Genomic DNA, 72,089 nt, shown 5'->3' with positions numbered 1-72,089 from the left:
GCCAAAGCAAGGTTGTGACCTTCTCAGCACAGCAGGAGCAGAAACTGGAGGAGCGTCTCAAGTTCTCCCAGTTCCTAGATGAGGTCACAAACAGGGTGCTGGTTCCAGGGAGTCCATGGGAGTCCTTCAACCCAATCCGACAGAGAACACTAGATGCAGCTGCAGCCTCCTGGTACAGCCCAATTTCTTCCTCTCTACAGCCCATTCAGGAACTACAAGAACCGAAGGTGGACTGTTTCCAATTGGAGCACCAGTGGAGCAAGTACAGCATTCCCAGCTGTAAGGTGCTGGACCCTGGAGAAGGCCTGAGGAAAGTGGGCCAGGTGGAAAGCTGTTTCCACTCGGAGCTGGCGTCCGTAGGGAGAACCTATCTGGAGACAGACATCGACATTGTTAGGAGACAGGATGAACTAGAGTTTAATGGCACCCTGGAGAGAGGGAGGGAGAGCCCTTGGGACAGAGAACGAGGGAGGGAAAGGGAGAGAAGAACTATGCATGGCAGTCCTGAAACTCCTCGAGTGAGCTTCGAGGGACTGAGAAGCCCAAGTCCATGTACTGTCTTGTCCTGTCCCCAAGGCTTTTCCAAATACCCCAACAGGTCCACTTCGCTGCCTAGACCAGTCAGTAAAACGGTGAGTACCAGTTCCCTTTAAAATACCACACATACATAATACAGGTCCTCCAGATTACAATGTCTTCATTACGACAATGAATTAACCATTTCAATTAAACGGTACTGCTTTATACATCCGATGCGAAGTCCTTATCAATGAGCTGCCTAGTGAGCAAAGCAAAACACAGATTCGTTATCAAAACAAAAAACACTGGGGAGCAGAAAGGAGAAGATTCCAGAGATCCATAATGACTTGACTTCGTCATGTTCAAGGCATTGAAATATAATTTGATCATAAGCAGCCTCGTTTAAAAAAAATACTGTAATTGTACTTGACACACTCGGGTGCCATTTTCAAGACTTTTAATTTGACCCATTGCTATTAAATGTGTCTGACAGATTGTCTAGTTATGATGCACAAAACTACACACGCAGGACAGGGCCAGAGCTTTTTTTTGCATTGGCGTGATATTGTTTTACAACAGATACAGTATGTTTCACACTGCAGTTAAAGCCATAAATTCAAAGGCACACACATTTAACACGCCTATGAATGGGATTCCTCTCCCATTTCAAACATAATTTTACACTTAACCCAAGCATTTTTTTACAAAACTTCATGGATTTGTGGAATATCAATGGAATACACTGCAGTTATAGTATGTCTATTCTAGACATCTGTTACCCATATAAATTGTTCTAAATCGTAAGCAGCCAGACCCATAGACATACTGGTGGCAATCCTTCCCTTTGGCATATGTTGTAAAATATACATAGGCTTAATTCACAACCCTCTCACTCACTGTCCAGACGGAGAAGAAACCTGGCTTTCCACCTGCCTGTGAAGGTAGCCATCATAAATCATTAACAATGCTCCTTGTTTCGTCTGAGCTGGGCTCCACCATTACAGCTTCTGCAATGTCTCTTTAACGCTCCTAAGGGCCATATTGTATTATAGGCCACTGTATGTTGTTGCTGGTGTGGACTGGACTAGACACAAAGTCTACAATCAGAGGAGGGTCGCTTTCCTCATTAGAATTCAATGTGAATTCAATTCAACGTGTGCCAGCTCCCTAGCAACTCGGAGCAACTGTCTGTCAGTGTGTGGGTGTGTGTTGGGGGGGAGGGGGTCTCTGCCAGGAGAGATGGTCTCTGCCAGGAGAGGTGGTCTCTGCCAATTAATTGGTGAAGATGGAAGCAGGAGAGATGGGAGTAGCACGGTGTGTGTGTGTGTGTGTGTGTGTGTGTGTGTGTGTGTGTGTGTGTAGAATCAAGTAGTAGCCAAAAAAGTGTTAAACAAATCAAAATACATTTCATATTTGAGATTCTTCAAAGTAGCCACCCTTTGCCTTGATGACAGCTTTGCACACTCTTGGTATTCTCTCAACCAGTTTAACCTGGAATGCTTTTCCAGCAGTCTTGAAGGAGTTACCACATATGCTGAGCTCATCGCAACCCATCTCAAATGGCCAGGTCATCTGATGCAGCACTCCATCACTCTCCTTCTTGGTCAAATAGCCTTCACAAAGCCTGTGCAAGGGCCTTCTCTCATTCACTAGTGAGTCGTGACTCATCCTGCTAGATCACAAACACACTGTTGCTATGACAAACACACACACACACACACACACACACACACACTGTTGCTATGACACACACGCACCGTTTTTGCTTTTTGCTTTGTCAGATACCATATGCTGAAGGGTTTATAAGTTGTTATGATGCTTAATAACACAATTGCGATGTCTGTGAATGGGTATATTATTTTTATATAATCTGAAGTGTTAATTTGAATTATCATCGTAGTCATAAATATAATGATAATAGTATCATCATAATAACAGTGAGAACCCTCTGTTTTGTTATAATATTGTTCAGTATACTGCGCATTAGAACACGATCCAGAGGATCCCTTGCTTAATTGGTTCTGCACCACAAAACCCTTTTGTGTATAACCCATATGGGGGAGACGCAAGCATACAGGGAAAGTCCTTCTCCACATTCATCTCCACATTCATCTCCAGGGATCAACAAAGTGAAAAAACACAAAGATGGTGGTGAGAATTACGTTCATGTGTAAAATTCAACAGATTCCATTATATGTTACTCGTGTTACTCCTCCTTCTCTCTCTCTCTCTCTCTCTCTCTCTCTCTATCTCACCCTCTCTCTCTCCCTCTCTCTCTCTCTCTCTCTCTCTCTCTCTCGCTCTACCTTTCTCTCTCTATCTCTCTCTCTCTCTCTCTCTCTCTCTCTCTCCCTCTCTCTCCCTCTCTCTCTCTCGCTCTACCTCTCTCTCTCTCTCTCTCTCTCTCTCTTTCTCTGACTCTACCTCTCTCTCTCTCTCTCTCTCGCTCTACCTCTCTATCTCTCTCTCTCTACCTCTCTCTCTCTCTCTCTCTCTCTGGCTCTCTCCCTCTCTCTCTCTCTCTCTCTCTCTCTCTCTCTCTCTCTCTCTCTCTCTCTCTCTCTACCTCTTTCTCTCTCTCTCTCTCTCTCTATCTCTCTCACTCGCTCTACCTCTCTCTTTCTCTCTCTCTCTCTTTCTCTCTCTACCTCTCGCTCTACCTCTACTTCTCTCTCTCTCTCTCTCTCTACCTCTCTCTCTCTCTGTCTCTCTCTCTCTCGCTCTCTTGCTCTACCTCTCTCTCTCTCTCTCTCTACCTCTAGCTCTACCTCTACCTCTCTACCCCTCTCTCTCTCTCTCTCTACCTCTCTCTCTCTCTTCCTCTCTCTCTCTCTCTCTTTCCCTACCCATGGCCCTGGGGCACCTGTGTAGGGAAAGATTTTTCCTCTCCTCTCTCTCTGCTGATGTGGAGTGTGTTAGTGAGTATGTATTTGTGTACGAGCGTCTTTGAAAGACACTTATACCACGAAAGCCTCGTTCAAGATACTAGACTGAGTGTCTCAGCTCAGTAACACCCGGGATGAAAAATGGCTTTATCCATCTAATCTTTTAATTTCTTCCCCCTTTCCTGCATATCTTCCCCCACTAGGTGTCTGATGGGAAGATGTATGACATGAGGTAGGCCACTTTCATTTTACCACTTTTCTGCCATGCTGAAACACCACAACCCCCTCTCTCTCTCTCTCTCTTTCTCACCCTCTCTCTCTCTCTCTTTCTTCACCCTCTTCCTCTCTCTCTCTATCTCACTCTCTCTCTCTCTCTCTCTCTTTCTTCACCCTCTTCCTCTCTCTCTCTCTCACTCTCTCTCTCTCTCTCTTTCTTCACCCTCTTCCTCTCTCTCTCTATCTCTTCACCCTCTTCCTCTCTCTCTCTATCTCTCTCTCTCTCTCTCTCTCTCTCTCTCTTCACCCTCTTCCTCTCTATCTCACTCTCTCTCTCTCTCTTTCTTCACCCTCTTCCTCTCTCTCTCTATCTCTCTCTCTTTCTTCACCCGCTTCCTCTCTCTCTCTCTCTCTCTCTTTCTTCACCCTCTTCCTCTCTCTCTTTCTTCACCCTCTTCCTCTCTCTCTCTATCTCTCTCTCTTTCTTCACCCGCTTCCTCTCTCTCTCTCTCTCTCTATCTCACTCTCTCTCTCTCTCTTTCTTCACCCTCTTCCTCTCTCTCTCTATCTCTCTCTCTTTCTTCACCCGCTTCCTCTCTCTCTCTCTCTACCTCTCTCTCTCTCTCTCTCTATCTCACTCTCTCTCTCTCTCTTTCTTCACCCTCTTCCTCTCTCTCTCTCTCTATCTCACTCTCTCTCTCTCTCTCTCTTTCTTCACCCTCTTCCTCTCTCTCTCTCTATCTCACTCTCTCTATCTCTCTCTCTCTCTCTCTTCACCCTCTTCCTCTCTCTCTCTCTCTCTCTCTCTCTCTATCTCACTCTCTCTCTCTCTCTTTCTTCACCCTCTTCCTCTCTCTCTCTATCTCTCTCTCTTTCTTCACCCGCTTCATCTCTCTCTCTCTTTCTTCACCCTCTTCCTCTCTCTCTCTATCTCTCTCTCTTTCTTCACCCGCTTCCTCTCTCTCTCTCTCTCTCTCTCTCTATCTGTCTCTCTTCACCCTCTTCCTCTCTCTCTCTATCTCACTCTCTCTCTCTCTCTTTCTTCACCCTCTTCCTCTCTCTCTCTATCTCTCTCTCTTTCTTCACCCGCTTCCTCTCTCTCTCTCTACCTCTCTCTCTCTCTCTCTCTCTCTTTCTTCACCCTCTTCCTCTCTCTCTCTCTCTATCTCACTCTCTCTCTCTCTCTCTCTCTCTTTCTTCACCCTCTTCCTCTCTCTCTCTCTCTATCTCACTCTCTCTCTCTCTCTCTCTCTCTCTCTTCACCCTCTTCCTCTCTCTCTCTCTATCTCACTCTCTCTCTCTCTCTCTTTCTTCACCCTCTTCCTCTCTCTCTCTCTCTCTCTCTCTCTCTCTCTCTCTCTCTCTCTCTTTTCTTCACCCTCTTCCTCTCTCTCTCTCTATCTCTCTCTCTCTCTCTCTCTCTCCCACTCATCTCGCTTCCCTCCTGCTTCATTCAGCTCTGATGTCTGTGTCCAGTCAGTATTGGTGGAGGGCTTATTTCATAGTGCATACCGCTACTGCTGCTACTGCTCAGAGCTCCGGATGCACAGACACATGAATACTGTGATCTTACCCGTTGAAAATGAGACGTAAAGCATATAAACGGTAAGCAGAGGAGATTGAGGGAAGCATACGTTCATGAGTGGGTGTGCGTGTGAGAGAAAAAGCTGCCATACCATTTACACGTAATGATTGGGAATTCTTTGCTGTGGGTCTTATTGCATGCTTTGTGGTGCTTTGCCTTGTTGCTAATCTGACACTCTGTGAAAGAACCATTGGCTGAGTGATGAGATGATGAGGGGAAATTGCCGGGCATTCAATGAGCTCCAAATGATATGTTTGTAGAATGTATGCAGTACAGGAAGTGGACTGGCATGTGTATTTATCTGTGCTGTGTGTTACTGAGAGATCTCCCAGTTAGTTGGATAATGGATATGGTTATTAGAGGTGTGTTAACAATTATTTTTCTCTTTGCCCGTTGAGTTCATTTGTATGGTGAATGAGATTACGCTGGGAATGATATAATAGGCTAAGCATTTTATCTGTCATTCAGTGACACATCTGTAGCTTTACAAAGATGGTACCAAGAGAGACCATGATGGAGGAATGTGTGACATGAAACAAAGTTGTTATTATCTTCACCTGAATCCTTCCTCTTTTCATGTGTCCAAACTCATGACGACAATATTTTTGACGGAACATGGGAGATTGGTTAATATTTTATTTTGCAAAACGCTGAGTGAATGAGAACGCTATTTCCAGCTCTCCATTGAATTTATAATGTTGTCTTCAGCACATTGTGACCATAACGTCTTAGGAGTTAATTGTCTTCACCTCAGAAATTAACCTTGAGGTGGGAAATTGATTGACTGAGATGATGCCCATTTGCCATCAGTAAATTAAATGGGCAATCTTCAGTTACTACATCGATTTCTGAATGATATATACCCATTGATTCTTGAAGAATATAATTTATAATGCTTCATGATCTTAATTCAAAATGTCGTAACACATCAGAAACCAAAATATAAGCTTGTTTTACTCCAATGTTTGTAAACAACGTAAATGTAAACAAACACCGTATGGCCTCCAGACATGGTTAAAACTATCATTTTGATATCATGGATGCATCCATAGCTCTGTCTATGAATTGAAGGGTGGTAACAGCGGCTCCATTTCTCCAGCACCATCTGTTTACCAAAACAGTGGCGGGGTGTTCGCTTTTGTTGTTGTTTCTACCGCAGATTGCCCCTTTACAACAAATAGCACCTTTGCCTTGACTGCGTCCAGAGGGATATTTGGAATCTCCGAAGTGTTTCACCAACAGCCCGAGGTGATGCATCTAATTTATCCACTCAAACAGAGAAACAGCGTTGACCTCCCTGTGATGTTCCTAGTGCCATGACAAAGGTAGTTGACACCAAGGTGAAGGCTCAAAACGTAAGACGGAACTGTGTTAAAAGTTTTGTTCAATGTAAACGGTACTGTACCGAACGACCAGTTGAATAGTGGTGTGATTATGATGGTCCAGAAAGCGATTGTGTCCATCACGAGATTTGCGATTTCAAATGGTCACACCCACATTGATCAAGCAACACCTCGCCAGACGCCACGCCCACCAAGCGGGAACAAACGTACCTCAAAGGCTGTTTAATAAGAACGGTGCACACCATTTTGGGGAAATGTGTTGTTCAGTACAAACTGCACGTAACATAGCAAACGCTGTACTGAACGCACCACAGAACCACTGTGTTACTGCAGTGCTCCACTACCTGAATAGTGAAGGAGGAGATGAACAGTACACCACATCTATTAGCTCACCCTATCATATGATGTTAGTATCCTGAGTATGATGCGTCCGTCGTCAATACACACCGTACACATTTTCTAACAACAACAATAACAACACTGGCGTTGTATGAACTGCCTCCCGAGTGGGTGAGGGCTCGTGTCTTACCACATTCTCTTCATTAGATGTACACATCAGCCACAGGACAGTAACCTGTAGTTCTATTCTCCTGAGACTAAGGCCTCACACCAACAGTTGCTCCGAGACCGAGTTAAGCCAGGCTTCTTTTATTTAGACTTTGAGATATATGCTTGTGTATTGTTGTGGGTACAGTACACCGTTAGTCTTTCCACTTGAACAGTGTGAGGAGTAGCATAAAGCTAGGGGGTTGGTGTTTACCTAGCCTGGAGCAGTGTACTGAATGTACTGAATGGTACAACCTCTCTCTCTCTCTCTCTCTCTCTCTCTCTAACAATATGTCTCTCTAACACTCTCAATTCAATTCAAGGGGCTTTATTGGCACGGGAAACGTATGTTAACATTGCCAAAGCAAGGGAGGTAGATAATATACAAACGTGAAATAAACAATGAAAATGAACAGTAAACATTACACTCACAGAAGTTCCAAAAGAGTAAAGACATTTCAAATGGCATATTATGTATATGTACAGTGTTGTAACGATGTACAACTGGTTAAAGTCGCTCTCACTCTCTGTCTAACTCTCCCTCTCTATCTCTGGCTAACACTCTCTATGTCTAACATTCTACTCTCTCTCTCTCTCTAACTCTGTCTAACACTCTCTATGTCTAACACTCTACTCTCTCTCTCTCTCTCTGTCTAACACTCTCTATGTCTAACACTCTACTCTCTCTCTCTCTGCCTAACACTCTTTCTCTCTGTCTAACTCTCCCTCTCTAACACTTGCTCTGTCTAATTCTCTCTTGCTCTGTCTAATTCTCTCTCGCTCTGTCTAACTCTCCCTCTCTAACACTCGCTCTGTCTAATTCTCTCTCGCTCTGTCTAACTCTCCCTCTCTAACACTCGCTCTGTCTAATTCTCTCTCGCTCTGTCTAATTCTCTCTCGCTCTGTCTAACCCTCCCTCTCTATCTCTGTCTAACCCTCCCTCTCTATCTCTGTCTAACCCTCCCTCTCTATCTCTGTCTAACACTCTCCCTCTCTATCTCTGTCTAACACTCTACTCTCTCTCTCGCTCTCTCTCTGTCTAACACTCTTTCTCTCTGTCTAACTCTCTCTCTCTCTCTCTCTCTCTCTCTCTCTCTCGCTCTCTCTCAATTCAATTCAATTCAATTCAAGGGGCTTCATTGGCATGGGAAACATGTGTTATCTTTGCCAAAGCAAGTGAGGTAGATAATATACAGAAGTGAAATAAACAATAAAAATTAACAGTAAGCGTTACACATACAGAAGTTTCAAAACAATAAAGACATTGCAAATGTCATATTACATATATATACAGTGTTGTAACAATGTACACATGGTTAAGGGTACACAAGGGAAAATAAATAAGCATAAATATGGGTTGTATTTACAATGGTGTTTGTTCTTCACTGGTTGCCCTTTTCTTGTGGCAACAGGTCACAAATCTTGCTGCTGTGATGGCACACTGTGGAATTCCCAGTAGATATGGGAGTTTATCTAAATTGGATTTGTTTTTGAATTCTTTGTGGATCTGTGTAATCTGAGGGAAATATGTCTCTCTAATATGGTCATACATTGGGCAGGAGGTTAGGAAGTGCAGCTCAGTTTCCACCTCATTTTTGGGCAGTGTGCACATAGCCTGTCTTCTCTTGAGAGCCATGTCTGCCTACGGCGGCCTTTCTCAATAGCAAGGCTATGCTCACTGAGTCTGTACATAGTCAAAGCTTTCCTTAAGTTTGGGTCAGTCACAGTGGTCAGGTATTCTGCCACTGTGTCGTCTCTCTGTTTAGGGCCAAATAGCATTCTAGTTTGCTCTGTTTTTTTGTTAATTCTTTCCAATGTGTCAAGTAATTATCTTTCTGTTTTCTCATGAATTGGTTGGGTCTAATTGTGCTACTGTCCTGGGGCTCTGTGAGGTGTGTTTGTGTTTGTGAACAGAGCCCCAGGAGCAGCTTGCTTAGGGGACTCTTCTCCAGGTTCATCTCTCTGTAGGTGATGGCTTTGTTATGGAAGTTTTGGGAATCGCTTCCTTTTAGGTGGTTGTAGAATTTAACGGCTCTTTTCTGGATTTTGATAATTAGCGGGAATCGGCCTAATTCTGCTCTGCATGCATTATTTAGTGTTCTACGTTGTACACAAGGATATTTTTGCAGAATTCTGCATGCAGAGTCTCAATTTGGTGTTTGTCCCATTTTGTGAAGTCTTGGTTGGTCAGCAGACCCCAGATCTCACAACCATAAAGGGCAATGGGCTCTATGACTGATTCAAGTATTTTTAGCTAGATCCTAATTGGTATATTGAATTTTATGTTCCTTTTGATGGCATAGAATGCCCTTCTTGCCTTGTCTCTCAGATTGTTCACAGCTTTGTGGAAGTTACCTGTGGCGCTGATGTTTAGGCCAAGGTATGTATCGTTTTTTTGTGTGCTCTAGGGAAACAGTGTCTAGATGGAATTTGTATTTGTGGCCCTGGCAACTGGACCTTTTTTGGAACACCATTATTTTGGTCTTACTGAGATTTACTGTCAGGGCCCAGGTCTGACAGAATCTGTGCAGAAGATCTAGGTGCTGCTGTAGGCCCTCCTTGGTTGGTGACAGAAGCACCAGATCATCAGCAAACTGTAGATATTTGACTTCGGATTCTAGTAGGGTGAGGCCGGGTGCTGCAGACTTTTCTAGTGCCCGCGACAATTCGTTGATATATATGTTGAAGAGGGTGGGGCTTAAGCTGCATCCCTGTCTCACTCCACGGCCCTGTGTGAAGAAATGTGTGTGTTTTTTGCCAATTTTTACCGCACACTTGTTGTTTGTGTACATGGATTTTATAATGTCGTATGTTTTTCCCCCAACACCACTTTCCATCAATTTGTATAGCAGACCCTCATGCCAAATTGAAGGCTTTTTTGAAATCAACAAAGAATGAGAAGGCTTTGCCTTTGTTTTGGTTTGTTTGGTTGTCAATTAGGGTGTGTAGGGTGAATGCATGATCTGTTGTACGGTAATTTGGTAAAAAGCCAATTTGACATTTGCTCAGTACGTTGTTTTCATTGAGGAAATGTACGAGTCTGCTGTTAATGATAATGCAGAGGATTTTCTCAAGGTTACTGTTGACGCATATCCCACGGTAGTTATTCGGGTCAAATTTGTCTCTACTTTTGTGGATTGGGGTGATCAGTCCTTGGTTCCAAGTATTGGGGAAGATGCCAGAGCTAAAGATGATGTTAAAGAGTTTTAGTATAGCCAATTGGAATTTGTTGTCTGTATATTTTATCATTTCATTAAGGATACCATCAACACCACAGGCCTTTTTGGGTTGGAGGGTTTTTATTTTGTCCTGTAACTCATTCAAGGTAATTGGAGAATCCAGTGGGTTCTGGTAGTCTTTAATAGTTGATTCTAAGATTTGTATTTGATAATGTATATGTTTTTGCTCTTTATCCTTTGTTTTAGAGCCAAAAAGATTGGAGAAGTGGTTTACCCATACATCTCCATTTTGGATAGATAATTCTTTGTGTTGTTGTTTGTTTTCCCAGAATTGGTTAGTCTATGGATTCTTCAATTACATTGAGCTGATTTCTGACATGCTGTTCCTTCTTTTTCCGTAGTGTATTTCTGTATTGTTTTAGTGATTCACCATAGTGAAGGCGTAGACTCAGGTTTTCCGGGTCTCTATGTTTTTGGTTGGACAGATTTCTCAATTTCTTTCTTAGATTTTTGCATTCTTCATCAAACCATTTGTCATTGTTGTTCATTTTCTTCGGTTTTCTATTGGAGATTTTGATTTGATAGGGAAGCTGAGAGGTCAAATATATTGTTAAGATTTTCTACTGACAAGTTTACACCTTCACTATTACAGTAGAACGTTTTACCCAGGAAATTGTCTAAAAGGGATTGAATTTGCTGTTGCCTAATTGTTTTTTGGTAGGTTTCCAAACTGCATTCCTTCCATCTATAGCATTTCCTAATGTTACTCAGTTCCTTTGGCTTTGATGCCTCATGAATGAGTATTGCTCTGTAACTCTCTCTCTCTCTCTCTCTCTCTCTCTCTCTCTCTCTCTCTCTCTAACACTCTCTCACTCTTATTATTTCCAAGTGGATGAGATCTGATGTTTATAAAAGCAATTTGTGTGGTCTGGCATCTGGAGGAGATTGATGAGAAATAATTGGACTCGGAACTCCAGGGTTATGGTTTGGTTACACATCCCATCGAATCTGGTGAGAGTTACTAAACAAATCAATTTCTGTTTATTGAGGATTTGTCTGACAGGTACAATACATCTAGTCTGGCTTTCTCACTCAAACATCCACACGCACAGCCACACACAGCCACGCACAGCCACGCACAGCCACGCACAGCCACGCACAGCCACACATAGCCCCAGAGTTCCCCCCTTCCATTACAACTGTTTGATCCAAACAAAGAGAGGTCTCTACCCCCCAGGAAAAAAAATACATTTGAGTGAACCAATTTTCGGAGTGAATATTGCATTTACAAAGGCCTCCTGTCCAGACCAGTGTGTCACAGCTGTAAGCACTGTGAGTCACACATTCCAAAATGTCATTTTAACTAAGGGCTCACAGTATTTGCCATTGACAGGAATCCCATAAAGTAAGTTTTAGTTTATTAACCTTAACACGTATTGACATACGTGAATTAATGGGTTGCCAGATTTGAATAAATTCTGAGCCCCCGTTAGGAATAAGCCAGTCAGTAGTCTTTGGAATTACAAATACAGTTGAAGTCGGTCAGTTAGGATCACCTCTTTATTTTAAGAATGTGAAATGTCTGAATAATAGTAGAGAGAATGATTTATTTCAGCTTTTATTTATTTCATCACATTCCCAGTGGGTCAGTTTACATTTCAGTTTACAATTAGTATTTGGTTGCATTGTCTTTAAATTGTTTAACTTGGTTAAACATTTTTGGTAGCCTTCCACAAGCTTCCCACAATAAGTTGGGTGAATTTTGGCCCATTCCTCCTGACAGAGCTGGTGTAACTGAGTCAGGTTAGTAGGCCTCCTTGCTCACACATGCTTTTTCAGTTCTGCCCACACATTTTTTATAGGATTGAGGTCAGGACTTTGTGATGGCCACTCCAATGACTCCAACCTAAGTGTTTGTAAACTTCCGACTTCAACTGTAAATGCCCAGTCCCTCCTCCTCCATCTCATCTCCATCCCATACTACCTGTGCTCCTGTTAACTTCCTACATGTCAGTCCTAGGACAAATCTAGCCAATTGGAAATGTGTCCAACTGTCACAGAGCCATTTGACCAGCATGTCAGAGAGCAGATAGGAAGCAGGGGAACCAGAACACCCTAGCAAAGCCTGACATCTCTGGATGGCTGGTTCTCTCTCTCTCTCTCTCTCTCTCTCAAGGGAATGCTGACTCCTCCAAAGACAGAGGTACAGAGGCTTCCCTCCACCCCCTTTCCCAGCCCAGCACAGGGCTTTTGTAGGGGAAATATATACAGCTGTGGATTCACGACCTCTGGATTGGACTGATGAAGTAAAAAGGGTTTTTAATGTAAAAGCCTTTGCTGAGGAGCCAAATGTGAATGTCACGCTCCTCTGCTGTGCTGCACTGTGCAGAGGAGATACAGGATACCCCCACTGCTGGTTGTAAACTAAAACATGCATATCCGTCATTCTTTAGGTTTTCAGTAACTTCCTTGTCTTATTGGTGCTCAGTATATGTAATTGCTAGCAACAATGCATGCTGAATTTGGGTGGTCTGTTCACAGTTCCTTGTGAAAGTCTACCCACCCTTTTGCACAGTCTTTACATGTTGCTGCCTTTAAATTACATCTACAAATGACCTTTTTGAGTATGTCCTCACATCCCAAAGTTATTACTTGTGTAATTTTGACAAATAAAAATGGATAAATGTTGCCCTGTGCAAAGTTGGTAGAATCTAATTCACAATGATTTACAGCTGTAATGGCTGCCAAAGGTGCTTCCCCATCAAGTATTAACTCTGGGATGTGAAGACACACGCAATCACACGCAATTTTTTATTTTTATTAATTTGGAAGATTTCTATATTTTTCTTTCACTTTCAAAATGTAGAGTAGGTTGTGTAGATAGGAAGGGTAAAAATCTAATGTATTATACTTTTAGATACATTAAGAGTGCAAGGGGTGTGTAGACTTTCCCTAGTGACTGGTGTTGTCTTGGCAACCTCAGGATCAGTAAGGATTTTACACAGTATCAAATCAGATTTCTCTCAGGTTAGGCAGCATGCAGAGACGAGTTCAATTATTTTCACCTTTCTCCAAACCAGGGTTTGCAATGAATCACAATATTATACAGACAATATGGTGATGGATACCTGGGTTCAATCTTGGTTAACTTAGATGTTGCCTTTTGAAGCAACAGAGAGATACAGAGAGAGAGAGAGAGAGAGAGAGAGAGAGAGAGAGAGAGAGAGAGAGATAATTCGACTCAGCCAAATCATTAGAAAACAAATATGTTTTCAAATATGAAAAACAAATATATATATACAGTACCAGTCAAAAAGTTGGACAAACCTACTCATTCTAGTGTTTTTCTTTATTTGTACTATTTTCTACATTGTGGAAAATAGTGAAGATATCAAAACTATGAAATAACACATATGGAATCATGTAGTAACCCAAAAGTTATTAAACAAATCTAAATATATTTTATATTTGAGACTCTTCAAAGTAGCCACCCTTTGCCTTCCAGCTTCACCTGGAATGTTTTTCCAACAGTCTTGAAGAAGTTCCCACATATGCTGAGCACTTGTTGGCAGCTTTTCCTTCACTCTGCGGTCCAACTCATCCCATTTCAATTGGGTTGAAGTCTTGAAATTGTGGAGGCCAGGTCATCCATCACTCTCCTCCTTGGTTAAATAGCCCTTACACAGCCTGAGGTGTGTTGGGTCATTGTCCTGTTGAAAAACAAATGATAGTCCCACTAAGCACAAACCAGATGGGATGACGTACCGCTGCTGGTTAAGTGTCCCTTGAGTTCTAAGTAAATCACTGATAGTGTCACCAGAAAAACACCCCCACACCATCACACCTCCTCCTCCATGCTTGACGGTAGGAATCACACATGCGGAGATCATCCGTTCATCCACTCTGCATCTCACATAGACACGAAGGTAGGAACCAAAAATAAAGAATTTGAACTCATCAGACAAAAGGACAGATTTCCACCGGTCTATGTCCATTGCTCATGTTTCTTGGCCCAAACAAGTCTCTTCTTCTTATTGGTGTCCTTCAGGAGTCGTTTCTTTGCAGCAATTCGACCATGAAGGCCTGATTCACGCAGTCTCCTCTGAACAGTTGATGTTGAGATGTGTCTGTTACTTGAACTCTGTGAAGCATTTATTTGGGCTGCCATTTCTGAGGCTGGTAACTCTACTGAACTTGTCCTCTGCAGCAGAGCTAACTCTGGGTCTTCCTTTCCTGTGGCGGTCCTCATAAGAGCCAATTTCATCATAAAGCTTGATGGTTTTTTGCGACTGCACTTGAAGAAACTTTCAAAGTTCTTGAAATGTTCTGGATTGACTGAACTTTATGTCTTAAAGTAATGATGGACTGTGATTTCTTTTTGCTTATTTGAGCTGTTCTTGCCATAATATGGACTTGGTCTTTTACATGATTCCATATGTGTTATTTCATAGTTTTGATGTCTTCACTATTATTCCACAATGTAGAAAATAGTAAAAATAAAGAAAAACCATGGAATGAGTAGGTTTCACTGTTTTCCCTCTTTTTAATTTCCAGAGCCATCCTGACAGATAAGAGCAGTCAGGAACGTCAGGACTCAGGAGGGAGAGAAAGTTTAGCCATCCTGACAGATAAGAGCCGCAGGAACGTCAGGACTAAGGAGGGAGAGAAAGTTTAGCCATCCTGACAGATAAGAGCAGTCAGGAACGTCAGGACTCAGGAGGGAGAGAAAGTTTAGCCCTCCTGACTGATAAGAGCCGCAGGAACGTCAGGACTCGGGAGGGAGAGAAAGCGCATGCTGCTTTGGATCCTTTCCCAGCAGAACATCTCTTCTCTCCTTTAGCCCTACAGTAGATGGTTCAACTTCCCCCCTTCTTACTCTCTCTAGCCTAGACTTCCTCTCTGCTGAATATCTGTTTTTCTACAGATCTTGAAGGAAGTTGGTTATACTTCATCAGTAGAGAACAAATGGAGCAGGAGAGAGGAAGAAGGCAGATTAGGTCTGTAAAGCACTCCATGTCATATTGTTCACGAGAAATGTGAGGCAGGGCTGAAGTTACTGTCCTAGCTAAACCTACTTGGTTCTGGAGGCTGTTGATAGTTTCAAAACTTTTTCTTCCTGTATCGGAAACACTGTTAATTGAAATAAATGTCAAGGATTGTCGTCTCACTCTAGCATCATAATAATACAGAGTGTTTATATAATCCTGTTTCACTGTATGAAGTGGCTAACCAGTACTAACCAGTACGGGTATGAGGTCCCACTTTCCCTGGGGTCACAGCCAGGGGATCAGCCATTATTGATGGCTACCCTGGAGCAATTAGGGTTAATTGCCTTGCTCAAGGGCACAACTGCAGATTTCTTTCCTTGTGGCTCAGGGATTCTATCCAGCAACCTTTCGGTAACTGGCCCAACATATTTAAATATCTATTTATTTATTTTACCTTTATTTAACTAGGCAAGTCAGTTAAGAACAAATTCTTATTTACAATGACGGCCTAGGAACAGTGGGTTAACTGCCTGTTCAGGGGCAGAACGACAGATTTTGTACCTTGTCAGCTCGGTAACCTTCCGGTTACTAGTCCAACGCTCTAACCACTAGGCTACCCTGCCGCCCTCTGTTTGTGTTGTACAGCCAATTCTTATGGTCACATAGCAATAACAATAACCATTGGAGTTGACTATACTGCACAGAGAAATCTGGAATCAGACTGTGTCAATGGGTGTTGTTGCTGGGCAACAGGATAATAAGGATGGAGGATATGAACAGTTGGTGTTGAACTTTCCAGATGGTCATTGACTGGAAAGACTGGCCGTCCTCATAAGTTTCCCCATAATTCACAACCTTCATTTGTCTGGTTAATGACTCCTGTGATATTGTTTATTGCCGGAAATTCTAATCTTATCTTTTTATGTGGTATTTCAAACATCGTTATAATGTCTTTAACAACTTTTTAATTGTGATGAAATTTGGCGATTTTGTAAAAACTTTGTTCTAACTAATTAGTGAAGCTATTTGGGCATCTTTTCAAATTGTGCTTCAATATGTCTAAGATCCTGTGCCAGATATTGTAAAGGGACAGATGCTATGCAGAAACCAGCGTAGAGGACATCACTGAATACACAGCATGACAAAGTGATTTTAAATTGGACTGTGTGAACCAACAGTATAGAGCTGCAAGTAGAAAACCACACAACTCTTAGACAGGAGCCAAGTACTTCCTGTAATTTCCACCCATTTAAAGCGCCTACCTCCAAGACTCAACACTCAATCTGTGCCTAGCCATATGGAGATGGTTCCTCTAGGCAAGATGTTCAATCTTGCCATGGCATGAATGTCAGGGCCGCAGGGAAAACTGGTCTTGATGCTGTTAGAACGTTGACTCTTCATTGGAGAACTCTCCAGAGGGAGCATGTGGCTCAGTGAGATTGATTAGATTGGTTTTCCTTTAAGGTTTTCCAATCTAACCAATCTCATAGAGCCACATGCTTCCTCTGGAGAGGTGTCAGAGACTGATCCAGTTCTCGATGTGCTTGTCACAACTCTACACACTGACACCTCTACACACTGACATCTCTACATAATGACACCTTTACACAATGACACCTCTACAAACTGACACCTCTACAAACTGACACCTCTACAAACTGACACCTCTACACACTGACACCTCTACACAATGACACCTCTACATACTGACACCTCTACACACTGACACCTCTACACAATGACACCTCTTACTACACAGGGCGGTAGTCATTTAGGCAGGTTACCTTTGATTTCTTGAGCACAGGGACTATGGTGGTCTGCTTGAAACATGTAGCTATTACAGACTTGGTCCGGGAGAGGTTGAAAATGTCAGTGAAGACACTTGCCAGTTGGTCCAGGCATTCTCTGAGTACTGCCTTGATCAGCCTGTTGCATGATGACGAGGAACATTATGGCCCGGTCCTAGATGACTTTGTAGAGTGGTGTGAGGAATTACACTTGGTCCTCAATACCAACAAGACCAAAGAGATGTGCATAGACTTCAGGAAGTGTACAACACCTACCTCTGCAACATCTATAAGAGGTCAGAATATAGAGATTGTAGAGGAATACAAATACCTGGGTGTCCTCTTGGACAATAAGCTTCAGTGGAGTAAATGTACAGACCTGATCTACAGAAACTGTACTTTCTCAAAAAGCTGGGATCTTTTAATGTAGACTATACTATACTGACTGTGATTATTTTGAACTTTTTGTATTGTTTGTTGGTTTGGCAATGCCACTGTCAGCCAGAGAAATATGCTGAGAAGGATTGCCACAGCAAGCAAGGTACTTGGAGTCAAACAGACAGGCCTGGATGAGATCTTTAAGGTCAGGGCCCTCTGCAAGGCTCACAAAATCATTTTAGACCCAAGCCACCCCCTGTACCCGAACTTCAAACTACTCCCCTCTGGGCGCAGGTATAGGGCACCCCTCAGCAGGAAAAACAGAACTAGACAATCACTTGAGCCAGGTGTGATTTCCCTCCGAAATAGCTTGGGCTAATGTTCCTATTGACCCAGTAAGGCCAGCAGGCTAGTCTCTTTTAATTGATATGTAACTGTTATGAAAGTTGTATTGTCAATTTTGTTTTGTATTTAAACGCCACTTTAAATGTGTACATGACACTGCAACAAAATTTCCCCATGGCGACAATAAAGTCAGTAAGTAAGTAAGTACACGTCCTGGTAATACAGTTTTAAAGGTCTTGCTTACATCGGCTACGGAGAGCGTAATCACACAGTCGTCCGGAACAGGTGGTGCTCTCATACATGCTTCAGTGTTGCTTGCCTCGAAGCGAGCATAAAAGGCATTTAGCCCTTCTGGTAGGCTCGCGTAACTAGGCAGCTTACGGCTGGCTTTCCCTTTGTGTAGTCGGTGTAGTTGGATTCAATCTTAGTCATGTATTGTTGCTTTGCCTGTTTGATGGTTCGTCTGAGGGCCTAAGTGTCCTAAGTGTCCCGCTCCTTGAAAGCTGAAGCTCTAGCCTTTAGCTCGGTGAGGATGTTGCCTATAATCCATGGCTTCTGGTTGGGATAAGTACGTACGGTCACTGTGGGGACAACGTCGTCGATGCACTTATTGCAGAAGCCTGTGACTGAGGTGGTATACTCCTCACTGCCATTGGATGAATCTCGGAACACAGCCATGTGTTCTGGGATTACTCAGGGTCAGCCATAGTAGTACTCAGGGTCAGCCATAGTAGTACTCATGGTCAGCCATAGTAGTACTCAGGGTCAGCCATAGTAGTACTCAGGGTCAGCCATAGTAGTACTCTGGGTCAGCCATAGTAGTACTCAGGGTCAGCCATAGTAGTACTCAGGGTCAGCCATAGTAGTACTCAGGGTAAGCCATAGTAGTACTTAGGGTCAGCCATAGTAGTACTCAGGGTCAGCCATTGTAGCACTTAAGCCCACCCATCCCCCACCCCCCAGACAAACACATACACAACAAACACACAAACACACACACTTACCCTTGGCCTCGTTGTGACAGGCATGCAGTTTCAAAGGCAGGGATGAGGCATGAGGGAGTATTAGTGAGTTTAGTGAGTTTAGTGATGAGTCACCACAGCAGTGGAGAACTATTTATTATGAACAATTTCCTCCCAATGAGCTTCAAGTGTTACAATAACACAATGTGAGGGATTCCCTCCTCGTTATGGTATACCTCTATGGTTTATCTCTATAATGCAGATGCTCATCAAGCATCATCATCCTCCACCTGATCCACAAGTAACTAAATTCAAACATGGCCGATACACTTGTGTTTCTTAAACAATATACCAGACCTGGGTTCAAGTAGTATTTGAAATATTTCTAATACCTTGATGAACGTTTGGTTAAACCTGCCTGGAGTGACAGATCGGGATGGTTGTGCACTTTTGGAACTATGCCTTTGGGTTCCATTGCATTTGACAAATTGATTTTTAAATACTATTTGAACCCAGGTACACAACTGGCAAATCAAGGACTATGATCAGATGAAACAGATGATGTGGGCTGCTTGTCGTGGCTACTCACAACATCTTTAATGTTCTTCTTCTCGTGGATAGAGCTTGCTGGGAGGATGTGGTTTCCTCAGGGAACATTCGAAAAATAGAGAACATATGAAAAAATGCAGATACTGTATGTATATTGCATGATTTATTTTCATTTAAAAATAATCGAGGACAACAGAAAAAAGTTTAGAAACGTATTTCCATTGTGGTCCTCAATAGAACGTCGAGTTGTATTTTTCCCCAGTCATTGCACAGATCCCTAGTCTCATATTGTTGATTTGTATCTATTTATTTATTTAACTAGGCAAGTCAGTTAAAGAACAAATTCTTTTTTTCAATAGGAACAGGAACAGTGGGTTAACTGCCTGTTCAGAGGCAGAACGACAGTTTTGTACCTTGTCAGCTCAGGGATTTGAACTTACAACCTTCCGGTTACTAGTCCAACACTCTAACCACTAGGCTACCCTGCCGATTAGTAACTACTCTGCTGACAAGATCCACGGTGTTGGTTATTGCCTTCGGTGAAGTACACGGGGGAAAACACAAGAGAAACGTACATTTCTGGAGTGTTGCATCACAATCCATTTCTGTGCTTTGCCCACAGAAAATATTGAAAAAAGTTGGACGAAACCTTTTTTAAATTCATGCAATTCGTACAGCCAACATGTCATAATGTTGTTTACATATACACAGTTTTTGCATTACACCAAGTGCATGTACTTATTTTTGGTTTGTTCTCATACTTACACTAGTGTCATTACAATGTAAGTACTGTAGATATTATTACCTAGTACAAGGGTTGGCAACAGGCAACCTGCAGGCCAAGTTCAGCCCGCAAGTGCAAAAAATGTGCTTCATTTTAGGAAATCTGTTCCTAAGTCGTCCCACAGACTAACAAAAAATATGGATATGTGATCATGTCTCAATGTAATCAAGGTATGAAATTATTGTTATTTTCAAATACAATCTCTTTTTTTAAATAATTATGTTCCACCCCCCCACCCCCCCTCGCTCCGACAGAAATTGTCCCGCGCTGAACCCAGTTGACCTCTGACCTAGTACCTACAACTGTTATACTCCATCATGTAAAGTGGGACAGCTACTCAGCCAGTACGTTTTGTGGTCATAAATGAAGTCAATCTGGTTCCTTGAATAAGATTTTAACAGATTTGTTTTCGATGAAAGGCCCACACAGTCTCTAGGCTATAAAGAGTGATTACATTACATTACATTACATTGTGGGCATTAACATTTCAGACGTCCGTTTGATCATTTATGAATATATCTGGGAGGTAGCTCGATCTCACCTCCCATGACTCATAGACACCAAATAACCTCCTGACGCTGGCACCAGGCACCACACTTAAGATGGATGGCGCATTGCAGACCTGTTCATCTGAATTAAACAGCGTTTATATTTCATTAACACAAAGAACCACGAGAGCTGCTCTCTCTGAGAATAGAATGAGAACGTTATGATTTTACAAATGTCACAATAGCGGACACACAGGGAGGGAGTCACAATAGGGGACACACAGGGAGGGAGTCACAATAGGGGACACACAGGGAGGGAGTCACAATAGCGGACACACAGGGAGGGAGTCACAATAGGGGACACACAGGGAGGAAGTCACAATAGCGGACACACAGGGAGGGAGTCACAATAGGGGACACACAGGGAGGAAGTCACAATAGCAGACACACAGGGAGGGAGTCACAATAGGGGACACACAGGGAGGGAGTCACAATAGCGGACACACAGGGAGGGAGTCACAATAGGGGACACACAGGGAGGGAGTCACAATAGCGGACACACAGGGAGGGAGTCACAGAAGGGGACACACAGGGAGGGAGTCACAATAGCGGACACACAGGGAGGGAGTCACAATAGGGGACACACAGGGAGGGAGTCACAATAGCGGACACACAGGGAGGAAGTCACAATAGGGGACACACAGGAAGGGAGTCACAATAGCGGACACACAGGGAGGAAGTCACAATAGGGGACACACAGGAAGGGAGGCACAATAGCGGACACACAGGAAGGGAGTCACAATAGGGGACACACAGGGAGGGAGTCACAATAGCACTGGGGAGTAAAGGGGAATGAGGGGGGGCGGGTAGCTACAAGCACAACTCCTTACTCCAGCAACTACATAGTTCCGACCTCTCACACTGCAGCTGACAGATAAGCCACAGCTAGCGACCGTATTCAGCGTCGATCCCGGCTCCTCTTTGTCTTCTACCCGGCAGTGTCAAAGCGAGATTAAAATACAATAAGTAGTGGCGTCTTTGGAGCGAATGAGGCAGGCGACAAACATTCATTTTGCCTCGGTGTTCTGCCGGGCCCCGATAAAGTTTTACTGCAGCCCTGTTAGTATTTACACTGAGGCTTTGGCTCTTTAAGCACAGTGATAACACTTTCCCAGGGATATGTAGAACTTCTTTGTCATGATATTATCAGGTTAATAGGTGCCTGTAGTTGGCAGGAGTATCGTTTATCGGGTGAATTGCTAGACATTTACATTATCTAGGCCTATTTTGTTTGTGCTGTTATTTCAATAGGATGCTATCTGAGTGATGGGGCGTACTAAGTGGAGTCACAAATTTACACTTGACGTTCGTTTCGAAATTCCCTCTTGTATTTCAACTTCGTTTATGCATTCAACCTCTTGAAATCTTGAAAAGAGACCATTAGTGGAGATATTTAGTTTACTAACTGTCAAAAGCATACAATGGCGGAAGGTTCCTTTTGACTAATCACTCACCGTAGTCCAGATCCTGGAGTTGGGATGAGCATTAAGACTGGTGTCATTGTGAATTATCTACAGCCTGAAGTTTCTCTTTCATTTTCGAAATTTGAATTAACTGAATTAGAGTGAATTAGAGTTGGTACTGATCCATCACATTCTACTTTCAAATGTTTGAAGGACAGAAACCAGTGTTGAAAAAATCTGTGTTGAAAAAATAAATAATCTGTGAACTAAATCTGTTTAAAAAAAATCTGTGTTATCTTAATAGAAAATTACTCAAGTTCAAGTGAAAATACTAAATCAGTAAAAGTCTAAAAGTATTTGGTTTTAAATATACTTAAGTATCAAAAGTAAATGGAATTGCTCAAATATACTTAAGTATCAAATTAAATCAAATTCATTTATATAGCCCTTCGTACATCAGCTGATATCTCAAAGTGCTGTACAGAAACCAGAAATCAGTTCTTATATTAAGCAAACCAGAAGGCACTTTTTAAAAAATGTACAGATAGCCAGGGGCACACTCCAATGCGTAATTGACAAACAAAGCGTCGCCAGATCAGAGGCAGTGGGGACAACCAGGGATGTCTCTGTTTAGTGAGGCCGCCAGATCAGAGGCAGTGGGGACAACCAGGGATGTTCTCTGTTTAGTGAGGTCGTCAGATCAGAGGCAGTGGGGACAACCAGGGATGTTCTCTGTTTAGTGAGGCCGCCAGATCAGAGGCAGTGGGGACAACCAGGGATGTTCTCTGTTTAGTGAGGCCGCCAGATCAGAGGCAGTGGGGACAACCAGGGATGTTCTCTGTTTAGTGAGGCCGCCAGATCAGAGGCAGTGGGGACAACCAGGGATGTTCTCTGTTTAGTGAGGTCGTCAGATCAGAGGCAGTGGGGACAACCAGGGATGTTCTCTGTTTAGTGAGGCCGCCAGATCAGAGGCAGTGGGGACAACCAGGGATGTTCTCTGTTTAGTGAGGCCGCCAGATCAGAGGCAGTGGGGACAACCAGGGATGTTCTCTGTTTAGTGAGGCCGCCAGATCAGAGGCAGTGGGGACAACCAGGGATGTTCTCTGTTTAGTGAGTCCGCCAGATCAGAGGCAGTGGGGACAACCAGGGATGTTCTCTGTTTAGTGAGGCCGCCAGATCAGAGGCAGTGGGGACAACCAGGGATGTTCTCTGTTTAGTGAGGCCGCCAGATCAGAGGCAGTGGGGACAACCAGGGATGTTCTCTGTTTAGTGAGGCCGCCAGATCAGAGGCAGTGGGGACAACCAGGGATGTTCTCTGTTTAGTGAGGCCGCCAGATCAGAGGCAGTGGGGACAACCAGGGATGTTCTCTGTTTAGTGAGGCCGCCAGATCAGAGGCAGTGGGGACAACCAGGGATGTTCTCTGTTTAGTGAGGCCGCCAGATCAGAGGCAGTGGGGACAACCAGGGATGTTCTCTGTTTAGTGAGGCCGCCAGATCAGAGGCAGTGGGGACAACCAGGGATGTTCTCTGTTTAGTGAGGCCGCCAGATCAGAGGCAGTGGGGACAACCAGGGATGTTCTCTGTTTAGTGAGGCCGCCAGTTCAGAGGCAGTGGGGACAACCAGGGATGTTCTCTGTTTAGTGAGGCCGCCAGATCAGAGGCAGTGGGGACAACCAGGGATGTTCTCTGTTTAGTAAGGCCGCCAGATCAGAGGCAGTGGGGACAACCAGGGATGTTCTCTGTTTAGTGAGGCCGCCAGATCAGAGGCAGTGGGGACAACCAGGGATGTTCTCTGTTTAGTGAGGCCGCCAGATCAGAGGCAGTGGGGACAACCAGGGATGTTCTCTGTTTAGTGAGGCCGCCAGATCAGAGGCAGTGGGGACAACCAGGGATGTTCTCTGTTTAGTGAGGCCGCCAGATCAGAGGCAGTGGGGACAACCAGGGATGTTCTCTGTTTAGTGAGGCCGCCAGATCAGAGGCAGTGGGGACAACCAGGGATGTCTCTGTTTAGTGAGGCCGCCAGATCAGAGGCAGTGGAGACAACCAGGGATGTTCCCTTGATAAGTGCGGGAATTGTCTTTCTAAGCATTCAAAACGTAACGAGTACCTTAGGGTGTAAGGGAAAATTAATGAAATTAAAAATCCATTATTTTCTTTAGGAAAAAAAAGTAGTACTTCAAAGTATTTTTTACTTAAGTACTTTATACCACTGGAAATGAGTGACAGAGGAATCAGTGGAAATAAGATGTCTGATCACCTCCCACCCTTCAAGCTCCTCTTTGTCCTGTGTTAGTCTCATCTCGTAAACCATGCAGTCAATACTGCCAACATTAGCCTAGCAGCAAAGCAGCAGGCCATCTCTACTTTCATTTACCTACATCTCACAGTTAGTCAACCAGACCCATCCCTACTACTCTGCATTTCCAGGGTGACAGTGACAAGGTTATAAACGCTAGCTAGCTCCTCCACTGATATAACAGTCAGCCCAGGTGGAGCGTGATGAATAGACACACAATACCAGTAGGTTCTGTCAGCTCTGTAATGCTGATTTATAGGGGAATAACCTGCCAGGTCATTTCATCGATGCTTCATAGGATTTAGCTGTTTGTGGATGTGTCTGTTGATGATTATGAATTGGACAAAGGGAGCGATATGAAAGGGGAACTCATCAAGTGGCACATTGGAGCCTTTGGAGGAAGTACTAATCTTACCTTTGACCTTCGTCGATATCATCTGTGAAGAATGTGAGCTTGTTCAAAAAGAGCAAATGAATGCATGAGTTCACAGCACCTAAAAGCTAGTCGTAGTAATGTATAACAAATACAATTTAATCTGTGACTGCAGCGCTGTTTCTGTGATCTGTTGGCAGGGTCAACACAGATAGACAACTGCTATCTGACTCCACAGGCAAGACTTATGGCCTGAGTGGTTGAGGTTAGACGTCACACTCTGCATCAGCATTATTGGGAATCGACTAGAAAACACATGAAAGTGAATGCAGAGCGAAGAATATGAAAAAGATATATATTGGGAAAACAGCACTCAAAGCCGGGAGAAATGGTTGCAAGCATCAGAAAAGAAGGTAAGATGGAAGTTTCCACTTTTAAAAGCCACCCTTTTCATTTCATTCAATCATATCCACTTCATGCCAAGAATCCACTTCATTCATTTTATTTCTTAACACCATAAACAATTTAAAATGCTGTGGTAGAAAAAGTACCCAATTGTCATACTTGAGTAAAAGTAAAGATACCTTATCATAAACGTGAAAGTCACCCAGTAAAATACTACTTGAGTAAAAGTAAAGATACCTTAACATAAATGTGAAAGTCACCCAGTAAAATACTACTTGAGTAAAAGTAAAGATACCTTAACATAAACGTGAAAGTCACCCAGTAAAATACTACTTGAGTAAAAGTAAAGATACCTTAACATAAACGTGAAAGTCACCCAGTAAAATACTACTTGAGTAAAAGTAAAGCTACCTTAACATAAACGTGAAAGTCACCCAGTAAAATACTACTTGAGTAAAAGTAAAGATACCTTATCATAAACGTGAAAGTCACCCAGTAAAATACTACTTGAGTAAAAGTAAAGATACCTTAACATAAATGTGAAAGTCACCCAGTAAAATACTACTTGAGTAAAAGTAAAGATACCTTAACATAAACGTGAAAGTCACTCAGTAAAATACTACTTGAGTAAAAGTAAAGATACCTTATCATAAACGTGAAAGTCACCCAGTAAAATACTACTTGAGTAAAAGTAAAGATACCTTAACATAAATGTGAAAGTCACCCAGTAAAATACTACTTGAGTAAAAGTAAAGATACCTTAACATAAACGTGAAAGTCACCCAGTAAAATACTACTTGAGTAAAAGTAAAGATACCTTAACATAAATGTGAAAGTCACCCAGTAAAATACTACTTGAGTAAAAGTAAAGATACCTTAACATAAATGTGAAAGTCACCCAGTAAAATACTACTTGAGTAAAAGTAAAGATACCTTAACATAAATGTGAAAGTCACCCAGTAAAATACTACTTGAGTAAAAGTAAAGATACCTTAACATAAATGTGAAAGTCACCCAGTAAAATACTACTTGAGTAAAAGTAAAGATACCTTAACATAAACGTGAAAGTCACCCAGTAAAATACTACTTGAGTAAAAGTCTAAAAGTATTTGATTTTAAAATATACTTAAGTATCAAAAGTAAATGTAATTTTAAAAAATGTACTTAAGTATCAAAAGTAAAAGTATAAATCATTTAAAAATCCTTAAATAGTGACGATTTTCTTGCTTTTTAAATTTACGGATAGTCAGGGGCACACTCCAACACTCAGAAATAGTTTTTCAAATGAAGCATTCGTGTTTAGTGAGTCTGGCAAATCAAAGGCAGTAGAGATGAGCAGGGATGTTCTCTTCATGAGTTGGACCATTTTCCTGTCCTGCTGAGCATTCAAAATGTAACGAGTACTTTTGGATGTCAGGGAAAATGCATGGAATAGAAAGTACATTCTTTTCTTCAGGGACAGAGTGAAGTAAAGCTAAAGGTGGTCAAAAATATAAATAGTCAAGTAAAGTAAATATACCAATAAAAAAACCTACTTAAGTAGTACTTTAAAGTATGTTTACTTAAGTACTTTAGACCACTGTTCAAATTTAATCTCAATTAAAACCCATTGTCATGGTACCAATTTCATTACATCAGTCTCTTATTCATTTAACACCTTATTTCTGTGTCAACTATTCAGATAACGAAGACAGGCAACCTTGAAAAGCTGATGTGTTTTATGCCACAGAAATCAATGCAATGTGCATACTATGCCTGCCAATCACTTACTGCTTTCAGTGACAGTCTTGTGAAGACTTTGTAGGAAATGCAAGGGCTAGCCTAGCCTGTCAGAGTCTGGGTTTAACCCACAACTTAAGTCCCTAAGACACCTATCATAACGTCCAGACTGGCAGGCATAATGTGTTTACAGTAGACGTATTAAAGCTGCAATATGTGACCCAACTAAATTCACATAGAAATGTGGGTTATAGATCTGTCATTCTCATTGAAAGCAAGTCTAAGAAGTGGTAGATATGTTGCTATTTCTATTCTCTTCCCGTTCTTAAGTTTAGTTTTTGTACACCAGCTTCAAACAGTTGAAAGTACAATCTTTTTGGTTCTGGGACATATATTTCACAGCGGTTTAGATGGTACAGCGATTCTCTACACTCTACTTGCTTGTTTTGTCATATAAACTCAAATTAGGCAAACTATTTAAATTTTTGAAACCAGGAAATGGCGGAGCGATTCCTGCATAGCGCATCTTTAACTAACGTATTTCCTACAACCTCACTGCAGTTTTGAATACCATGCATCAATAATTTGTAAGCAGACAGAGTCAAGCCTTTGTCCTACATCGTTCTAATGCACTGTAATGTCTTTCAAGCTGGTTAGCCGTGTCAATCTATTTCTGCAATAGCCAACCAGGCTGTGAGAGAGTCACATGATCCCTTAAAAGGGGCCGTCCTCTGAGTTTGGCGCTGGACTGCTGTGACATGAGACCAGTGTGGCACTGGCAGTGTGATAGTGAACGTCTCCAGGAGTATTGTCTCTGAGCCAGAATCTAAATCCCCAGAGAAAACTGTCCCCCTGCTCTTCATTCCCAGCCTCTCTCTTTTTCTTTGTCTGTGTCTTTGTCTCTCACACACACACACACACACACACACACACACACACACACACACACACACACACACACACACACACACACACACACACACACACACACACACACACACATATTCTCTCTCTCATTTACCATAGAAGGTCAGAGAAACTCATTACGTCACAGAAACTTATTGACTCATGCACTCTCCAGATAAAAATTCTCAGTATTCTCCTATAGATACATACTGTACACAATCTATATAAAACCAAACTTATTCACCAACCAAGCCCCATAACCCCATTCACATCCTTCCTCCTACACACACACAAATCCCTCATGGTGCTGCATCTCGATAGAATCAGAATCTCTTCCTGGTTTGCCAGTGATTTCATGCTGGAGAGGTGTGTAACGGGAGTGACCCATTACAGAATTGTGAGCTGGTTCCTGTTCCCTGGCTGTCAATGGAAAATCATTAGCGCTCTAGCTTCCATCCATCAATACATACCCACAGGCCTTCCTTGGCTGGGGATTTTCACACCAGCTGAATTAGATTTCACCTCCATTTCATGCCTGTCTCTTTTGCTCTTATCTAAGTCCGATTGTGTTTTTATTTTGACCCTTTATTTAACTAAGTCAGTTCTGAACAAATGCATGTCATGCAACCATACTGTAAACAATTAATACCTTTTGAGAATGTCAAATGTATATTTTGAATCCCACTTCAGAAGACAGTCAATATGTAGATGACATATTGTATAATTATCAATACATGTGCAGAAACATTTTGTTTAGGTCATGAATATCTAACGTATGTTATGTCTAGTCATGAACTTGAATTTGTACATAAATAATATTTAGCATTGCTCACATACAGTTACATTTGTGAAAAAATATATTTTATCACTTTTCTGTTTTATCAATTACATTTAATTCAACATTGAAAAAATGCGGTAGTTTAAATTTGTTCGACCTTAGCGAGCCTGACCACAAGTCTGAGACCACTATGATGTCCGAGACCACTATGATGTCAGAGACCACTATGATGTCAGAGACCACTATGATGTCAGAGACCACTATGATGTCAGAGACCACTATGATGTCAGAGACCACTATGATGTCAGAGACTAGTATGATGTCAGAGACCACTATGATGTCAGAGACCACTATGATGTCAGAGACCACTATGATGTCAGAGACTAGTATGATGTCAGAGATCACTATGATGACACACCAAATGCATTTGATGGATATTTTTTGTTTTCTTCTACTGCCTCTTAAGGGGAAAGTAATCCAAAAGCAACTGAAAGTAATCAGATTACATGACTGATTTTGGGTAATCCAAAAGTTATGTTACTGATTACAAGTTCGGACAGGTAACTAGTAACTAACAGATTACATTTAGAATATAACCTCCCCAACCCTGCTCACAGCCTGAATTAAGACCTAATGATACCATGAGCTGTTTTGACCTCGTTGTCTGTCTGCCTGTCACTCTACTTCCTGCCTAGTTCTCTACATGATCACAAGGATGATCTTCGCAAGCGTCTGTCTTACACCACCCACAAACTAGAGATGGTGGAGTCTGAGTTTGACTCCACCCGTCAGTACCTGGAGACGGAACTCCGTCGAGCCCAGGAAGAGTTGGAGAAATTCACTGACAAACTACGCAGGTATGTCAGTCCTGTTACACCATCTCAGTCCTGTTACAACATGTCAGTCCTGTTACAACATGTCAGTCCTGTTACACCATCTCAGTCCTGTTACAACATGTCAGTCCTGTTACAACATGTCAGTCCTGTTACAGCATGTCAGTCCTGTTACACCATCTCAGTCCTGTTACACTATCTCAGTCCTGTTACAACATGTCAGTCCTGTTACAACATGTCAGTCCTGTTACAACATGTCAGTCCTGTTACACCATCTCAGTCCTGTTACACCATCTCAGTCCTGTTACAACATGTCAGTCCTGTTACAACATGTCAGTCCTGTTACACCATCTCAGTCCTGTTACAACATGTCAGTCCTGTTACAACATGTCAGTCCTGTTACAACATCTCAGTCCTGTTACACCATCTCAGTCCTGTTACAACATGTCAGTCCTGTTACACCATGTCAGTCCCATTACACCATCTCAGTCCTGTTACACCATCTCAGTCCTGTTACAACATGTCAGTCCTGTTACACCATCTTTAGTATCTTACCACAGCTGTTGTGTCTAACAAATCATGACTATGTCATCGTTCATCTTAACTCAATGAGTCAATGTATTTACACATCTACTAATTCAACTGAATCTGCATTGGGAATAATCTAATGCAAGGTTCTCCAACTGTTGTCTGTGATTCCTCCCTGCAGTAACATACCTTGATTCAACTAATCAATGTCTTCAGTCCAGACCATAATTAGCTAAATCATCTGTGTTACTGTAGAGCTGGATCAAAAGCCAGTAACTCTGAAAGGTAAAGCAATTTACAACCGAATTACTTATGTAGCCAGTGGCTTTTAATTTCCCTAAATTACTGGCCTCATTTGAGCCACATACAGAGAAAAAATATGTTTTGATTTGGAAGTTACCATGTTTACTTAAAGTAATAAACATAACAAATTACTTAGGGGAGACGGGGACAATTCTAACACATTTTGGAGTTGTTTAAAATAAAATATGTATTTACTCTAACAGTGTAGAGATTTCAAAATGTCACACAAACAATTTACATTTCTCTGCAAAGTTTTAGAGACCTGTGTAAAATGTGGATTCTTCACAATTATATCTTGAAGACCCAAAGTCAGAAAATGTCCTGATGTTACAATTAACCCCAATAGCACGGTTAGCTGTAACAGTATATGGGACAGTTGTACCAATGTCTTTAATTGTCAAAATGACGGGTAGTATAACAATACCACTGATATTTGGATGAAATTACACAAAAAAAAAATGTTTTAATTACTTTGATCTTTTAGGGATGTCATAGTTTAATATTATATTCTGTATTAGTTGTCAAAATGTTCTTAGTTGCACTGCCAAAGTTGCCATAAAGCAGTGGAAATGTGCTATAAATATATGAATGTATCTCTATATTATATAATTCTAGATAATTGTAATTATAATTCTAGTTGCGTTACCACGGCGTTAAAACCAACCCCAAGCATAGGAGCCTTTACTTATTAATTAAAGTCAATACTAATCAAAAGATCATATCTTATTGATAAAAATTATATATGTTTAGATACATGGAGAATGTTCCACTAATCAAAAATCCAAAAAGAGAAATAACCTTATTTAAAAAAAATATATATATATAAAATCCAAAACAATGATTAATTTGAAAAAAATCTTCATAGACATGTGGAGACACTAATCAAGCATTGGCACATTGAATAAAACCTTTTGTTTCTAATTTGAGTTATTTAACCTGTTACAATTAACCTGTGTTACAATTGTCCAATGCAATAGCAATATCAATTGAACATGTGACAGTGAACAGTTGAAGCATACAGAACATGTTCTGAGAGAAATCATTGTTGACGTAACCTCCAGGCCCACTTCAGTTCTAGAGCGAGGTCATTTCTTCTATAACAGACGTTTTTTTTTAACAATGGATCTCAACAGCTGCTTCGTCAATGGGGTCAAAAATGCTACAATGTATCCAAACCACCATGAGACCAGGGCCAGTGACAATGGATCTCCACAGCTGCTTCGTCAATGGGGTCAAAAATGCTACAATGTATCCAAACCCCCCATGAGACCAGGGCCAGTGACAATGGATCTCCACAGCTGCTTTGTCAATGTGGTCAAAAATGCTACAATGTATCCAAACCCCCCATGAGACCAGGGCCAGTGATAATGGATCTCCACAGCTGCTTCGTCAATGGGGTCAAAAATGCTACAATGTACCCAAACCCCCATGAGACCAGGGCCAGTGATAATGGCATGCAGCACTGTGTGGTTTAAAAAAAAATAGATAGTAGCCTAATGCTGGTAATGATTGAACTAATGGAAAGTGGAGATGGAAGAGCAGCTTATTCCATTAAAACCCACTAATGTTTTGGAAGCCGACCAGAAACAGTGTTTTGTGCAAGGAAACACACCTCGCGCTGAAACGTTGCCAAAATTCCTCCGCTCATGCGTCAGTCCTATGGGTTTGATTATGCATTCTTCATTGGCTTTTCTCTCCCCCCCCCCCCCCCCCCCCCAAAAAAAAGCACGAAAGGAATTCAAAATTCTGCTTTGATCACATGAAATTGTTTTTTCCATGCTTCCATTGTGAGGCTAGGATTCTCGTCCAAAAATAATTACTGTACAGTATAAATAGTGCAGTACAGACAACCAGAGATATCCATTGAATAATTTTCAAATCCAAATCCATTGCTTTGGATTTTCATATTCATCATCTTCATCATCTTCATCATCTTCATCATCTTCATCATCTTCATCATCAAAAGTCATGAATACTTGGTTTTGAAAGCATGTTCATTCTCTGACTTACATAGCCAATGTTTCACCAATATGTACTCTTTCCTGTCATGCAGGATCCAGAGCAGTTATGCAGCTCAACAGAGGATCAATCAAGACCTGGAGGACAAGGTGCACAGGACGGTAAGACACCTGTTTCAGACATACTGTACACCACAATGCTTCAGCCGTACACCACACTGCTTCAGCCGTACATCACACTGCTACAGCCATACAATACACTGCTACAGCCATACACCACACTGCTTCAGCAATACACCACACTGCTTCAGCCATACACCACACTGCTTCAGCCATACACCACACTGCTTCAGCCATACTGTACACCACACTGCTTCAGCCGTACATCACACTGTTTCAGCCATACACCACACTGTTTCAGCCATATACCACACTGCTACAGCCATACGCCACACTGCTACAGCCATACATCACACTGCTTCAGCCATACACTACACTGCTACAGCCATACATCACACTGCTACAGCCATACACCACACTGCTTAAGCCATACACCACACTGCTCAGCCGTACACCACACTGCTTCAGCAGTACATCACACTGTTTCAGCCATACACCACACTGCTTCAGCCGTACACCACACTGCTTCAGCCGTACAACACACTGCTTCAGCCGTACACCACACTGCTTCAGCCATACATCACACTGCTTCAGCCGTACACCACACTGATTCAGCCATACATCACACTGCTTCAGCCATACATCACACTGCTTCAGCCGTACACCACACTGCTTCAGCCATACACCACACTGCTTCAGCCGTACACCACACTGCTTCAGCCATACACCACACTGCTACAGCCATACATCACACTGCTTCAGACATACACCACACTGCTTCAGCCGTACACCACACTGCTTCAGCCATACACCACACTGCTTCAGCCATACACCACACTGCTTCAGCCATACACCACACTGCTACAGCTATACACCACACTGCTACAGCCATACATCACACTGTTTCAGCCATACACCACACTGTTTCAGCCATATACCACACTGCTACAGCCATACGCCACACTGCTAAAGCCATACATCACACTGCTTCAGCCATACACTACACTGCTACAGCCTTACATCACACTGCTACAGCCATACACCACACTGCTTCAGCCATACACCACACTGCTTCAGCCGTACATCACACTGCTTCAGCCATACACCACACTGCTTCAGCCGTACATCACACTGCTTCAGCCGTATACCACACTGCTTCAGCCGTACACCACACTGCTTCAGCCATACGTCACACTTCTTCAGCCGTACACCACACTGATTCAGCCATACATCACACTGCTTCAGCCATACATCACACTGCTTCAGCCGTACACCACACTGCTTCAGCCATACACCACACTGCTTCAGCCGTACACCACACTGCTTCAGCCATACACCACACTGCTACAGCCATACATCACACTGCTTCAGACATACACCACACTGCTTCAGCCATACACCACACTGCTACAGCCATACAATACACTGCTACAGCCATACACCACACTGCTTCAGCCATACACCACACTGCTTCAGCCATACACCACACTGCTACAGCCATACTGTACACCACACTGCTTCAGCCGTACATCACACTGTTTCAGCCATACACCACACTGTTTCAGCCATATACCACACTGCTACAGCCATACACCACACTGCTACAGCCATACATCACACTGCTTCAGCCATACACTACACTGCTACAGCCATACATCACACTGCTACAGCCATACACCACACTGCTTCAGCCATACACCACACTGCTCAGCCGTACACCACACTGCTTCAGCCGTACATCACACTGTTTCAGCCATACACCACACTGCTTCAGCCGTACACCACACTGCTTCAGCCGTACAACACACTGCTTCAGCCGTACACCACACTGCTTCAGCCATACATCACACTGCTTCAGCCGTACACCACACTGATTCAGCCATACATCACACTGCTTCAGCCATACATCACACTGCTTCAGCCGTACACCACACTGCTTCAGCCATACACCACAATGCTTAAGCCATACACCACACTGCTACAGCCATACATCACACTGCTTCAGACACACACCACACTGCTTCAGCCGTACACCACACTGCTTCAGCCATACACCACACTGCTTCAGCCATACACCACACTGCTTCAGCCATACACCACACTGCTTCAGCCATACACTACACTGCTACAGCCATACATCACACTGCTACAGCCATACACCACACTGCTTCAGCCATACACCACACTGCTACAGCTATACACCACACTGCTTCAGCCATACACCACACTGCTTCAGCCATACACCACACTGCTACAGCCATACACTACACTGCTACAGCCATACATCACACTGCTACAGCCATACACCACACTGCTTCAGCCATACACCACACTGCTTCAGCCGTACATCACACTGCTTCAGCCATACACCACACTGCTTCAGCCGTACATCACACTGCTTCAGCCGTACACCACACTGCTTCAGCCGTAAACCACACTGCTTCAGCCATACGTCACACTGCTTCAGCCGTACACCACACTGATTCAGCCATACATCACACTGCTTCAGCCATACATCACACTGCTTCAGCCGTACACCACACTGCTTCAGCCATACACCACACTGCTTCAGCCGTACACCACACTGCTTCAGCCATACACCACACTGCTACAGCCATACATCACACTGCTTCAGACCTACACCACACTGCTTCAGCCGTACACCACACTGCTTCAGCCATACACCACACTGCTTCAGCCGTACACCACACTGCTTCAGCCATACACCACACTGCTACAGCTATACACCACACTGCTTCAGCCATACACCACACTGCTTCAGCCATACACCACACTGCTACAGCTATACACCACACTGCTTCAGCCATACACCACACTGCTTCAGACATACATTCATTTGAAGCCCACTCCTATACCACACAGTCAGTGGAAGCTAGTGGGAAGAGCTATAGGAGGACAGGCACATTGTAATGGCTGGAATTAAATAAATGGAACAGAGTCAAACATGTGGTTTCCATATATTTGATGTGTTTGATACCGTTCCATTAATTCCATTCCAGCCATTACAATGAGCCCGTCCTCCTATAGCTCCTCCCACCAGCCTCCTCTGCACACCGTGTTGGCACCTTGGGGACTTTTCGATTGGTTCCGCCAGTCAATCTCAATCAGGCAGAACTAAAGTAACATCAACCTTCCCATTTGACATCATTGAGCTGATATGCATTGTGTAATGACCTAAAATCAACTCTATTGTTGTTGGCAGTTTGTTGCAAGTTGCCAGCAGCATGGTGTCAGCCTCTGACACTCTATACTGGTGTCAACGAAGCAGCTCAGATACACCATCTCATCTTAGTTCTCCTGGAAACGGACATCCAAGACCAGCCTACATCCGACAGTGTGGGTTTCCAATGGCTCTCCTACAGCCCTTTCCTAACTTATAGGCTATTGAACTAAAGTGCATTCCATTTAGCCAGACTTGTGAAGGACTAGCCTTGTTTATACCAGAAAGACAATTTGAATTGGCAACATTCCGACCTTAATTGGCATTCCGACCTTAATTGGCATTCCGACCTTAAAGTTACCGTGTGTTACATCACCTTATGCGCCCATAAAGTCCTGTCGCTTAAGCATCCACATCTTTACCCCATCTCTTCACAGCTGGGATGGAGGGGCATTAATGAGATGCTGGTATTGACATTACTGGGATAGATTTGTTGTGTCCTAATGATCCCTGTAAGTACCTCAGCTCTCACTCACTTTGTTCTCATAAATAATGTAGGAGGTGTACAGAGGCTTGCTCTGCTCTCCCCGTCAGCCGTTCCAGTCGTTCCCTGGGGTCTTGCAGCTCGCCACGTCAATAAAGCATCTAAGGAATAAGCGATCTTTAAAGCAGCTGGCCAGGAATATCTTTATAAGGCAGCTGGACAGGCAGCTCTCTATAAGACAGCTTTCCATAAGACAGTCAGTCAAGTAGCTCTCTATAAGGCAGTCCGCAGGCATCTCTCTATATGACAGCTCTCTATAAGGCAGCTCTCCATAAGACAGTTCTCTATGAGACAGCTCTTTATAATACAGGCGGTCAGGCAGCTCTCTATATGCGTCACACTCTAGTGACTTGAGAAATCATGTTTACCTCCCCTCCCACCATTCCAATTAGATTTAAATTCCGCTTGGTAAATAAACAAGTCGATGGCTTGATAGTTATTGGTTCACAGGTCTCCACGGCACTCCTTATGTGACATTTGCAATGGAGTTCTTTGAATATTTTATAGCGTTTAAACACGAAAAGGCTATCAAATATTAATGTTGATGATAAGGCTGACCTGTTGCTCAGGGTCAAGCATGAGTGCATTAAAAAAAGGAGAGCTCCATCTCTGTCTCACTGAGCAACACACAGAGCATAGAGAACATCACACACACACCCTAATCTCTCGTGGACAGACTACATAACATAAATGGTATCTTTAACGTCAGTCAAAAGATTGCTGGATGTGACAACTAACGAGCGACAGTAGTTCTAGTGCTTTGATGTTCCGTCACTGGTTATTTGGATGTATAAGGTTTGGTGGAGGTGGTGCGTGCAGCGTTTCAAGCAGAACGTTTTTGGAAAGGGGGTGGGGCTTTGGCTGAGTTTCTGTTTTAGGCTAGTGGAGACTTAGCTAATCTCATTAGTGTATTTTCTCATGCATCTTCTCCAGAACCTAATCGAGCATCTGATGTAATTACCCAAGATTTTCGGGGTGGTTTCCGAGATTACACACACTCAACCACCCGTCACACACAAACGCACGCACGCACGCATGCTCGCACGCATGCACGCACACACACACGCACACGCACACACACACACACACACACACACACACACACACACACACACACACACACACACACACACACACACACACACACATGAATCATCTATAAGCATATGTCACACTCTAAATGGTGTCTAACGAGTGACATAACAATTACCACAGTAGGGTGAATTGTCAAATGTGACATAACGCACTATGTATGTTTATACCCCATTTATAGAGTGTGACTTACGCTCATTAGATGATTTGTGAAGCATTCATGTAGTGCTTATGAAGCCTTTATGTATGCTATATAAAATCGTTATAAGTTGTACTTTGTTTACAGTAGGACCCATTATAACATAGGCATAATAACCAACAACAACTATCATGTAAAAAAAAAACTATCCAAAAATGTATGAGGAAAATGATAAGAGTAAAAACACCTGAGAAGGGTTTAATGATTATTCCATACTCCTGCTGAATTGAGGTGGGGCGGTCTCTCTCAGTGATCGGCTACTGTATGTGGTCTTTGGTGTGAAATCTTAGATGAGAACTCCGGTATAAATCGATCGAAACACAAGCAGTCTCATGGTGAGAGGCCCCTCTCTTGCCACTCTCAAAGTAGTTACATGATCAGAGACGCAGCGCAATCAATGTCCAAAGTGATTGCGCTGTCATGGAACCTTGTTAGAAAACTATTACTCCCCCTGTCTCCCCAGTCGAGAGCTTCCCTTCCCCATTCGTTCCTCCTTCAGACACCGAAGACAATGTCATTACTGTTCAAGATGAGACCGCGGCCACGCTACAGGTCCATATTTAAGACGTATCATGATTAAAACTATATTTTTTTTTTTATCTCATCAGAATAGAAATTTGAGTCACCATGGCTCCCTATCTGTGAGGACGTTTTAATAGAAGACGACCGTGTGTGAAATTAATTTATTTTCCCAATCACCTCTTCTTAGATGATTAAAGACAAAGTGATTTCCTCAGGCAACTGTTCATACAGAAGATAGTGATTTGACTAGTTCCAAAAGTATGGCCATCAAAGCACAACCAACGCACAACATTGTCTCAACGTTGATTCCAGCCATCCCTATTTGTGTGCTACATGTTTTGTATTCTATCCATTGGTGCTGAGGTATAAGACGACATGACCGATTTTGAACATTAATCTAAGAAAACTCTATAATTTACACTAATTCTATAGTGTTTGTGTATTATTCGTTGTTTCTTCACCCATCGCTTAGTCTGGATTTTTGTAAGGTCTGAGTAATCCTCATTGCATTGTCATACGGAGAAAAGACAAGAGCCGAAAAATGAATCACAAATCATATTCTGTCACGCACACTTCTTTTGTATTCCAGTTGTGAAATTATTGGTGGTTGGCTTTTCAAAATAATAGTCTGTCTAGCGACCTTGGTGTAACTAATCACTGTTCATGACAGGAAATAGTAAAGTATTTCCTCAGAAGTATGCCTCCTTCTGATTGCCATTCCTTTATTATGTCTCACAATGGTATTTTCAAGGGGAAAATATTTATAGAGTAGGAAACGGTCTTAGATAGACACTGCGAGAAAATAGGTTCAAGCAAATCAAACATGCAATTAAAACGTTCTGAACAGAAACCAAGAAGGTCATTTAAAAAAAATACAAACCAAACAATTGAACCAACACCCTAGGAAGAGAATGTAGAATGTAGAATGTAGAATGTAGTGTAAGCGGGTTGTCCGAAAGTGTTTACATTATTTTATGTAGCGACAGGAGTTGTTTCTAAACGTGTTACCTGACTAGGGCCCAGAGATTTTCCTGGTCAAGTCACATGGTCAGGGAACAACTCCTGGCCCTATTTGTGTGGAATGCAGCCCTCCCTGGCTGTGCTGACTGTAGTGTTGACAGAGGATTCTTGACCATTGCTACTCCCCCTTCTGGGACGGCTACCCCCTTTTGGGACGCCCCCTTCTGGGACGGCCCTTAGGAAAATCAGATCACGCCTCCATTCTGCCCCCCCACCCCTCCTTCTATAGGCAGACACTTAAACAGGAAGTACCCAAAGTAAGGACTGTTCAACATTGGTCTGGCCAATCGGAATCTACGCTTCAAGATTGTGATATGTTCCCGGGTTGCCTCTGAGAATAATATTGACGTATACACAGTGACTAAGTTCATCAGGAAGTGCATAGAAGATGTTGTTACCACTGTGACAATTATAACTTATTCAATCCAAAAAACGTGGATAGATGGCAGCAGTCTCACAAAACTGGAAGCACGAACACTGCATTTAACCACGGCAAAGTGACTGGGAACATGGACGAGTACAAACAGTCCAGCTATGACCTCTATAAGGCAAACAGACAGGCAAAACAGTGGAGTCACAATTCAACAGCTCAGACATAAGACGTATGTGGCGGGGACCAATGCGGGCCACCACCACTCACGAGGACAGTGAGCTCTTGTTCTCCGTGGCTGACATGAGTAACACATTTAAGAGTGTTAACCCTCGCAAGGTTCCCAGCACAGACAGCATCTATAGCAGCGTCCTCAGAGCATGTGCAGACCAGCTGGCTGGAGTGTTTTCAGACATATTCAATCTCTCCCCATCCCAGTTCCTGAACCCAAGAAAGCAAAGGTAAATGAACTAAATGACTATCGCCCCGTAACGCTCACTTCTGTCATCATGACGCGCTTTGAGAGGCTAGTTAAGGATCATATCACCTCCACCTTACCTGACAGCCAAGACCCACTACAATTTGCATACCGCCCCAACAGATCCATGCTGATGCAATTGCCTGTACACAGCCCTATCCCATCTTGACAAGAGGAATACCTTTGTAAGAATGCTGTTCAGACAACAGCTCAGCCTTCAACACCACAGTACACTCCAAGCTCATCACTAAGCTCGGGGGCCCTGGGTCTGAACTCTGCCCTGTGCAACTGGGTCCTGAACTTCATGACGGGATGACCCCAGTTGGTGAAGGTAGGCTACAACTGCTCCGCTATGCTGATCCTCAAGAAGGGGGGGGCCCACAAGGGTGCGTGCTCAGCCCCCTCCTGTACTCCCAGCTCACTCATGACTGCATGGTCTCTTTCTCCATCATTAAGTTTGCAGATGACACAACAGTGGTAGGCCTGATTACCAACAACGACGAGTTAGCCTACAGGGAGGAAGTGAGGGCTCTGGCGGAGTGGTGCCAGGAAAATAACCTCTCCCTCAACGTCAGCAAAATGAAGGAGCTGATCGTGATCTTCAGGAGACAGCAGAAGGAACACGCCCCATCCACATCAATGGGCCGCATTGGAGAGGGTGAAAAGCTGCAAATTCCTCGGTGTTCACATTACTGACAACCTGAAATGGTCAATCCACACTGACAGTGTGGTGAAGAAGGCGCAATAGCGCCTCTTCAACCTCATGAGGCTGAAGGAATTTGTCTTGGCCCCTAAGACACTCATAAACTTCTACAGATGCACCATTGAGAGCATCCTGTTGGGCTTTTATCACCGCCCAGTACAGCAACTGCACCGTCAATAACCGCAGGGCTCTCCAGAGGGTGGTGTGGTTAGCCGGGGGCACACTGCCTGCCCTCCAGGACATCTACAGCACCCAGTATCACAGGAAGGCCAAAAGGAACATCAAGGATTTCAGCCAACCAAGCCACGGCCTGTTCACCCCCCTACAATCTAGAAGGTGGAGACAGCACAGGTGCATCAAAGCTGGGAACGAGAGACTGAAAAACAGATTCTATCTCCAAGCCATCAGACTGTTAAACAGTCATTTTTCAGCCTCTCCATAAAAAGTATTGTAAAATAACTTTAGTTTTGGCAAGTCGGTTAGAACATCTACTTGGTGCATGACACAAGTAATTTTCCCAACAATTGTTCACAGACAGATTATTTCACTTATCATTCACTGTATCACAATCCCAGTGGGGCATAGGTTTACATACACTAAGTTGACTGTGCCTGTGCATGGCTTTAGAAGCTTCTGACAGGCTAATTGACATAATTTGAGTCAATTGGAGGTGTACCTGTGGATGTATTTCAAGGCCTACCTTCAAACTCAGTGTCTCTTTGCTTGACATCATGGGAAAATCAAAAGAAATCAGCCAAGGCCTCAAAAAAAAAAATTGTGGAGCTACACAAGTATGGTTCATCCTCGGGAGCAAGTTAATCTGTACAAACAATAGTACGCAAGTATAAACACAGTGGGACCATGCAGCCATCATCCCGCTCAGGAAGGAGACTCGTTCTGTCTCCTAGAGATGAACGTACTTTGGTTCGAAAAGTGCAAATCAATCCCAGAACAACAGCAAAGGACCTTGTGAAGATGCTGGAGGAAACAGGTACAAAAGTATCTATATCCATAGTAAAAACGAGTCCTATATCGTCATAACCTGAAAAGCCGCTCAGCAAGGAAGAAGACACTGCTCCAAAACCTCCATAAAAAAAGCCAGACTACGGTTTGCAACTGCACATGGGGACAAAGATCATACTTTTTGGAGAAATGTCCTCTGGTCTGATGAAACAAAAATAGAACTGTTTCACCATAATGACCATCGTTATGTTTGGAGGAAAAAATGGGCGGATTGCAAGCCGAAGAACACCATCCCAACCGTGAAGCACGGGGGTGGCAGCATCATGGTGTGGGGGTGCTTTGCTTCAGGAGGAACTGGTGCACTTCACAAAATAGATGGAATCATGGGAATCGAAGATTATGTAGATATATTGAAGCAACATCTCAAGACATCAGTCAGGAAGTTAAAGCTTGGTCGCAAATGGGTCTTTCAAATGGACAATGACCCCAAGCATATTTACAAAGTTATGGCTTAAGGACAGCAAAATCAAGGTTTTGGAATGGCCATCACAAAGCCCCTCAATCCTATAAGGAATTTGTTGGCAGAACTGAAAAAGCGTTTGTGACCAAGGAGGCCTACAAACAAATTTTCCCATGATGTAACTGGAATGATGATAGATATTCTTCTTCTCTATTTTTGTTTTATTATTTCACTGCCACACTTTGTTCGATCTTGTCTAGCCATCTTGTCTCAAGAGGACCACAATGGAAATAAGTACCAGACTTTATTGTGTGTTATCCTCAATGATTTTATTAATGTGCATGTATGGCTTTTATGATTTATGTGTTTTTGTTTTATAAAATGGTCGAATTAAAAACTAAACTAAACCTGACTCAGTTACACCAGCTCTGTCAGGAGGAATGGGCCAAAATTCACCCAACTTATGGGAAGCTTGTGGAATGCTACCCGAAACGTTTGACCCAAGTTAAACAATCTAAAGGCAATGCTACCAAATACTAATTGAGTGTATGTAAACTTCTGCCCCACTGGGAATGTGATGAAAGAAATAAAAGCTGAAATAAATAATTCTCTCTACTATTGTTCTGACATTTCACATTCTTAAAATAAAGTGGTGATCTTAACTGAGCTAAGACAGGGAATTTTTACTGGGATTAAATGTCAGGATTTGTGAAACACTGAGTTTAAATGTTTTTGGCTAAGGTGTATGTAAACGTCCGACTTCAACTGAACACTGGTCACTTTACGAATGTTTACATACTGTTTTACCCACTTTATATGTATATACTGTTTTCTAGTCGAGTCTCACCCTATATAACTACTGCTCCTTTGCACACCTTTTCTATTCATATATATCCATAATGTCTTCTATTCATATATATCCATAATGTCTTCTATTCATATATATCCATAATGTCTTCTATTCATATATATCCATAATGCCTTCTATTCATATATATCCATACTGTTTTCTATTCATATATATCCATAATGTTTTCTATTCATATATATCCATAATGTTTTCTATTCATATATATCCATAATGTCTTCTATTCATATACAGTGCCTTGCGAAAGTATTCGGCCCCCTTGAACTTTGCGACCTTTTGCCACATTTCAGGCTTCAAACATAAAGATATAAAACTGTATTTTTTTGTGAAGAATCAACAACAAGTGGGACACAATCATGAAGTGGAATGACATTTATTGGATATTTCAAACTTTTTTAACAAATCAAAAACTGAAAAATTGGGCGTGCAAAATTATTCAGCCCCTTTAATTTCAGTGCTGCGAACTCTCTCCAGAAATTCAGTGAGGATCTCTGAATGATCCAATGTTGACTAATGATGATAAATACTAGCTATGTAACAGTCTTCTTCCTCCTCTGACGAGGAGTAGTAGGAAGGATCGGAGTACCAATGCGCAGGACCAATGCGCAGGACCAATGATACTTTTAATAGAACACAGAAAAATACAAAATAACAAAGTATAATAACAAAAAACGAAACAGTTCAGTGTGGAACACACAGACACAGAAAAAAATCACCCACAACTCAAGGGTGAAAACAACATCCCACAACCAAAGGTGGCAAAGCAGGCTGCCTAAGTATGGGTGTGATTTGGGTGGGCATTCTATGTTCTTTATTTCTAGGTTTTGTGTTTCTATGTTTTGGCCGGGTATGGTTCTCAATCAGGGACAGCTGTCTATTGTTGTCTCTGATTGGGAATCATACTTAGGCAGCCTGCTTTGCCACCTTAGGTTGTGGGATGTTGTTTTTTTTGTTAGCTCTGTGTAGCCTTCAGAACGTGACGTTCGTTTGTTGTTTTGCTTAGTGTTCAGTTGTAAATGAAGTATGAACACTTACCACGCTGCACCTTGGTCCGACTACTCTTCCTCTTCCGACGAGCGTTACAGTAGGAAACGTTCCACAGGTCCATGCTGACCTGATGGCATCACACAATTGCTGCAGATTGGAGTGCGGTACATTCATGCTGTGAACAGCCCATTCCTCTTTGCATCACTTATTTGTTGAACGGAAAGTTTGTTGTTTTGGAATGTTTTGAAAGTCTTTGAAGTGTTCTATTGATCAAGTATGGTTACTAGCTAGATACCTTTAAAGTCTGGATCCCGTGACACGGTTGGCATCAGTTGCTGGGACCGCTGCTATCTGTCCAGGGATCCTGTTGACCAAGGGTCTGAGGAGCTGCTTGGCACAGCATATCAAGCTAGCAGGGTTTTCTTGAGGGCTTGAACGCAGCCTGCGATGTGGTTAGTCAATGTGGTAGGGACTCCAGATTGTCCTGGGCTTGTAGCTGTCTAGATCCTGCTGTTTGTTGCTGTTTCCATCTTCCCTGCGACGTGCCCTGTCTGGAACTGGGAGCAGTAACCGCATAGATTATGTTGCTACCATGACAAAGACCAACGCCGGAGTGTCACGGTCTGACCCTTATTTTCTTATTTCGTTATTTAGTTTGGTCAGGGCGTGAGTTGGGGTGGGCAGTCTATGTTTGTTTTTTTATGATTTTGGGATTTCTATGTTTTGGCCTAGTATGGTTCTCAATCAGAGGCAGGTGTCATTAGTTGTGTCTGATTGAGAATCATACTTAGGTAGCCTGGGTTTCACTGTTTGTTGGTGGGTGTTTGTTTCCGTGTCTGTGTTTGTTTCACCACACGGTACTGTTTCGGTTATTCACGTTTCGTTTATTGTTTTGTAGTGTTTCGGTTTATTTCATTAAAAACAACTATGGACACTTACCACACTGCTACACCTCCTCCTTCAGACGAAGAGGAGGAAATCAGCCGTGACACGGAGGGAGTACTGTTGAGGACAGTGGTGTCTCTCTATCACAGGCGAAGGGTTTTTTATATGAAAAAATTGTTCTACAAGCAGTTGTTACAACAGCAAGAAAATAGCTTCAAGTGTTGTGTCCAATTACTGGTGGAGTCAACTAATAAAATAATGGATGACCTGACCAGAGAGGTCCAGGACCTGAAGAACAGTTTGCAATTCTCCCAGGGTCAACTCGATGAGTTGAAACAGGAGAACGGCAAGATGACACCAATCTGTAAGTCATTGAGAGAGGACGTCAGTTCTGCAAGTGTCACGTTCGCTAGAATAAATGTTGGACCAAGGCACAGCGGATGTTGAGTTCCACATTATTTAATAGAAAGTGAAACTAAGCAAAGACAAAAACCAATTAACAATAAACTAACAACAAACCGTGACAACAGAGATGCTACATGCACAAACTACAATATCCCATAAACACAGGTGGGAAAAACAGCTACTTAAATATGATCCCCAATTAGAGACAACGATTACCAGCTGCCTCTAATTGGGAATCATACACAATCACCGACATAGAAAAACAAACTTAGAACCCCATATAGAAATAATAAACTAGACTAACCCCCCAGTCACATCCTGACCTTCTCTACCATAGAAAATAAGGACTCTCTATGGTCAGGACGTGACAGTACCACCCCCCAAAGGTGCGGACTCCGGCCGCAAAACCTGAAACCAAAAGGGAGGGTTAGGGAGTGGCTGTCTAGTGTCGGTGGCGGCTCTGGTGCAGGACGAAGTACACTCTCATCCCGCGGATCCGCCAGCATCGGAGGCGGCTCTGGTGCGGGACGAAGAACCCGCTCATCCCGCGGATCTGCCAGCATCGGAGGCGGCTCTGGTGCGGGACGAAGAACCCGCTCCGCTTGCAGATCCACCATCTTTGGTGGCGGCTCTGGTGCGGGCCGAAGAACCTGCTCATCCTGCGGATTCAGCCATGGACCCAGGCTGAACACTGTGCCTAGACTGGACCTAGATGCTGAGGAAGGCTCCTGCCATGGAGCGAGACTGGACACTGACCCTGGCCTGGACATCGGTTCAGAGGAAGACTCCTTGCCATGGAGAGGGACTGGACGCCATGTCTGAACTGGGCATCGGTGCAGAGGAAGACTCCTGCCATGGAGCTGGACTGGACGCCGTGTTTGGACTGGACATCGGTGCAGGGGAAGGCTCCTGCCATGGAGCTGGAGGTTCCGTACCGTTGACCACCTTAGGAGGTTCTGGACCATGGACCACCTCAGGAGGTTCTGGACCGTGGACCATCTCAGGAGGTTCCTGGCTGTGGACCGTCTCAGGAGGTTCTGGACTGTGGAACGTATTTGGAGGTTCCGGACTGTGGACCGTCGTTGGAGGTTCCGGACTGTGGACCGTCGTTGGAGGTTCTGGGCTGTGGAACTGTCGCCGGAAGCTCTGGACTGGGAAATGTCGCCGGAAGCTCTGGACTGGGAACTGTTGCCGGAAGCTCTGGACTGGGAACTGTCGCCGGAAGCTCTGGACTGGGAACTGTTGCCGGAAGCTCTGGACTGGGAACTGTCGCCGGAAGCTCTGGACTGGGAACTGTCGCCGGAAGCTCTGGGCTGGGAACTGTCACCGGAAGCTCTGGACTGGGAACCGTCGCCAGAAGCGCTGGACTGGGAACCGTCGCCAGAAGCTCTGGACTGGGAACTGTCGCCGGAAGCTCTGGACTGGGAACTGTCGCCGGAAGCTCTGGACTGGGGATCGTCGCAAAAAACCTGGTGCGTGTAGCCGGCACTGGTGGTACCGGACTGGTGACACGCACCTCAAGGCGAGCGCGAGGAGCAGGCACATGACGTACTGGACTGGGGAGGCGCACTGGAGGCCTGATGCGTGGGGCCGGTACAGGTGGCACCGGACTGGTGACACGCACTTCAGGGCGAGTGCGGGGAGAAGGAACAGGACCCAGTACGTCAGTACTGGGTTGTGAAGGCGCACCAGAGACCTGGTGCGTATAGCCTGCATCAATGGTACCGGTTCGATGACACACCTCACACGGCAAGTGCGAGGAGCTAGCACAGGACGCACCGGGCTGTGGAGGAAAACTGAAGACCTGGTGCGTAGAACCGGCACAAATTGTACCGGAACGATGACACACTTCGCATGGCGAGTGCGAGGAGCTAGCATAGGACGTACTGGGCTGTGGGGGCGTACATCTGGGCGAGGGCGAGGAGCAGGCACAGGACGTAGGGGACTGGGGAGGCGCACTGGGACCAGCATGTAATTCTATGAATCTTACCGAGTTGATTAACTCACCCACTCGCCCAACTCTTAAATGCCCAGATAAATCTACACTGATTGATTTGATATTGACAAATGTTCCACATAAATATTCTGCGGTTGGTGTTTTTTGTAATGATTTAAGTGACCATTGTGCTGTTGTTGCTGTTAGAAATACTAAGGTTCCAAAGACAAACCCACGTTTTATTCGTAAGAGAAATCTGAAGTGTTTTAATGAGCAGGCTTTCTTTCATGATTTGTTTTATTTTGACGGGAGTAAGATTGAGTTTATCCCTGATGTGGAAACTGCCTGGAAATTCTTTCATGGTGTTTTTTTCCAAATAGTAAACAAACATGCCCCATTCCGCAGGTTCAGGGTTAATGGTGGGATAATCCATGTTTTTCTTCTGAGCTGTCTTGTATTATTCACAACAGTAATCTAGCCTGGGCTAAAGCAAGGAAATCATGTTCTGATGCTGATTGGCTTATTTTTAGGCAGTTAAGAAACAATTGTTATTTTCTTCTCAGGAAGGCCAAGTCTGAGTATTTTATGTCTGTTACCACTGATAACCTGAATGACCCTAGAAAGTTTTGGAAGGCTATTAAGCCTATGTCTGGTAACAGTAATGTTAATGAATTACCGTCATGTGTTTTGAAGGACTCTGTTGCTGTATATGACAAAACTGAAATGCTGAATTGTTTCAATGAGCACTTTGTATCATCTGGTAGGCTGTTTGATTCAGTGTCCTCTGTCTCTGTACAACCCTGTGTGGATGAACCAGTGAGAGCTGGTCAAACTTTCAGCTTTTTGCCATTCTCAGTGCAGGTGGTACATAGCCCTGAAATCCTTAGAACAGAGAAAGCCTGCAGGTCCTGATCTTTTGGATCCCTGCTTTTTAAATCTGGCAGCTGATTTCATAGCTGAACCACTTACATCTCTGTTCAATCTAACCCTGGAATGTAATGAAATTCCAAAGATCTGGAAATCAGCATTTGTCCAATCACTTTTAAAAGGGGGAGATCCAACTCTTTTAAATAATTATAGGCCAATCTCAATGCTGTCACACCTGGTGAAAATACTTGAAACCCTTGTGAGTGAACAGCTAAAATAGTTTTTATTTACGAACTCTATTTTATCAATGTACTAATCAGGCTTCAGGAAGGAGTTTTAAAGGAGATCACTGAAGCACTTGACAAAAAACAGCACTGTCTCACTTTTTATTGATCTCCCTAAGGCTTTTGATACAGTTGATCATGCTATACTAAGGCAGAGATTGTCGAGTGTAGGTCTTTCAGAGCATGGTTTGCTAACTATATGTCTTATAGAACTCAGTGGCCTCAATTTGATGGGCTCCTGTCTGTTAAATTGTCTGTCTTTAATGGTGTGCCACAAGGCTCTGTACATGGTCCTCTCTTATTCACTATTTATATAAATTATTTAGACAAAAATGTCCAAAATGCACAACTTAATTTTTATGCTGATGATACTGTTATTTACTGTTATGCCTCGTCTCTTACAAAAGCTTTCCAGAACTTGCAAACTGCTTTTTATAATGTTCAACATACCTTGTGTCAATTGAAGCTTTTCCTCAATACTGACAAAACTAAACTAATGGTGTTTTCTAAAGCAAGAAATAGACCTCTGAACCTTTCACCTATTACTACCTGTCAGGGCAAGGAGATTGAGGTTGTAACCTCATATAAATAAATATAATTTTAATGGATGACGGCCTCTCTTTTAAATTACATATTCAACAAAAATTTAAGTTGAAATTGGGATTTAATTTTAGGAATAAGGGCGGTTTTTCTTTTGAAGCCAGAAGGAGGCTAGTATCATCTCCATTTATGCCTTTACTAGACTATGGGGATATTTTATATATGAATGCTTCCGCTCAGTGTTTGAGATCAATTGACACCCTTTACCATGGCACTTTGAGATTTATTTTAAACTGCAAAACCCTTACCACTGCACTTTGTATAACAGGGTTCGCTAGCCTTCTCTAGTCACTCGTAGGCTCAGGCACTGGTATACTTTTATTTACAAAGCCATTTTGGATTTACTACCTTTTTATTTGGGCATTTGTATTGTTCAGACATGTGGTTGATACTCTCTTCGTTCGCTGGACTTTATCCTGCTAACTGTTCCGAATGTCCGAACTGAATTTGGTAAAAGTGCTTTTATGTACTCTGCGCCATCGTCTTGGAACACCTTACAAAATACTTTTAAACTGGAAGAACTTGTCCCGATTGGTATTTTTAAATCACTGATGAATGATCTTGAGACTGATTCCCTGACCTGTCAATGTTTTTAATTTTCTGTTTTTGATTTTGTTATACTCTTGTGAATTCTATGGTTTTTACTAGATTGCTAGATTGCCTATCTTGGCCAGGACACTCTTGAAAAAGAGATTTTAAATCTCAATGAGCCCTTCCTGGTTAAATAAAGGTTAAATGAAATAAATACTCCTCGCTAACTCCATTCTCCGTTATCCCTCTTCGCACTGTTCCATTGACTCCTAGGCGGGTTCTGGCACTCGACCGACCACCTCTCTACCTCCTCCCATGTTGTCACTGGTTCACACCTCTGCTCCGTCGACCACACCGTGTACCACCCCGTGTTCCCCCTGTCTTTTGGGCTTTCCTTGTGGCCGCAAACCCCGGCATCGTCGCTGTTCTCCCTTCACTCCTTGCGTCTCCCGCCATGGAAGGTGATCCTGTCCTGCCAGGATTTCTTCCCAAGTCCAGGATCCCTTCCCGTCCAGAATCTCCTCCCAAGTCCATGTTACCCTCTCCTCCTGGGCACGCTGCTTGGTCCTGTTGTGACGGGATATTCTGTTACGTTCGCTAGAATAAATGTCGGACCAAGGCACAGCAGATGTTGAGTTCCACATTATTTAATAGAAAGTGAAACTGAGCAAAGACAAAAACAAATAAAAAATAAACTAACAACGAACCGTGACAACAGAGATGCTATGTGCACTAACTCAAAACAATACCCCATAAACACAGGTGGAAAAAACAGCTACTTAAATATGATCCCCAATTAGAGACAACGATTACCAGCTGCCTCTAATTGGGAATCATACACAATAACCGACATAGAAAAACAAACCTAGAACCCCACATAGAAATAATAAACTAGTGTCATGTCTTTGGCTATGCCGGATTAAGTGATATGACATGCTATTCTATAAAATAATTTCACAGGAGCGGGCCACTGATTGTGCAGAGCCCTAACCTTATGAAAACCCAAATCTCACATTTTAGAAGCTAAAATCACATTTCATCCCATCACGAATAATTTCATATTCAAACATTTAAATTGAACAACAGTTCCATGTGAATCTGATAATTCTGATGTGTAGACTTTCCACTCTAGAGTTTATGTCATCTTATCATTGATGAGAATGTCTCAGATGACAACCGAACTGACATCATATTCATTAAGTACCACCGCATATGTTCAATTGGTCGGATTACCAGAATATAGTTAATTTCCCCCCACCTTCTGATGTTCCCAGAATCTCTATGTTAACCAAGGGTTTTGCAAATGTAACATCAGTAGGGTAGAGAGAGGAAAGAGGGGGGAAAGAGGTATTTATGACTGTCATAAACCTACTCCCAGGCCAATGTCATGACACTAGACTAACCCCCCAGTCACGCCCTGACCTACTCTAACCATAGAAAATAAGGACTCTCTATGGTCAGGACGTGACAGCATGTGAATCTATGATATAAATGATGGAGAAATCTGATTATTTTGATGCACAGTCAAAAAGGAACAACATTGCTGTGGACAGAATTGCAGAATCTCCACATGGACGGAGTCTGAGGACAAAGTGAGGGAAATTATGTCTGAGAAACTGAAGAGGTGGAGCGCTCCCACAGGACTGGTAAACCCACCACCGGCCTAGGTGACAGGCCCAGGCTGATAGTGGTCAAGTTCCTGAGGTTCAAGGACAAGGTAGCGGAACATACATCTTCCTCAACGAGGACTATCCTGAAACTGTGCTCCAAAAGAGGAAAGAACTCAACAGTGAAAGCTTCCAGAGCGCTTGGGGACATTGCTTACATCTGCTATGACAGCCTCATTGTCCACCCTCCCTCCCAAAAGCCAGGAAGGGATGAGAGAGCCAAGCCTATGGGTTCGTAGCTTCAACCCCAAAGCACACACACACACTTACGCACACTTACAACTGATTAATGGACTGCTGAATGTTTGTTTTTTATCTTTCCTGGTTTGCTCTTTACCATATTATGTCAATCTCTGAGAAGCTTCAAAGGAAAGGGCTAAAAATAGCCCATAGTAATATACAGTCTGTAGCCTTAGAAATAAGGTTCATGAAATCAATAACTTGCTAACATCAGATAACATTAGTACATTAACCATTTCTGAGACTCATTTACATAATCCCTTTGATGATACAGCAGAAGCAATACAAGGATATAACATCTAAAGAAGAGACAGTAGTGCTTATGGGGAGGTGTTTCTGTATATATTCAGAGCCATATCCCTGTAATGCTTAGAGAAGATCTCATGTCAAGCATTATCAAATTGTTGTGGTTGCAGGTTCACCTGCCTGATCTAAAGCCTATTATTTTGGGGTGCTGCCATAGGCCACCAAATGCTCAACAGTCAGTATTTAAATAATGTGTGTGAAATGCTTGATAGTATATGTGATGTAAACAGAGAGGTCTACTTTCTAGCTGTCCGCTCAAGAGGAAGCTTCTCACTGTAACCAGTGCCTGTAATCTGGACCAGGTTGTTAATCAACCTACAGTTAAAGTCAGAAGTTTACATACACCTTAGCCAAATACATTTAAACTCAGTTTTTCACAATTCCTGACAATCAGTTTTCATTTCTTTCATCACATTCCCAGTGGGTCAGATGTTTACATACACTCAATTAGTATTTGGTAGCATTGCCTTTAAATTGTTTACCTTGGGTCAAAAGTTTCAGGGAGCCTTCCACAACCTTCCCACAATAAATTAATTTTGGCCCATTCCTCCTGAGAGAGCTGGTGTAACTGAGTCAGGTTTGTAGGCCTCCTTGCACGCACACTCTTTTTCAGTTCTGCCCACACATTTTCTATAGGATTGAGGTCAGGGCTTTGTGATGGACACTCCAATACCTTGACTTTGTTGTCTTTAAGCCATTTTGCGACGGCTTTGTAAGTATGCTTGTGGTCAATGTCAATTTGGAAGACCCATTTGCGACCAAGATTTAACTTCCTGACTGATGTCTTGAGATGTTGCTTCAGTATATCCACATAATTTTCCTGCTTCATGATGCCATCTATTTTGTGAAGTGCACCAGTCCCTCCTGCAGCAAAGCACCCCCACAACATGATGCTGCCACCCCCGTGCTTCACGGTTGGAATGATGTTCTTCAGCTTGCAAGCCTCCCCCTTTCTCCTCCAAACATAACAATGGTCATTATGGCCAAACAGTTATATTTTTGTTTCATCAGAGGACATTTCTCAAAAAAGTAAAATCTTTGTCCCCATGTGCAGTTGCAAACTGTAGTCTGGCTTTTTTTTGTTGGTTTTGGAGCAGTGGCTTCTTCCTTGCTGAGCGGCCTTTCAGGTAATGTTGACATAGGACTGGTTTTAGAGTGGCTATAGAAACTTTTGTACCTGTTTCCTCCAGCATCATCACAAGGTCCTTTGCTGTTGTTCTGGGATTGATTTGCACTTTTCGCACCAAAGTACATTCATCTCTAGGAGACAGAATCATCTCCTTCCTGAGCGGTAGGACGGCTGCGTGGTCCCATGGTGTTTATACTTGCGTACTATTGTTTGTACAGATGAACGTAGTACCTTCAGGCATTTGGAAATTGCTCCCAAGGATGAACCACACTTGTGGAGGTCTACAATTTTTTGTCTGATCTCTTGGCTGATTTCTTTTGATTTTCCCATGATGTCAAGCAAAGGGGCACAGCGTTTGAAGTTAGGCCTTGAAATACATTCACAGGTACACCTCCAATTGACTCAAATCATGTCAATTAGCCTATGAGAAGCTTCTAAAGCCATGACAACATTTTCTGGAATTTTCCAAGCTGTTTAAAGGCACAGTCAATTTAGTGCATGTAAACCTCTGACCCACTGGAATTGTGATACAGTGAATTATAAGTGAAATAATCTGTCTGTTAACAATTGTTGGAAAAATCCCTTCTGTCGTGCACAAAGTAGATGTCCTAACCGACTTGCTAAAACTATAGATTGTTAACAAGAAATTTGTGGAGTGGTTGAAAAACTAGTTTTAATGACTCCAACCTAAGTGTATGTCAACTTCCGACTTCAACTGTACCAGGTTGTTTACAAACACTACAGGAACAAGATCATCCATGTGTATTGATCACATTTCTACTAATACTGTAAAACTTTGTTCTAAACCTGTATCTGTACCCATTGGATACAGTGATCACAATATAGTGGCTATATCCAGGAAAGACAAAGTTCCCAAAAATATTTTTCTGTGACTCGTATGGGGATGATGTTAAACGTATTTGTTGGTCTGATGCTAGTAATAAGGAGCATCTAGACACTGCACTTTGTGAATTTATGATATTGCTTCTTTCAATTATTGATAGACATGCACCTGTTAATAAACTGGCTGTTAGAACTGTTAAGGCTCCATGGATTGATGAGGAATTGAACAATTGTATGGCTGCACATCTTACTGCAAATTGAGAAATGATGTGACAACAAAAAGAAAAAGAAACTGTATTATGACATCAACCAACATCAATGATATTTAGAATGAGGGAAAAACCATTTTGGAGTACTTTAAATGAAATTATGGGCAGAAAGACAAATTTAACTCCATCGTTCATGGAATCAGACGGCTTATTTTAATCATTACTTAATTGGCAAAGTGGACAAACTTAGGCAGGAAATGTCAACAACGAATAATGAGCGATCATATTAATGCATAAAAATTAAATTAAATTAAAGATAGGCATTATAAGTCTGAATTTTGTAAAGTTAGTGTGGGAAAGGTGGATAAATTGATATCGATCAATAATGACGAACCTGGCATTGACAACTTAGATGGAAAGCTACTGAGGATGGTAGCTGACTCTATAGCTACTCCTCTCTATCATATCTTTAATCTGAGCCTGGAGGAAAGTGTTTGTCCTCAGGCCTGGAGGGAAGCCAGGAAGTCATTCCGCTACCCAAAGCGGCCTTTACTGATTTTAACAGCAGACCTATTCACTTGCTAACAGCTCTTAGCAAACTGTTGGAAAAAATGTGATTAACCAAATACAATGCTATTTCTCGATAAACAAATTAACAACAGACTTTCATCATGCTTATAGAGAAGGGCACTCAACATGTACTGCACTGACACATATGACTGATGATTGGTTGAAATAAATTGATAATAAGAGGATGGTGAGAGCTGTACTGTTAGATTTCAATGCAGCCTTTGAAATTATTGACCATAACCCGTTATTGAGAGAAATTACACTACCGGTCAAAAGTTTTAGAACACCTACTCATTCAAGGGTTTTTCTTTATTTGTACTATTTTCTACATTGTAGAATAATAGTGAAGACTTCAAAACTATGAAATAACACATATGGAATCATGTAGTAACCAAAGAAGTGTTAAACAAATCAAAATATATGTTAAATTTTAGATTCTTCAAAATGTCCACCCTTTTTCTTGATGACAGCTTTGCACATGCTTGATTGGAGTCCACCTGTGGTGAATTCAATTGATCGGACATGATAAGGAAAGGCACACACCTGTCTATATAAGGTCACACAGTTGACAGTGCATATCAGAGCAAAAACCAAGTCATAAGGTTGAAGGAATTGTACGTAGAGCTCCGAGACAGGATTGTGTCAAGGCACAGATCTGAGGAAGGTTACCTATTTATTTATGCAACATTGAAGGTCCCCAAGAACAAAGTGGCCTCAATCATTCTTAAATGGAAGAAGTTTGGAACCACTCTTCTTAGAGCTGACCGCCAGCCGAACTGAGCAATCAGGGGAAAAGGGCCTTGGTCAGGGAGGTGACCAAGATCCCGATGGTCACTCTGACAGAGCTCCAGAGTTCCTCTGTGGAGTTTTGAGAACATTCCAGAAGGACAACCATCTCTGAATCACTGAGTGCCCAGACGGAAGCCACTCCTCAGTAAAAGGCACATGACAACCTGCTTGGAGTTTGCCAAAAAGGCACATAAAGGACTCTCAGATCATGAGAAACAAGATTCTCTGGTCTGATGAAACCAAGATTGAACTCTTTGGCCTGAATGCCAAGCGTCACCTCTGGTGGAAACCTGTCTACAGTGAAGCATGGTGGTGGCAGCGTCATGCTGTGGGGATGTTTTTCAGCTGCAGGGACTGGGAGACTAGTCAGGTTTGAGGCTGAATGGGCAAGAAAAAATATTTAAGTGCCTTTGAACAGGGTATGGTAGTAGGTGCCAGGCGCAACGGTTTGTGTCAAGAACTGCAACGCTGTTGGGTTTTTCATGCTCAGCAGTTTCCCGAAAAGATATCCAGCCAACTTGACACAGCAGTGTTCCAACAGTTGTCTCAAGTTGGCTGGTTGGCTGGTACTCACAAAAAATCATTCTTTAACCTGTCTCTTCTCCTTCATCTACACTGATTGAAGTGGATTTTACAAGTGACTTCATTGGAGTCAATATAGGCCAGCATCCCTGTGGAATGCTTTCGACACCTTGTAAAGTCCATGCCCCGATGGAATTGAGGCTGTTCTGATTAAGGGTGTGTGTGTGTGCTTTCCTAGACCTCGACTAAGCAGGCAGCTCCCGGCCCTACTCACACTGCAGTGGGTGGTTCAGAGACACTTCATCCATAATAACAGTTCTCATCAGTGTGTGTTGCATTTCTGCCTTGCTCACTAGTATGCCAGAAGTGCATGTTTTCTGAGTCACAGATTTCTCAAGGTGCCATTCACTGTGTTCTCATTAGTCAAAGCTTTTCAATGAAAACAAAGCATCATTCTGCTTTGTTCAGCGAAAAAAGTCACATGCTAGTTGAGTTTCCATTGTATTGATGTTGCTACTCGAGGTGCCAAAGATATCAGAGAGGATTTGATGATATGCTGAAATGTTTGACTTGATCTTCTTAAATCATCCCGTTGTTTTTTTCCCCCGATGGAAATATCTCAAACAACTATCAAACTGGACCTAGATAACGATATGAACTTCTTCAAAAATACTGTCTCTCAACCTAAGAATTGAAATTGTGCCAAAAGGGGAAAAGAAAACCTAATGTTCAGTTGAAGCACATCAAACTTTAAATTAAATGGCTTTTATGTCACATAGCCCTCTCCTTTAGGGACTTGTAGATATTTCACAAAATATTTCACCGATTGAGCATTTAAAACTTTAGGGTAGGTGGTTATTTATGAGACGGTTGAAAATCCTTTTTCTTAAGGTTAGAATTTGTATTTTTTTCCACAGAAGCCTACATAACCTTGTGTTTTTCTCTCCCCTTCCCCAACTTGGGGTGGCAGGTAGCCTAGTGGTTAGAGCGTAGAGGCGGCAGGTAGCCTAGTGGTTAGAGCGTAGAGGCGGCAGGTAGCCTAGTGGTTAGAGCATTGGGCCAGTAATCAAAAGGTTGCTAGATCAAACCCCCAACTGACAAGGTAAAAATAGGTTGTTCTGCGCCCTGAAAAAGGCAGTTAACCCACTGTTCCTAGGCCATTATTGTAAATAAGAATTTGTTCTTAACTGACTTGCCTAGTTAAATAAACAAAAAAAGTTTTCTCCCATCCCCCAACTTCAGTGTTTGTTGGCCTGGAGAAGATAGCGGTTCAGTGGAGACAGACAGACAGCCGAAACGGCATAGGGAAATCACAATACCGCAGTCATTCACAAACCAGGTTCTTTCTCACCCAACTCACATTTGTACTTATTATACCCTCTCCTCTCAAAATCATTACAGGAAAACAGAAGGTCTGACAGAAGTCAGACCTTGTTTATCTTACTATTCCATTAGAATTTTACATCATACGGCGAGAGGAATCAATATCTGTTGGGTTTGTGCAAAACAGGGTACCATTTTGATTTGAAAGGTTGTCATGGAAACCACTTCGCCCAATCCTGCGGCAGTGGTTGGATGGGAAGGTGAGGGGAAATGTCTAATTGCCCTGTGCTCTGACCCTAATAACAGTCAGTCACAATTCGTGTCAATGTGACCTTCGGCATCATTATATTGTACAGTAGGAAATGGAGCAGGACACGACTCAATCTAGGAGTAATTCTCGCTTCATTGTCACCCACGGAGCGTTCTATTCAGCAGAGAGGACAAAATGTAACCTTGGTCATTACAAATTGTTTGGTTGTTACCTTAGTCTATACAGAGCCAATCTGGATGTAGATACAATAGCAATTTACGAGTGAGGTTGGTGTTATCTATTCTCATCATGTTTCCTCATCTCACGGTTTACGCAAGGAACGGCTGACTCAGGTTTGATTAAAATGACGGTGCATGAGCCATTTGTCAATCTGATGTCAAGAGATAAAAGTTTTCATTGTTCCCTTGGGAGTGTAATATATAAATAAATCCACTGAAAAACACAGTTTAGCAACAAATTGACAAGAATATCACAAGTGAGGGAGATAGATTACATCTGCATGTCAGAATACAATCTTTCGATATTCATCTATAAACCCAGTAGTATTCTGGATTTGTCATATATGGGGGATTCCAAGGCAGTGGGAGTGGAAAGTATTTTGGGGTATCAGGTTGTTTTGGCAACTTTCACAAAAAAAACTTAATTGGGAGGAAGGATGTTTGAAAAGCTTTTAAGATTTGTATGACAAATCAATTTTGAGAAAATCGTGATGAAAGTGGACATTTTAGGCCCTTTTTAGATACAGTACATGCCTCCTGTAAGACCATATGATCTTTGAACTGTACATGAAACAGACAACATCTTGGTGTCCAGAGTCCTTATAGTGTGCTCTAAAATATGGACTATGTCTTGATTATTAAATACAATTTCCCACATTAATTTATTACATTCAGGATACATTCAGTAACATGCTAAGGATATTCTTGGGAAATTTGGGGTAGATGGAACACAAGACAATAAAATGACAAGGGTTTGAGTGAGAGGTCTAACTGGAGTCTCCAAGTGGTCACACAACTCTCCAAAGTGTGCACAGTTTCTGTGTAATTTCAATGCAATTTTATGACTCAAAGAAGAGTCTTCAACTGTAAGGTGCTATTTTTTCTTAGCTGTGCCATTGAGGAACTAGAGCAAGCACACTTGAAATGTGTAATTTTTTTGTCTCATCAACAATGTCTAATATTTTAGACATTGTTCGTAACAATATACTCTTCAAATACGTCAGAGTGGGCCCTCTGGTACTTTTAAATGATATGACACATTTTATATGGAAATTGACATTACTGGTCATTATCTGGTAAAAGATAATACAAAGAAAAAAACAATGCATTTCTGTTCAAAATGTTGTATCAGGACTGCCCGAATGTACCTCATTTGTTTATTAATAACTTTTCATGATCAGAATTGTGCACTCTCCTCAAACAATCGCTTGGTATTCTTTCACTGTAATAGCTACTGTAAATTGGACAGTGCAGTTAGATTAACAAGAATTTAAGCTTTCTGCCAATATCTTGTTACTTACAACCTCACGCTAATTACATTAGCCTACGTTAGCTCAACCGTGCCGTGGACGGGACACAGATCCTGAAGAAGTTTTAAACTCTTAGAGGTTAATGTGAAAATGTGTATTTTAGAATCTAGACATATGTTAGAGCACACGATAAGGAGGATAATGACACCAAGATGTTGTCTGTATCATGTACGGTTCACAGATCATAGGGTCATACAGGAGGCAGGTATAGGTCTAAAAAGGGCCTACAATTGCCCTTTTTTTCTCAAAAATACAGTAGTATTTTCAATTTTATTTGTGGAGTGTCTTTGTTAGAATTATGAAACCGAATGCATTTGTTTGGAACACGGTAACTGCTCCTTTTTAAAACAAAAAAAAAATCGAAATAAATACCCCAACCACCAAGACGCACGGTCAAGACACATGTTCAAATTATGAAAACATCAGTAGCCTAAACAACATTATAAGCGCCAAGTGGTCTTGATAAATAGTGAAACTTAGCACGAAATCAATAACGGCATTATGATGAATATACAGTGGGTATAGAAAGTCAAAATGTAATTTGTTGCCTAACAGCCTGAAATGAAAACACATAAAATTATTATTTTTCCGGCATTATATACACACAGCCCGCCCTGTTCTTCATTCACAATTGGTGATTACATAATAAGGCTTCCATCACTCATCAACTCACCCATTCTCCCCATTCATTTATTTAATCTGTTGCTTTACAGTGCCTTAGGAAAGTATTCAGACCCCTTGACTTTTTACACATTTTGATACGTTACAGGCTTATTCTAATGGATTTTTAAAATATCCTAAGCAATCTACACAATCTACACAATCTACCCATAATGACAAAGTGATAAACAATTTTGTAGAAATGTTTTTAAATGTATTAAAAGTAAAGAAATACAGTGGGGCAAAAAAGTATTTAGTCAGCCACCAATTGTGCAAGTTCTCCCACTTAAAAGATGAGAGAGGCCTGTAATTTTCATCATAGGTACACTTCAACTATGACAGACAAAATGAGAAGAAGAAAAAAATCCAGAAAATCACATTGTAGGATTTTTTATGAATTTATGATTACAATGTGGAACGTCATAGGAATGAATGAGACTGCCAAAGACCATCCAGAGTGAAATATGATTACAATGTGGAACGTCATAGGAATGAATGAGACTGCCAAAGACCATACAGAGTGAAATATGATTACAATGTGGAACGTCATAGGAATGAATGAGACCGCCAAAGACCATCCAGAGTGAAATATGATTACAATGTGGAACGTCATAGGAATGAATGAGACCGCCAAAGACCATCCAGAGTGAAATATGATTACAATGTGGAACGTCATAGGAATGAATGAGACTGCCAAAGACCATCCAGAGTGAAATATGATTACAATGTGGAACGTCATAGGAATGAATGAGACTGCCAAAGCAACATCCCAGAGCTGATTAATAAGAGGCTTACAGAATGGATTTGGATATCAATACCAACCTATTGCTCAAACTGACATTAATTGACTTGTATTTAATTTATCTCCCACCCCTGAATTTCAAAACAATTATGACTATTGTGCGTCGGGGACTTGATGATGCATCTTTTGTCAAATCCTGCCACACAACAGGATGTTGAAAATGATTGGGTGAGGGGAGAAAGCATCTAGTAACCATTCATTGTTTGAGGCTAAATCACAGGAAATACTAAGGTGTCAGGTTTCGGGGTAAAAAATGACAGTCGCTGCAATCGCAATTACAAGAAGCTTTAATTTCTCAGGACTCCAAGATTGCTACTTTCTCTCACCCTGGCAGCGTAATTGATTTGATATGGGCACTGGCCAATGTAATCTTCCTTTAATTACGACCTGCTACTGGCAGAGAAAGAGCGTGAACCCCTGACTGACTGCTCTCCACCTCTTCTCTCATTCGTTTTCTCCTGCTTTCCTTTGACTTTCTCTTCCTCTCCTTTCACTTCCCCTTCTCCCTCTTCTTGGTCTCTCAATTCCTAATTTCCTCTCTTTCTCTCCTCTTTCCACCTCTCCTCTGTGATTTAGTCCCAGCACCATGAGGATGAGAAAAGAGCGCTGAGTCGAGAGATTATCGTCCTCAACAATCACCTCATGGAGGCCAAGATCACCATTGAAAAGCTCAGAGAGGACAATGTGAGTATATAGCCAGCCATTGCGCAAAATCCTTACTTCATGAGTTTTTGAAGGGATTCACTGAAAAAAACTAAACACCCAATTAGACCAAAGCCTGGTGATGGCCTTGCCTACCATGCCAACTCTAACATTAACATAAAAATCTCAGTACATTTTCATCATCACAACTTCTTCATTCTTTAAATTGCTAGAGTAAGATGTACAGTAGTGACCCTCAAATCAATAGGGGCCTGATCAGAAAAACTAGCACAATTTTTCTCTGGGCGGATGAATTTGTTCGGTAATTGATAGTGTGTTCGTTCCTTTGATTGTGTTCTCCCTAAGTGGAGGCTTGCCTTGTGAGACCCTCAACTTTAAATGGAAGTCAACTTTTGGGTTGTCACAAGAGACTCGAGGGCGAAGAACAGATAAAGACTAGTAGTCAATTTGTAATATAATTTTTGAGGACACAATTCTTTGTTTGTCGAGCATTGGTGTGTACGCGAATGCCACACGCTGAAATTAGTGTTTGGTCCCATTCTACTCTGATGTACAAATACCATGAAATTACATGGAATTTACATTTATTTGTACATTTAATATAACTGCAAAGCAATTATTGTAGTAACCCATTTTAAATAGATTTAGGTCACTTACTCCCATTACAATTAATACTGTTCTTAAGTTTGCATGGCACCCCAACCTATGACTAAACAACAGTGTCTATCTTTCCCATGCCAGGACCTGTACAGAAAGGACTGTAACCTGGCAGCACAGCTCCTACAGTGCTCCAAGTCACACCACAGAGCCCACAAGCTATCTGAGGTGAGTTCTGATCTGCTGTACACTCACTCACTGCTAACAAACAGCCCCGTCTCAAATGCTGTTCTGTCAGGCTCTTGATGGCCACTTAATTCTCACCCTGTTGATTTGACCATACAACTGAGCACAACAGAGGACAAACTGTCTCCAACAACATCTAGTCCACACAAAGGGGAAGTAAGAAGTGAAGCATGAGCGAAAATCCTCATCAATTCTCTTAGAAATGCCTCACAGACATGGGACGATTTCTTCAACGTAATGTCAAGCATATATGGGCCAAGTAGCAAAGCTGCTACGGAATGAAATTGAAGGAGTTACTGAAATACAGTAAGATAACAGGGACCACAGAGGTTGTTATCGATTGACACATTCAGCTGTCAATAATAACACTCATATTTTCATACTGAAATAACAGTGATTGTTTTTTGAAAGCACATCCCTCTGAGTCAACTGAAAGTGAGACGCAGCAGTAGTAATGAATGTCAATGACCAATTCTCGGAGCATTGACGAATCTGTTAAAAAATGCAGCGGTGAATATAGCTGAGCGCGATCAAAGGGATGCTGCATGATTCTCATTGGAACTTAACTCTGCTAATTACCAGCCAGATAAATTGATCGGTGTGCAGATGAGCCCCTCAGGAAAGCTGCTGAACACGGCATGTTGGAGGCGCTAGTTAACCCTGCGGTCTCACCTGCTTCCCCACTCAATTCTCAATGGGGTAGGCAGGCTGCTAAAAATACAGCTGAAATGGGAAGTTTACATACACTTGGAGTGATTCAAACTAGTTTACATTTCAAGGCCTACCTTCATATTCTTTGCTTGACATCATAGGAAAATCAAAAGAAATCAGCCAAGACCTCAGGAAAGAAATGGTAGACCTCCACAAGTATGGTTCATCCTTGGGAGCAATTTCCAAACACCTGAAGAAACCATGTTCATCTGTACAAACGATAGTACGCAAGTATAAACACCATGGGACCACGCAGCCGTCATACCGCTCAGGAAGGAGACGCTTTCTGTCTCCTAGAGATGAACGTACTTTGGTGCGAAAAGTGCAAATCAATCCCAGAACAACAGCAAAGGACACTTGTGAAAATGCTGGAGGAAACAGGTTCAAAAGTATCTATATCCACAGTAAAACAAGTCCTATATATCGACATAACCTGAAAGGTTGCTCAGCAAGGAAGAAGCCACTGCTCCTAAACCGCCATAAAAAACAGACTACGGTTATGTTTGAAGGAAAAAGGGAGAGGCTTGCAAGCCGAAGAACACCATCCCAACGGTGAAGCACAGGGGTGGCAGGATCATGTTGTGGGGGTGCTTTGCTGCAGGAGGACTGATGTACTTCACAAAATAGATGGCATCAATAGGATGAAAAATTATGTGGATATATTGAAGCAACATCTCAAGACATCAGTCAGGAAGTTAAAGCTTGGTCGCAAATGGGTCTTCCAAATGGACAATGACCCCAAGCATACTTACAAAGTTGTGGCAAAATTTGTGGGCAGAACTGAAAAAGCGTGTGCGAGCATGGAGGCCTACAAACCTGACTCAGTTACAAAATCACCCAACTTATTGTGGGAAGCTTGTGGAAGGCTACCCAAAACGTTTGACCCAAGGTAAACAATTTAAAGGCAATCCTACCAAATACTAATTGAGTGTATGTTAACATCTGACCCACAGGGAATGTGATGAAAGAAATAAAAGCTGAAATAAATCATTCTCTCTACTATTATTCTGACATTTCACATTCTTAAAATAAAGTGGTGATCCTAACTGACCAAAGACAGGTACATTTTACTATGATTAAATGTTAGGAATCGTGAAAAACTGAGTTTAAATATATTTGGCAAAGGTGTACGTAAACCTCTGACTTCAACAGTTGCTCCGTAGTTTTAAAACAACAATGTTATTTTTCTGCCTAGCGTCTATTGTCTTTTTCTCTCTTGTTTTTAACCTGTAGCTCTATGTTTGATAATGGAGAGACGAAAGGGAAGGGAAGCGGCAGGAGACACAGAGAGCAGGGAGAAGAGACAGAGGGAGCGGGGGAAAGGAGACACAGAGAGCGGGGGAGAGGAGACACAGCGAGTGGGGGAGAGGAGACACAGAGAGCGGTGGAGAGGAGACACAGAGAGTGGGGGAGAGGAGACACAGAGAGCGGGGGAGAGGAGACACAGAGAGCGGGGGAGAGGAGACACAGAGCGGGGGAGAAGAGACAGAGAGTGGGGGAGAGGAGACACAAAGAGCAGGGGGAGAGGAGACAGAGAGATCGGGGGAGAGGAGACACAGAGAGCAGGGGGAGAGGAGACAGAGAGTGGGGGAGAGGAGACACAGCGAGCATGGGAGAGGAGACACAGAGAGTGGGGGAAGAGAAGAGAGACACCCCCCCACAGAAACAATTTCCATTTCTCCCTGACCCCCAATGCTGTAATTAACTCAAGAGAAAATTAGAATGAAGACCAGCCTAAACTTTTGTTCTTCTTGTGGCTCTCCAGTGAATACAAGGGGAGTTCTATGTAATGTTAGCAGAGGAGACAGTTGCATGTAATGTTAGCAGAGGCGACAGTCAGATGTAATGTTAGCAGAGGGGACAGTCAGATGTAATGTTAGCAGAGGGGACAGTCGGATGTAATGTTAGCAGAGGGGACAGTCGTATGCACTGTTAGCAGAGGGGACAGTCGGATGTAATGTTAGCAGAGGGGACAGTCGTATGTACTGTTAGCAGAGGGGACAGTCGTATGCACTGTTAGCAGAGGGGACAGTCGTATGCACTGTTAGCAGAGGGGACAGTCGGATGTAATGTTAGCAGAGGGGACAGTCGGATGTACTGTTAGCAGAGGGGACAGTCGGATGTACTGTTAGCAGAGGGGACAGTCGTATGTACTGTTAGCAGAGGGGACAGTCGTATTCACTGTTAGCAGAGGGGACAGTCGGATGTAATGTTAGCAGAGGGGACAGTTGCATGTAATGTTAGCAGAGGGGACAGTCAGATGTAATGTTAGCAGAGGGGACAGTCATACAAACTGTTAGCAGAGGGGACAGTCGGATGTAATGTTAGCAGAGGGGACAGTCGGATGTAATGTTAGCAGAGGGGACAGTCGTATGCACTGTTAGCAGAGGGGACAGTCGGATGTAATGTTAGCAGAGGGGACAGTCGGATGTAATGTTAGCAGAGGGGACAGTCGTATGCACTGTTAGCAGAGGGGACAGTCGTATGCAATGTTAGCAGAGGGGACAGTCGTATGCACTGTTAGCAGAGGGGACAGTCGTATGTACTGTTAGCAGAGGGGACAGCCGTACGTACTGTTAGCAGAGGGGACAGTCGTACATACTGTTAGCAGAGGGGACAGTCGTACGTACTGTTAGTAGAGGGGACAGTTGCATGTAATGTTAGCAGAGGGGACAGTCAGATGTAATGTTAGCAGAGGGGACAGTCAGATGTAATGTTAGCAGAGGGGACAGTCAGATGTAATGTTAGCAGAGGGGACAGCCGTACGTACTGTTAGCAGAGGGGACAGTCGTTCGTACTGTTAGCAGAGGGGACAGTTGCATGTAATGTTCTCAGAGGGGGAGTTGTGTGTGTGTGTGTTTTCACACGCGCGTGTGTGTGTAACTGTGTGTGTGTGTGTGTGTGTGTGTGTGTGTGTGTGTGTGTGTGTGTGTGTGTGTGTGTGTGTAACTGTGTGTGTGCGTGTGCGTGTGCGTGTGTGTGTGTGTGTGTGTGTGTGTGTGTGTGTGTGTGTGTGTGTGTGTGTGTGTGTGTGTGTATTGATGTACCTGTGTCCATGCTGGTGGATGTAACCTAAAACTCAGCGAAGCTCCTAAATAAAGCCCAGGAGTGGAGGGGTTGTGAAAGTCCCACCGGGTCTCCGAGCTGGACTGAGTAAACACATGAGAATAAATTACTTCTCTAAACTCAAACTCTAGATTGGAGCCTAGGGAACAGCGTTGATAAAACAGCTGTGCGGATGTGGCGAGCTTTCCATAACGACGAGTTTGTGAATATGTATGGGGAGATATGATAGTGGTTGTCAGACAGCATGGTCAATTAAGGAATATTTCGTTGGTCGATAAAGATTTGCTGGAAAAATCTTTAAAACATTACTTTGTTAGAGTAGTAAGTCCTCCTTTCTGTTATTTATTGCTGTAATTTCTGAATCAACTTCTCTTCAATGAACTCCCATTTATTCATGTTTGTCTATCCATGTCTTTCTCCTTTCTATCGTTTAATATTTCTCCTCAACGCCCCTTTCTACTTCTCTCTCTCCAGCTGCCCATTGACTTCCAGGAGCGGGTGAGCTCCCACATGGAGAAGCAAGGCCGGGGCGTCACCATGGCGCTGTGCCACTCACCCTACTCCGACGCTGTGCCCACCGCCGTCATCGCCAAGGTGCTAGAGAAGCCGGAGCCGGGCAGCAGCTGCCCCAACACCAGTTCGCCCAGCCCCCAGCCATTGGAGGATGAGGGCCATGACCATAACTTTGTGCCCACTAGCGCGGGCGGCGGCACCGAAAGCCTCCGGCGCCGCACAGCTTACCGCACATCGGACCTGTACTGCAGCGACACAGCCCTCTACTGCCCCGAGCGCTGGCAGGAGCGCAGACAGAGCGTGGATGTCCATGCCCGCCCCATGGGTCTCCTCCTCCAGTCCCAGAACTCCACAGACTCCAACCCCGAGGAGGAAGCCTTCCAATCGGGTAATTTCTCCCATCACGGGGCCCACTCCTTCCATGGAGAGTTTGCCGCGGGCTCCTTGAGGGCCTCTAGCTCCTACTCCAGCTTCAGCCAGGCATCGGAAGACGAGAAGGGCGGGGAAGGCTGCGGCGGTGGCCCCAGTAGCACCATGTCCTCCTCCCACCATGGGCTCTACATGGACTGGCGGGATGGAGGTTACGGCGAGCGAAAGAGCACCTCATCCTATGAGAAGGACAGCCCTCCTGGCCACAGCGTCTTCCCCAAATCCCACAGCTTCCAGCACATGGCAATGCCGCCTTCCCCCAGCCCTGCGAAAGGTGGCGGTGGCTCTTCACCGGCATACGTATGCACAGCATCCTGCGGCTACAGTGAGCCCTACCACTCGCCGCTCATCGCATCGTCACACAGTGTGGGCTCAGCCCAAGGAGGAGGACCCCGGGGTGTGGAGCGTTCCGATAGTCAGGCCAGCATGGTCAGCATGGGTGTCCCCACCGAGGAGGAACTGACTGGACGCTGGAGGCAGCTGAGTGTAGAGGACATCAACTCGTACTCCTTCAACCGCAACCCTGGCCGTGTGTCTCCCTACAGCTTCTCCGAGCAGCACTTTGCCATGGGCCCGGCCAAGATTAAACTGGGGCCTCTCTACAGCAGCTTCCATGAGGGGGACGACAACGTCTTCCTCCACAGCCATGTGCTGGACCAGTGCTTGGCTGCTGCCGCCAGTGGTGGCCTCTCACCCAGCCCCAGTCCCAGTCCCAAACACCCCAGCCTGGGCCTGCGGGGCAAGCCGGACAATCCCCCACCCCTGTACAGAGCCAAGGTAGACAGCCAGGACTCAGAGTGCAGCCTGCAGTTCCTCTCAGGGAGCCTTAAGGATAAGGAGAGCGGGGATGCTGGAGCGGCAGGGGGGAGCATGAACAAGGAATACGTGGACGTGAGCCCCAACAGCTCAGCTGAGTCCTTACACCACCAAAGCTCTCTGGAAGCCTCCAGTCTGCAGCACTGCCAGAGGGAGAGAATGAGGCCCAGCCCTAGCCCGGCACTTCCCAAAAAGAGTTCTCAACAATACCAAAAATTTGGAAGCACAGGAACAGGACTGAGCAGGAAGGACAGTCTGACCAAGGCCCAGCTGTACGGCACCCTCCTGAATTGAACCGCTCGGTAACACTTTACTTGGACCTGACAGGTATAATGCATTATGATGCGGTTATATTGCATTGTAAGACTTGTCATAAGCACATATGACCACCCTTAGAAATTCTTAATATTATCTCAATGACTAGAGGATAGCAATTTTGAAAATGTGTTTCATAAAAGGACATAACAAACTGTAAACCTTGTAATAAGACATGAAAGCTCATACGTGCTTACAACAAGTAATGAAGCATTATACCTGCCGGCTTCAAGTAGTGTAACCAACAGCTTCTCCTCTTATGCATGATGATTGTGTAGGTCTCCATGTTTCCGGTGGCAAACACACAGTTGGTGTGGATGTGAGATGTTCTTGTAATCCGGCGAAGGCACGTTTCAAGCTGTATGAGAAGCTATACAGCTGTTGTTGTTGTGTTGGCTGTTTGTTTATGTCATGATACGGTGTAGTTATCAGAGATAACAGCCACTAGATTTCCGTACCGTTTCTTACAGTATATCATCCCTTAGTCTCTCAGACAGCCATTCAGCAAGCTCAGAGCTATTTTGTGGAAGGCTCATAAGTCAAATTATCCCTTAACCTTAACAATGACAGCATTGAGGCAGTAACTACTGTACATGCACTATTAGCATTTGAAGTATGTCAGTAAAACATGCCATTTAGTACCAAGCACATTGGTATCCTTTAGTACCAAGCATAACGCGTCCCAATCATTTGGGCAACAGACTGACTATTAGAACTTCATTAGCATGGCATAACACCAACTAAAGGCTATCCATTATGTATATGATGTCCTGCTTCCAAGGCCTCATTTTCTCATCGACAAACTGCATGTTAATTATGCATATATGAATGGACTGGTTCTTCTAGGCAGAAAGTCATGGATATCTCCTGAACATTAGAGAGGCACTACAGAAATAAATGTTTTTTTACTCTCACTCAATTAGCATATTGATACTTAGGAGGAACACGTCTGAAAAATAAATTCGGTGTGTATTGGAATTAAGAGAAATCAAAGACAAATTTAAAATACATATACTGTCGGTAACACAATATCAAAGACATTGTAAATACAACAACTGTAAAGTTGGTGGCGCAGTATGGGGTATTTTCCTGCCGATAATACTAACAATATAAAGGAATATATTTACAATATGATTGGCAGGAATGTACCCCCACAGAGCAGACATTGACAAGAGATAAATGATTTAAAAAGTTGCACAGCAGGTTGTCCAATATTCCATGTATCCAGGCTAGTGTTACTCTGTATGAATATTACATGTAGGAATTTGGCCCAAAGCACCCAACGTTTTAATGCCCAAATTGGAAAAAAAAGCATGAATTAAAATGCTGTTGCTTGAATTTATGAATACCCAACAACTAGTAAGTACATTTTGCCTTAATTCTGTTCAGTAGCTAGTCTACTCCTTTACTACGAGTCTGACAGTGGTATTTGTGTGTGTGTATCTACAGTATATCACAAAAGTGAGTACACCCCTCACTTTTGCTGCCAGCGGTTTAGACATTAATGGCTGTGTGTAGAGTTATTTTGAGGGGACAGCAAATTTACACTGTTATACAAGCTGTACACTCACTACTTTACATTGTAGCAAAGTGCCATTTCTTCAGTGTTGTCACATGAAAAGATATACTCCAATATTTGCAAAAATGTGAGGGGTGTACTCACTTTTGTGATATACTGTATATATATATATATAGGTATGTGTGTGTGTGTGTGTGTGTGTATATATATATATGTATGTTTGTGTGTGTATGTATGTATATATATGTATACAGTGCCTATAGAAAGTCTACAACCCCCCCTTGGATTTCATCACATTTTATTGTCTTACAAAGTGGCATTAAAAATGATTTAATTGTATTTATTTGGTCAACAATCCACACAAAATACTCTCATCTCAAAAGTGTTTTTTGTTGTTGTTGATTGATGGGGGAGGAAACAAAACACTAATATACCCCCCCCCCCCCCCCCCCCCCCCCCCAATACGTGATAGAAATACCTTTGGGAGTGATTACAGTGAGTCTTCTTGGGTTAGTCTCATAAGAGCATTGCATACCTGGATTGTGCAATATTTGCACATTTTTCTTTTCAAAATCCTTCAAGCTCTGTTATGGTGTTGGGTATCATTGCTAAGCAACCATTTTCAAGTCTTGCCATAGATTTTCCAAAACTGTATTCATTCGCTGTGTTTTTTTGTTGTTGCAATATTACTTTAGTGCCTTGTTGCATATATATGCATGTATTGGTACATTTTTATTCTGTATATTTGTATTCTTCTTTTTACTCTTTCATTTAGAGTTGAAATCGGAAGTTTACATAAACTTAGGTTGGAGTCATTAAAACTTGTTTTTCAACCACTCCACAAATCTCTTGTTAACAAACTATAGTTTTGGCAAGTCGGTTAGGACATCTACTTTGTGCATGACACAAGTGATTTTTCCAACAATTGTTTACAGACAGATTATTTCACTTATAATTCACTGTATCACAATTCCAGTGGGTCAGAAGTTGACTGTGCCTATAAACAGCTTGGAAAATTCCAGAAAATGATGTCATGGCTTTAGAAGCTTCTGATAGGCTAATTGACATAATTTGAGTCAATTGGAGGTGAACCTGTGGATGTATTTCAAGGCCTACCTTCAAACTCAGTGCCACTTTGCTTGACATCATGGGAAAATCCAATGAAATCAGCCAAGACCTCATAAAACAATTGTAGACCTCCACAAGTCTGTTTCATCCTTGGGAGCAATTTCCAAACACCTGAAGGTACCACATCAGTACAAACAATAGTACGCAAGTATAAACACCATGGGACCACGCAGCTGTCATACCGCTCAGGAAGGAGACACATTCTGTCTCCTAGAGATGAAGGTACGAAAAGTGGTGCGAGAAGTGCAAATCAATCCCAGAACAACAGCAAATGACCTTGTGAAGATGCTGGAGGAAACGGGCACAAAAGTATCTATATCCACAGGAAAACGAGTCCTATATCGGCATAACTTGAAAGGCCGCTCAGCAAGGAAGAAGCAACTGCTCCAAAACCGCCATAAACTAGCCAGACTACGGTTTGCAACTGCACATGGGGACAAAGATTGTACTTTTTGGAGAAATGTCCTCTGGTCTGATGAAACAAAAATAGAACTGTTTGGCCATAATGACCATTGATATGTTTGGAGGAAAAGGGGGAGGCTTGCAAGCCGAAGAACACCATCCCAACCATGAAGCACAGGGATGGCAGCATCATGTTGTGGGGGTGCTTTGCTGCAGGAGGGACTGGTGCACTTGACAAAATAGATGGCATCATGAGGATGAAAAATTATGTGGATATATTGAAGTTAAAGTTAAAGCTTGGTCGCAAATGTGTCTTCCAAATGGAAAATGACCCCAAGCATACTTCCAAAGTTGTGGCAAAATGGCTTAAGGACAACAAAGTCAAGGTACTGGAGTGGCCATCACAAAGCTCTGACCTCAATCCTATAGACAATCTGTGGGCAGAACTGAAAAAGCGCGTGCGAGCAAGGAGGCCTACAAACCTGACTCAGTTACACCAGCTCTGTCAGGAGGAATGGGCCAAAATTCACCCAACTTATTGTGGGAAGCTTGTGGATGTCATGTAGTGTCATATTATGTCTTGTTCCTGTTCTTTCTCTTCACTCCGTCTCCCTCTGCTGGTCGTATTTGGTTACCTTCTCTTCCTCTCCTTCCCCCAGCTGCTCCTCATCTTCTCTAACTACCTCGTTCACCCTTTTCCCACCTGTTCCCTTTTTTCCCTCTGATTAGGTCTCTATTTCTCTCTCTGTTCCTGCTTCTGTCTTTGTCAGATTCTCGTTTGAGTTTCTCATGCCAGAACCAAACTATCGTCTCGTTTGCTTCACCCTTGTCCTGTCCTGTCGGAATCTGCCTGTTCATCTGATGCTACGTGTGATCAGGTACCTCTGTCCTCTACGACCCGCGCCTACCCAGAGAGACCAGCAGTCTGTCGCCGCTAACCCAGCTATTCTCCTCTGCTGCTAGAAGGGGACTCTAACCCAGCTATTCTCCTCTGCTGCTAGAAGGGGAACTCTTCTGTGATTTCAGAAGGACTTTATGTTTCATTTGTCGCCCTCTCTGCAGGTTGTTTATTTTGACATTAAAGGACTCTGTTGTTAAACCGCTTTTGGGTCCTCACTCACGTGCATAACAGAAGAATCTGACCAAGAATGGACCCAGCGACTTCGGACCCTCTCCACTCAGCCGTCGAGATCCAGGGAGCGATGCTAGGGAGACACGAGCAGGAATTGTCTGCTGCTCGACATGCCGTTGAGACCCTGGCCGCCCAAGTCTCCAACCTCACAGAACAGATTCACCATCTCCGCCTCGATCCACCGGCCACTTCCAGGGCTTTCGAATCTCCGGAGCCCAGAATCAATAACCCGCCGTGTTACTCTGGGGAGCCCACTGAATGCCGCTCGTTCCTCACCCAGTGTGATATTGTGTTTTCTTGCCCAACACTTACTCCAGGAGCACAGCTCGTATCGCCTACGTCATATCTCTCCTTACTGGACGGGCTCGTGAGTGGGGCACGGCAATCTGGGAGGCGAGGGCTGAGTGTACTAACCAGTATCAGGACTTTAAGGAGGAGATGATACAGGTTTTTGATCGTTCTGTTTTTGGGGAGGAAGCTTCCAGGGTCCTGTCTTCCCTATGTCAAGGTAATCAATCCATAACAGATTACTCTATTGAGTTTCGCACTCTTGCTGCCTCCA

General features: G+C 43.1%; 1 protein-coding gene across 1 annotated transcript; it reads left to right on the top strand.

Moving 5' to 3' along the window:
- Positions 1-24,887: 24,887 nt before the first annotated feature.
- Positions 24,888-68,225, top strand: LOC139374360 (brain-enriched guanylate kinase-associated protein-like). The gene is made up of 6 exons (XM_071115398.1): positions 24,888-25,099; positions 29,190-29,351; positions 32,212-32,278; positions 60,567-60,674; positions 61,395-61,478; positions 65,748-68,225. Exons 1-6 carry the CDS (start codon positions 25,029-25,031, stop codon positions 67,323-67,325), a joined length of 2,070 nt encoding a protein of 689 aa, XP_070971499.1. The 5' UTR covers positions 24,888-25,028; the 3' UTR covers positions 67,326-68,225.
- The last annotated feature ends 3,864 nt before the right edge of the window (positions 68,226-72,089 follow it).

The sequence above is a fragment of the Oncorhynchus clarkii genome, chromosome 19, assembly GCF_045791955.1.
Source record: "Oncorhynchus clarkii lewisi isolate Uvic-CL-2024 chromosome 19, UVic_Ocla_1.0, whole genome shotgun sequence".
Lineage (NCBI taxonomy): Eukaryota > Metazoa > Chordata > Actinopteri > Salmoniformes > Salmonidae > Oncorhynchus > Oncorhynchus clarkii.
This window is presented reverse-complemented; position numbering and strand designations above follow the sequence as displayed.

Excerpts from the sequence above, each read along its gene's own strand:
- LOC139374360 (XM_071115398.1), top strand. The coding sequence starts at position 25,029 with ATGAAAAAGATATATATTGGGAAAACAGCACTCAAAGCCGGGAGAAAT. Across the intron at positions 25,100-29,189 it reads TGCAAGCATCAGAAAAGAAG|TTCTCTACATGATCACAAGG; the intron begins GTAAGATGGAAG and ends CTTCCTGCCTAG. Across the intron at positions 61,479-65,747 it reads GAGCCCACAAGCTATCTGAG|CTGCCCATTGACTTCCAGGA; the intron begins GTGAGTTCTGAT and ends CTCTCTCTCCAG.